The sequence below is a fragment of the Phragmites australis genome, chromosome 9 (assembly GCF_958298935.1).
Source record: "Phragmites australis chromosome 9, lpPhrAust1.1, whole genome shotgun sequence".
NCBI classification, from domain to species: Eukaryota; Viridiplantae; Streptophyta; class Magnoliopsida; order Poales; family Poaceae; genus Phragmites; species Phragmites australis.
In genome coordinates, this window is record NC_084929.1 from 27675732 (window position 1) to 27747820 (window position 72089).

At 44.0% G+C, this 72089-nt stretch overlaps 3 protein-coding genes and 1 pseudogene across 4 annotated transcripts; 1 reads left to right on the forward strand and 3 right to left on the reverse strand.

The window, feature by feature from the left end:
• The first annotated feature begins 13974 nt into the window (after nt 1-13974).
• Nucleotides 13975-24729, forward strand: LOC133928113 (uncharacterized; annotated as a pseudogene).
• Nucleotides 24730-25751: 1022 nt separating this feature from the next.
• Nucleotides 25752-27278, reverse strand: LOC133929817 (NAC domain-containing protein 90-like). Its single transcript, XM_062376583.1, has 3 exons — nt 26906-27278; nt 26512-26810; nt 25752-26361 (listed from the first exon to the last, which is right to left on the reverse strand). Exons 1-3 carry the CDS (start codon nt 27276-27278, stop codon nt 26047-26049), a joined length of 987 nt encoding a protein of 328 aa, XP_062232567.1. The 3' UTR covers nt 25752-26046.
• A 19631-nt stretch (nt 27279-46909) lies between these two features.
• LOC133928965 (protein transport protein SEC23 D-like) lies at nt 46910-53074 on the reverse strand. 2 transcript variants are annotated; one of them, XM_062375509.1, is made up of 14 exons: nt 53019-53074; nt 52429-52938; nt 52257-52328; nt 51801-51854; nt 51243-51689; nt 50945-51090; nt 50714-50868; nt 50516-50597; nt 50312-50427; nt 49575-49670; nt 48797-48920; nt 48092-48357; nt 47588-47802; nt 46910-47437 (listed from the first exon to the last, which is right to left on the reverse strand). In XM_062375509.1, the coding sequence occupies exons 2-14, from the start codon at nt 52754-52756 to the stop codon at nt 47211-47213; spliced, it is 2328 nt and encodes a 775-aa protein (XP_062231493.1). In that variant the 5' UTR covers nt 52757-52938; nt 53019-53074; the 3' UTR covers nt 46910-47210. The 2 variants fall into 2 exon arrangements, with proteins under 2 accessions (XP_062231493.1, XP_062231494.1); XM_062375510.1 differs by lacking the exon at nt 53019-53074 and having other exon boundaries at nt 51243-51429; nt 51514-51689; nt 52429-52921.
• Nucleotides 53075-61334: 8260 nt separating this feature from the next.
• On the reverse strand, nt 61335-66282 carry LOC133928966 (glucan endo-1,3-beta-glucosidase 14-like). The gene is made up of 4 exons (XM_062375511.1): nt 66039-66282; nt 63872-64920; nt 63599-63720; nt 61335-61632 (listed from the first exon to the last, which is right to left on the reverse strand). The coding sequence occupies exons 1-3, from the start codon at nt 66154-66156 to the stop codon at nt 63670-63672; spliced, it is 1218 nt and encodes a 405-aa protein (XP_062231495.1). The 5' UTR covers nt 66157-66282; the 3' UTR covers nt 61335-61632; nt 63599-63669.
• Nucleotides 66283-72089: the final 5807 nt, after the last annotated feature.

Genomic DNA, 72089 nt, shown 5'->3' on the forward strand with positions numbered 1-72089 from the left:
GGTCAGGAAACTCTCGTCTGGTAATCGAGTTGTGTCGATGTAAGGAATATAGGGGTCCCCTACCGGGATGGCCCGCAACGGTCAGTTTTGGGTAGTATCCACTTTTGTTCTTTGGCCCATGACCCCCGCGCGACCAGTCGATGCCAGCGCGACCACGGCCAGGGCCTTCGCAGGATTCCCCGTGACCAGTCCTTACTGGTCACAGGGCAGGTACACGTCTAGGCCAGTCAAACCTCATTTAATGCCGCTATTCATGCTGTTTTCCTTCCCCAGGCAGTTCATTCCAGCTGAGGCGGTATGGTCTGCGCAGAGTTCCCGTATCCCATCCTGCAAACATTAATTGCTGTGGGACAGGCTTGTAGATGTGACAGGGGCGCAGCAGGCACATGTGGGAAGCCTGCGACAGGACACGGCAGGCCGGGCGCTTCGGGAGCGACAAACAGAGGTGCGACCGATGGACGGGATAGGCGCAGCAGGGACCCAAGGCAGGCACAGCGCATGTATACTTGTAATGATTATTTATATCGTTTCTATAGGCAGGTATGGGTCTTTTTGTTGGACCCACCTGTAAGACTTCTACCCCTAAAATATAAAGGGGGATATCTTCTGTAAAGAAGGAGGATAGAGAAGAATACACAGGATATAAGGCTATTACCCAATGGGGGCCTGAACCTGGATAACTCTGATGTTCTTGAGCAACAAACACATATATTCCACAAGCACACCCAGAATGCCGATCACGCACCCACTGTCCAGCATACCCCGAAATCATTGTCAGGGATTTACCCTCGATATTTGGCGAGCCAGGTAGGGGGAGCGTTTTCGAGTTCTGGTAAGGGTCGTTAATTTCTCTATCCATGTTCGAATCCCTGACGATCGACGACTCCCGCTCGGAGGATCCGAGTCGCTGCGAGGTATTCTTCATGGGATACGACCCAAACAAATCTGATATGTTCCAGAGTCAGGACATTGGACCAAGATCCGAAGGCCTCGGGGTTTGACGAATAGCACCAGAGGCATCCATGTTCCCAGCACCGACGGGGGCTCACGAGCCATAATTCCCGGGGGAACTAGCCTCATCAATGGCAGCCCCACCCGAAGGAGCGCTCACCGCGTCGGGACGATCGAAACCTAGCCCTGTGGTGCAAACCGAAACCATTGGCCAGGTATGATCCGATCAGGTAAAGGAGTACCCAAAAACTAATCGGGGGTGTTGTTTCTTCGAGCAGGTTCAACCCGAGAACAGACAGAGGGGTCCACACTTAGCACTTTTGAAATGGGTAACAACCACCTCCCGCTGGGTACCAGGACCTCAGAAAGGTAACCCTAACCCTCTCCTCCCCTGGTACTAACCACCCATCAATAGGAAGGGGGGATCTTTGTCCTACCTTGCAGGATTTCAAGGCGCCACGGGCGCAGTATTGGTCCCTAAGCGAGGCACGCTTCCACCAACCACGAACGAGCACAGGACCCTGCATCGTCAGGTACATGGTTCAATTATGTTTTTCCAATTAGTAATAGCGCTGTGGAGTATGAGGGCCTCTTATATGGAATGCGAGCAGCACCTGCACGGAGGGAGTAATACCTACTAGCGATGAGGGACTCACTTCTGGGTGTGACCCTTGCGCCAAAGGGTTTTCCAGTGCTCGGACCACATGATGGCGACATACCACTTTGAAGTAAGAAAGCTAGAGCGTCCCACCATCGACCAAGAAGTCACGCACGTCCCTCGCAAGGACTACTTCCATGGCTGATGGGCTGGTCCATCTGGCCTCTTCTTGCGAACTCGCCCCGGTTGGAGTCTTTGGGAAAAAGATTCACACAACCACCCATCGTGGTCTCGGGCCAACGTGGAAGGGATGCTCCGCTGGGAAACAGAACACCAGAGGCAACACCTTTGGAGGCAACGCTTCCCTCGGGGTCGTCGACCTCGAGTGTCCATCATGTGGTCGCCCTACTTTATTCGGGTATGATCTGGATGGATCAGATCTTGGACTACCTTCAGAATCAAGCAGCCCCTGGCGACGATGTGTTAGCAGAAAGGGTCACGCAGGCAGACCGCGAGAATCCTCCTTGGTATAGGGACGTCTCTGCCACCAAGGGAGTAACAACTCTTTACTAAAATACATCGCTCAAGATGGGGGAGCACATCATTCCTTAACATCCTCGGAGGCATACGTGGAGGTTGAACCTCACACCGCCCTCCAGGATGCTTGCGAGCAGGTGAAACGATGCGAGTCGTGCTTGTACCACGGCCGAAATGCCAACTACCAGCCCAGGCACTGCAAACCATACCACTGTCTCAGCCTTTCGCTATCTGGGGGCTCGACATCGTGGGACCGTTCCCTAAAGCCCTAGGTGGTTTCAAATTCCTACGTGTGGCAATTGACAAGTCCATGAAGTGGATCGAACCCGAGCCCGTTAGGGAGATCATGGCCACAACAACGATTAAGGTCCATGCGAGCGCTGGTAGTGCGACTTGGCAGTCCAAGTCACATAAATTCAGACAATGGAACTCAATTCACCAGTTGGGAATCGCACGCTGGTCGCCTCGAACGGCCAGCCATCCAAGCCTGACCAAGTGGCTGGGTGAGGACGAAGATAAAAACTCAGGCGAAGAGTTTCACGAACGTGTTCTAATGCTCAAGCAACCCAGTCCCAACAAGGCCTCAGGCGTCGCCATGACCACTAGGCGCGGGAAGAGCACTGGTCATGGGCAACCTCGACCTGGGTTCATTCCAAGGCTGGGCAGGTCGTAATAGGCTCCTCCAGGGGAGGGAGGGGTGCTCCCAAGTGACCTACAGTTCCCCGGCCTAACGGGGTCAGGTTAGCCAGGGTGGTCGGCTGCAAATTACAAAACTCGCGAAACGCCGGTCCTGTGTATGAGGCTGCTCGGCGACGAGCTTGTTTTTCTATTTTACAGGACCTTCCGAACGAGCGTGAACATGACTTGTAAATGTTTCAAATCCAAGAAACCAAGCTTTTTGTGCTGCAGGACTTCACAGACAAACACGATCTCCCACCAAATTGTAAGCATTTCCGTTTCAAGAACTTGACCGCCTAGTCGGCAGTTTCTTCCACTGACCTGACAGTTGGGGGCTAGAACTACTAGGATATGTGATTTGTTTTCTTGCAGCCAGGTCTATTTAGCTCACTCGCTCATGTTGATGGGACGAGATCCAATGTTGACCGCTCGCACGCTTCTAGGGGGATGACACCCGAGGATTAACGACCACAATGCCACAAGCCCTAACTCACGTCGAGTGCTGGTCGCCACCGAAAGGCTTGCCGAGCTAAAGGTCATCCTTAGTGCTGGGACTTAGCTAGCGAGCGGGTCGACGTGATACTCCCTAGGCATTCCGAGCACTCCGAGGCTACTCGCCGCCCAAGCACAGAAAAGATCCACATAAAGATAAGTATCCTTCGTTACAAAGCGACCACTCGAATGAGACCCAGGGATTGGCTCTAGACAACCTCAAGACAATACTCCTAGGACCCAAAAATACCCCTAAGTGGGTCGAACTGGACGGTCCAAAGGCAGGAACAAACAGCATACAAAAATGAGTCGGCTCAGGCGCTGAGCTCCTCCGTGGTCATCCGAGTGCCTTCAAAATCGGCACTGACTATCAGCAAGAGGTCCAGGTTGGGGAAGAGGGCGCGGACGTAGGCAAGGACAAGGTAGGCTCCGGAGACCCCAACCTAAAAAAGGTGGTTGCCAATGGCCTCGCGAATCCTTTGCTCGAGGCCACCTGCCCCCTCGGAGGACGCTAGATTCCACTCAATGTGATCGATCACGGTGTTCCTAGGGGTCGCGCAAACCTGAACACTCGCGGACCGAAGCAAGGATTCAAAGGGGGTAAAGGCCCGGGTAAGATGGTCCTAGAATCTCACACCCGCTCATCGCTCTCCTTGCTCAGCTGCTCTAGGTCTTTCTGCGCCACCGACAGATCCTCCCGACAACAGTGAAGGCGGTCGTAGAATTCCTCTCTCTGCAGGATGCATTCCCTGCACCCGCTCTAGAACCCTCCGCACCACGAGTAGCTCCTCCCAGCAGGCTGGTCAAGAAATAGGTTGTAAGCCACATAGGAGTTGGCTGGTCGAGCCTTGCATGGGTAACCTGGAACCAGCATGTGGCTCAAGTGGTCGGAATAACACAACTTGACTTTCGCTCGGCGTACGTGCTCGCTCGACCACAAGCCCTAGATCATGTTCGGCCGTCGCCTCCAAAATACACCGGTCAACGGGATCATCGGGAGGATTGATCAGGGGCTCGACGAGGGCTTGGGGGCTAGTCGACCTTGGTGGGGGATCGGTACGGGTGGATGGTTCAGACACTCCAGGAACTCTACAACCACAAGAACACGAACTCATCAGAGAACAAAAAGCGAGAGGATCATTCGAATATATTACAAAACAAAAGTTACAATCAAGTTTTTTACTCCTCGGTGGCCTCCACCCAGAAAACAGAAGTCACATAGTTCACCGCTCCTTAACACTCCCGTTGCTGCCTCTCCTTAGCTTCGGGTCCGGCGACCACGGCTCCCTCCCGGATAAGGTCCAGTTTGAAGATGCGGTTGTGAATGCGGTAGCACCGGAAAATGTACTCCATAGTTAACCTCACCGCCTGCTCCACGTCCTTTGCACCCCTCATCGCCAAGGTGGCTCAGAGCTTAGAAAAATTTTCTGCCAGGACCTTGATGGCATAGGCCCAGGCCCGGACTGTGCGGTTGTCCTTCGGCTTAGTGGCTCCCATCCCAAGGCTCCCCAGGGGATCCATCAGCGCCTTGAACGCATCCTGGAGAATGCTGAGGGAAATGCGTTCATCCTCCTTGAGCTAGGAGTGCTCGGCGGAAAGCTCAAAGTGCTCGGCGGAAAGCGCAGCCTTCCCCCGCTGGAGCTCGCCACACCTTTGCTGCAGCAAGCGCCCAGCATCCCTTTCTTGGGCTAGCTATTTCTCCATCTTGGCACACCTGCTGGCCGCTGCTTCCTTCTCTTCGACCAGTCTACGAACAGAAGTGGGGATACGGCTGACCAGAGCGAGCAAGTCGGGGGCCAGCACGGACTTCTCGACCGGCGCCACAAGGATCGAAATCGCCACCGACGCTCCAGAGGGCAAAGCCAATGCTGGTGGAGGCATTGGGACATCCTAGGGGGCGCCATCGGAGGAGTCGTGACAAGAGCCGTAGGGGTTACCATGGGCCTGTGGCAATCAACAAATTTACTGAATTAGGAAGGAAAGAAAATCCAAAGCATCTATACCTACCCAAAGAAACTTACCACGGCGGCGAGGAGCTAAGCACAAGTCTGGTCCTCACGAAGCCACCGAACCAACCGAACGGGGAAGACAACCCCGCTAGGTGTCCGCTAGTACTCGAGGTTCCGCGAGCACGTTTGGACGCCTCCGCGGTGGACAAGTTCTCCGCCATCCTCTTCTGCACAGACACTTGGTCCATGACGGTCTGGTCACGAGGTCTCTGGTCGGACCTAGCCTGGTCAGGGCAGGCCTGTCCCGTTCAGGTCTAGTCGCAGGGCGCCGAGTCTTAGCGGGTCTAGTCGGGGCGCTGCGGGTAGACCTCCTACTGACCGGCACCGCTCGCAAAGCTGCTACCCGCAATCACCGCTTGACCTAGAGTAGACTGGTCGCCTCCCCGACCTAACGGGTTGGTGTCGCGACCAGGTCGATGGGTGTCTGGGGCAGCGATAGGTGATGGCGAGGGCTAGCAGCCCTCACGTTCAATCTCTCGGAAGGCCTCCTTGACCTCGTTGACTATTGGCCGCAAGACATCTACCTCAGGGAGACGCTCGAAATAACTTGAGCCATGAGACCATGACCAAGGAAAAGGTTCGAGCAGGAAATTTTGGAAAAATGTTAAACATACCAGTCTCACCCGAGCTCTCTCCAATAGGGGGAGCTCGCAAGAGGGACACATGGAGGGCCACCCTTTCTGGTGATTGCCGCCATCAGAGACCTGACCCGCGAGTCGATGACCTCATCGAGAAGATCTGATTAAAGGGAATAAGACACATCTCAACTAACACATAGTGACAGAGGGACGACTGTGATGTTACCTGCGGAGCTCTCCCGGGTGTCATTATCACTCCCGATGTACAGATATGTCGGGTGCGCTCTCCGCCTTAGGGGACACAGCCGGCTCTTGATGAAGTCGCGGACGACGTCCGACCTCAACAGGCCAGCTTCCGCAAGCATCTTGACCCGGCTGGCAAGGGACAATAGTTCGGCGGTCGGCTTGGGGGAGCTCCCCCAACTCTCCGCAAGACCTACCGGTGCATCTGGCACGTGGAGGTTGTCTAAGGAATCATCAGTCGTGAGGTAGAACCACTCGTCCCACCAGCCCGACCACGATGATTTGAGGTTCATGTCCAAATAGGAGCTCATGACACCATCGTGAAGACGAAAGCCGTAGCTTCCAGTGGTCGGCCCGAGCTGCACCCTAGCCGTGTAGAAAAATCGGAAGAGATCAAGGCACGGCTCAATCCCAATGAAGTTTTCACACATATGAGAAAATATGCTCAACATGATGATGAAGATGGGGTTGAGGTGGAGGTGGCAGATGTCGTAGAATGAGATGATGGTGGTGAAGAACTCAGAACAGGAGGGGATGAGACCTGTCAGGAAGAACGATGTGAAGATTATGATATCCCCCTGGCAGGGAGCAGGGACCTCCCCTCCCCCCCCCCAATGCGATATCTCACAGACAGGCGACGCGGAAGCAGGCGATTCTCGTACATCTACTTTAGCTTCACGGCTGTGCACTTGGACTTGGAAGTCAGGCTCCTTTCCTGTGCGCGGCACCATGGGAGCTCAATGGTGGTTTTCGCAACAAAGACGAGATGAGGTTGGGGGCGATGGACTTTGGCACAGGGGCTTTGAGTGCGAAGGGGTTTCTGGGGGTTCTGCCTTTCGATTTATAAGATCAACTCAGTCCCGTCGCCTCGAATTCTGAGGGTCGTTTGGGGAACCGATATTTCCTCGAAAGCCGATGGCCATCAAGGTTTCTCTCCCCCACGATCTCTCTCTCTCTCTCTCTGGACTGTTAACCTCCCCTCGGGATGCGATTTCCTAAGCTAGACATAGTGGTGGACTATGTCGCTAACCACTTCCTAGGCAAAGCTCTTGTTCATCCAAGGTCCAAGTGGTACGACTGGACCCGACCACAACATTAAAAAAACAGCTCAGATCATCACATTCGCGAGGGATCTTAAAGGCTACTGTCGATGTAAATAATATAGTGGTCCCCCTCTGAGATGGCCTGCAACGGTCAATTTTGGCACATAACCCCCGCGCAACCATTCAATGCCAGCGTGACCACGGCCAGGGCCTTCGCAGGATTCCCCACGACTAGTCCTTACTGATCGTTGGACAGATACTTGTCTAGACCAGTCAAACCTCATTTAGTGCCGCTACTTACGCCGTTTTCCTTCCCCAGACAGTTCTTTCCGGCTGAGGCGGTATGGTCGGCACAGAGTTCCCGTATCCCGTCCTGCTAACATTAATTGTTGTGGGATGGGCTCACAGACATGACAGGGAGCACAACAAGTGCGCGTGGGATGCCTGCGACAGGATAGGGTAGGCTGGACGCTTCGGACGCGACAAACGAGGGTGCAACCGATGGACAGGACGGGCGCCGCAGGGATCTAGGGCAAGCACAACGCATGTATACTTGTAATTATTATTTATATCGTTTCTCTATGTATGTATGAGTCTTTTTATTGGACCCACCTGTAAGACTTTTAACCTGAAATATAAAGGAAATATCTTCTATAAAGAAAGAGGATAAAGAAGAATACACAGCATGCAGGGCTATTACCCTATAGAAATCTAAACCTGAATAACTCTAGTGTTCTTGAGCAACAAATATCCACAAACACATCCGCAACGCCAATCACACACCTTCTGTCCAATATACCGAAATTATTATTAGGGATTTACAGTCGACAACCTGCAAACGCAGAGCTTTGTAGCTTTTGTGCTGCACTTTTAGCAATGATGAAATTTGATTTAGATTTGGGCAATGGACCTGTAAATGCAGATTCCCTCGAACGACGGGCAGCATAGGTTCAAAGATTTGATGCGCACCAGCCCGTCAGCTTTCGAACAAAGCTATGGATGGCTCAGGAGACCAGGACCAGTGAGCCGCTGATAGATCGGATATTCGGATGTGTATCCGCCCGCTAATCAGTCGTCTTCATGTCCGGATCCAAGCTAGAACACCACGGCCCTGGAGCGCGACGTACACGCGGCGCATCATTCAGATCGCGATCGCCACCGCGCCCGTGATTCTGTGGCGCGCGGGGTGGAAAGATTTTTGTTTTGGCACGGGCTGTCGCTGTGCTCGTGTTTATCCGGTTTGCCTTTGCCTCCCTAAGCAGCAAACGATAAAGATTGTCATGACGTTAGCATCGGAACATTACTGGCTAGTAACAGCTGGCAAGATTTTATTAGCTAAGCACGAACATTAGTTTAGCTCCATCGCAAAAAAAAAAAGGGAAAGAATATTAGTTCTAGTCTTTTCTCGCTGGACTTGCTGTTTTTTTTTCTTTCTTTTTTTTTTGCGTTGGGTTCGCCACGGTGCACCCTGCGGTACTACTCCGAGCGAACGAACGAGCTAGGCAATAAACGGGGCTTGTCGCATCCTTTATCTGGCAATTGTGTTCCACATGCCGCGACCTGTCCTCCAGCACTGGTTTTGTCGTTCTTCTGACAGACTCCGTTTCCATTTTCAGTCGACTCCGTTTTGTCGTTCTTCTGAGTGAGCTGCCACAGTTTTCCGATTTCAGCACGCTATTTCTGCCGGCAGCGCAGAAACTGCCTTTAGGCCATGTCCAACAGACTCTGCATCCACACCTTTTCTAGCACTACAGTAAAATTGCCGTCGATTTCTTGCCGTATTCATCTTCAACGGACACCGTTTCTACCCCTACAATGATGCGGAGGCAGTATCTTTGCTGGATGGAGGCTGCATTTTTGCGGGAGATGTCGAGCTGCCGTATCACTGTACCGTGCGTATGCGGGTGGGTTCGAGAGGAAGAGGAGAGTAACAGAAGATAGGAAATAGATAGTTGTTGGAGATGAAAAAAATAGATGATGCTGTAATAGTGTTAGGGGATATTACAATAGTGTTATAGGAGATAAATTTTTAGAGTATCTGTTAGAGATGACTTTAGCATAGATGCTTCAGCCGACTGCGGACCTTGGCCGCTGATTAAGACCCTATTTATTTGTCGCTGTATCGTAGATCGTGGATTGTAGATTATACAAATAAATGATTAGATTTTGAGAGTAGATTTTGCAAATATATATCTAGATTATGGCACAATCCACTCAAGGTGAGGCCCTATTTGTTTCCCTCCTGATTTTGAATTATAGAAGCTTATTTTGAATAAATTATGAATCGTACTATAATTTGGATATATATTTACAAAATTCACTTCTAAAATTTAAAAATTTATTTAAAAAATCTACAATCCACGATCCAAAAGTAAACCGATAGAGTCTGAATTTTTACGATCCGCGATCCAGAATTTAGAGGGGAATGCGTAGAGCTCATGCGGACGGGAAAGCGAAGCAAATGCCCCCGAAAAGACCCTTCGTCGCGATGCGGATCTAATAGGCGCCACACGGCCAGGGCCAGCGGCCTTTTCGACTGATTCGGGTGGCGCCGGCCTCCGACGTGGCACGGAGCCACAGGCTGCAGCCAAACGAACAGTGCGGTGCGGATTGGATTCCGCGGTCCCGGATGCGCTTTGCGCTCCCCGCTCTTGGGATTGGGCGGCCTGCCCATCGCCGTCCCGCTTTGCCTAGAAGTGACGACGATATGCCCTGCCCTGCCCGCCAAGCTGAAAGCACAAAGCTAGCTGCTTCGGTCGCACCAGAGATTTTTTCGAGGACGAAGAAAAACATGACAGATTTGCGAGCATCGACGAGCTCCGGGGCCTTCCATTGGACAATCGTACATTCTACGATGGCGAATGGCCTGCGAGTGGAAGCTTTGCCCTTTCCTTCTCCACGAGTCTTGCCTAGGGATAAAAACGGTACAAAAACAATCAAAAAATGTCTAAATCATTTTTTATTTCACCTTTTAAAAAAAAAATCGATAATAATAATATCGAAAACGAATACGACATCTATAATATGATAAAACTAGAAACGGTATTGCCAGGATGGAAACATATCAGTATCGATTGAAATCAATAATTCAAATCCAAAAGTACCCCAACTTTGAGCCTGATTATAGTAACTAAATTGTTTCAGGATTGCAAGGATTTTGGATATGACAGCGTAAAAGAATGTATCTGGAGATTTTAGATAATAGCAAACCACAAAAGATGAATTTTGATATCCAACCCTAGCTATTTTATTGGTAAGTTTGTCTCTGTTGCTTTGTGGGCTCGTAGTGTCGACAACGGTGTCGCATTGTGTCACATGTGTGTCTTCATGTCGTGTGGGGATGGCCAGACAGGGCGACGTCGCATCGCGTCAAAGAGGAGAGGGCGGAGGAGGAAGGGCATCAAGGGCTCGAGGTGGTGGATCTAGTAGGTGGGATCTGGCTACCAATGGATGCACAGAGGGAGGTGCTCCAACGGTGGTGGCTGGCGGGCCGTCTAGGGTTGGATTGACCGACTTCGTGTGATCGATCGTCAACCTATCACATGCGACTGGGTGAATAGACAACAGGAGACTGGGCTAGGGTGAGAGCCAAAGAGGCCTATTGCCTATTGGATCATAGGCTGTGACCAAGTTGAGATGGTTCATGAGAAGGAGAAACGAGAATTTTCGATGGTAATTTTTAGTCGAAAATGGAGAAACTCAAAAACGATGAAAAATAGGCTAAATCCTTTTTGCTATCATTTTCGTAGAGTTTTCTTTCAACTGCTACGATCAAAAAAGTTCAAAAACGATCTCCAAAATACCAAAATTTACCCCTTTTCGTTTTCATCCTAATAATACCCTTCAGCCTAACAGCTGACGCTGATGATTGGTGAAGCTGCAGCCACTTCCTGGAAGTGTGGCCGGCCAGGAGGCGCCATTCCTTCTCTCTGTCAGATATGTGCAATCTAGAGTTCGTCCACTACAGGTGTGTTTAGTTGCAGGACAAATTTAGATAGAATAGGGCTATTTATGTTTTTTTAAATGGGATAATCTATTTTTTCTGTTTAATTGGGATAGATAAGATAGGCCAATTTTTTGTTTGATGTATAGGATTAGAGTCGATAGGATGAGTTAGTTTTTTTAGTTGATGTGATTAGAGTGAATAGATAGGATGATCCATTCATATTTATATGCTTTCTATAAATATTTGGATGAATTTATACATGTATGAATTTGTTTAAATTTAAATTTAATTAAAAAGAAAATATCACATAAAATAATAAAAATACATATAAATAACCTAGGGTTGAAAATATTTTTATAAATTAGTATATCATATGAGAAGAATATCAATGAATTTTTACAGATTTTTGGGAATTTATTTGAGGCATTAAAAATTGTTAGAAGTTATAAAAGTATGTTTCTTTGGAGAATTTTAACTAAATATTGGCTTAGACTTTTTAGATTAAACCAATTAAAATAGTTTGTTAGTGAGCTCTAGTTTACTCATAAAAAAACGTTTAGAATTTTTAGATCACTTTTATTCTCTAGATAAAATCAAGAATTAAATGAAAACAATGAACACATAATATACTTGCACGAACGAGAAGCCACGAACGAACACGCGAACCTAGATGGCTCGATCTGACCGTTTCACTCAAATCAACTCATCTAGTATACTAGGAAATATTCTCTAATAGTGATCAATCTACCACCCTATCTATCGAACTAAATAAAAAAATATATTATCGTCAATCCAACCAAACACACCTTGCATCAATGATCCATGCGCCTTCACGACCCCTCCCGTAGTGCAGGCGCCGCGCGCATGCAGGAAAGATCGGATCTGTTTGGCCAAAAGAAGCCTCCAAATCTAGGCGAAAGGTATCCGACCCTGGTGCCAGGAACCAGGATGCCATCTTGGTAGCTTCCTTCACGGATCGGTGTTCGTTCGTCCCCGGCTTCAATTTCCTGATCTCAACCGAAGAGGGCATCAGTTCTGGGCGCAAGGCGGCAGTGGCGAATCTGGGTGATTGGATGTGCAGAGCTTTTCCATCAGCGTCCGTCTTTATCCTTCTACTCAAGTTTCAACTCTGAAACCTCGCTCGGGGCCGGCAGGATCATGCTAGGTTAGGATGACGTGGCAAAGCAGATTCCGTTCGAATCTAGGTTGGCCGGTTAATTCGAATCTGATTCCTTGACTAGAGACAGGAGTCTGGATATTGTCCTGAATGATCAGAATCAAGTGGTTGCTTTGCTCTCTGTATGCAAGTTGCGTGTCGCGGCACTGCTTGCCTTCGGAATTTTTTTAATTTTATATTTCGAAAATCAAAAGATTGCACAAATAAGCATAATTTTCAAAAAAATATAACAATAGCCTATTGTCACCATTGGAAGGATGAGAGACACATGTCGTCCTTCTAACGAGCGATAATTTAAAAAATAAAAATACAGTATTTCATTGCTCTTAAAATTAAAAAACTATCGATAGTTAGGGAAAAAAAATGGTTTAGAGGATGCTATAATCTAGCTTAAAAAAATCAACTCAAATAATTGTTTTTACAATGAGAACAAAAAGACAAATTTCATTGGACTTTGTACAATGAAATTTCTCTTTTTTATTTCTCATTGTACAAATCATATATTTATTTTAATTTTTTGGAGGGCTAAATCATAGTATCCTATTCACCACCAATTTTTTTATAATTTTTCATGATTATTTCTATAGTGTTTTGAATTTGAGAGCAATAAAATACTTTTTTTAACCTGTCGTTTGTTGAAAAAATGACATGTTAATTCTTTTAAACTTATCGCTCGTTGGATGGGCGATCCCTTCCAATAGACGATAGTAACATATGTTTGTAATTTTTTCAAACGGACATCTATTTTGTGATTTTTATTTACGAAATATAAAAATAAAAAAGCTCTTGCCTTGGCAGTTGTTGGGCTCCACAAGTCTGGCAATGGGACCATGGCCGGCCCAACATGTGAGTCGAGAGTCCAACTGACCCAGCCTATAGGCTAGTAGCCCATGCAAAGTACTCCTGTTCAGCCTTGTGCTGTGTCCTAACGTGTTCATTCTGTTGAGAACTATGGCACGTATATAGTCAGAACAGATAACTGATATCATACTGTTGTAAATTTGTGATGCATACGAGGAGTGTTTGGCTCGTTGAGTGATGCCAATGGCAACGGCTCGGCTAGCCTATTGCATTTTATTTGCTAGATTTTGTACATCTATAAACCTAGGTAGTAGTACCCCAATATCTATTTGTTTCTGATAAGAAGCACCCCTCCATTTCTTTTTTAGGCACGCATTCATATCAACGACTCAAATTTAATCATCTTATATATAATTCTCTACTATATAAAATATAAGTTCATATATCACCTGTACCCTTCCCTATCTCCACTCTAAAAAAACCCACTAATAAAAAACCAATCAAAAACCACACCGGCTTAGTCCACTCGCTCCAACCTAATAAAAACCATAAAAAATTAATCAAAAACTGTATCTTTCCCCACCCAACCCTAACTTACACCAAGTGTCGCGCCACCACGACCTCCACACCTCCCTAGCACCGCCCATCCTCTCACAGAGCCTCATCCCCTGCGATGCCCCCTCCTTTGCTGCTGCTCCCATGCTCCCTACGTCGCCCGCCCTCACCCCGAGCCAATCCTTGCATGTGATGCCTAGGTCCGGCCACGATTGGCCTAGATCCGGCTAAAAGGCCACCTGGCAGAGGTTAATGACGTGTGGATCCGATCAGCGTCACCCAAGTCCGCTCATGGTCAATCGCGTCCTCGTCAACCCGTAAAACCTCCCGCCACTACCTGTGGACGACCCTAGCCTAGCTGCCACCATGGCCGTCGATGGCGACGGTGACTTCCTAGGCCTACCAGTGGTGGACCCTCTGGAGGCTACGAGCTCAAGTGGTGGGTGGTTTGCTGGCCTCTTCAGCAAGGAGGAGAAGAAGAAGCCCACCGCGAGCGGGGCCAAGTTAGAGATCTTGGAGAGTTTCGACACGCCAAGCACTTCGATATCGTCATTCCAGTACAAGTGAGAAAATGGTTTGATTTTTATTCGATTTACTTACTCTTCAACATGTGTCTATTTCGAACTTAGAAAAGGTGCGATCTTTAAATTCGATGCGGCCCCTGTTTCCTATTTCCTCTATTTTTGTTTGATGTGTCAGGGATTGAGACATAGTGTTCTTGCCGCACAACTTAGAAAGCACTTGCATTCGGCATCTGATTTGTTTCTTGGATTACATGTCGCGAAACTTCCATTAGCAGTCTACACTATATCTGACTAGACGTTATTAGCTTCGTATTAGAGGACGTGATTGGTCGTCTTATATATGGTGGTGCCTAGATCTGTAGCACCAAAACCAGATATTTGGCAATCCTCTGCTAGGTTGATGTATTGCTCCTTTCTAGGATGGCAGTCGGACACAGTGGGCATGGGTAATACTCCCCCGTATCCGTACCCACCAATTTTTTTCGCCCGCAGACATACCCGTGAGCACCCATGGGTGAAGAGCGGAGCACATACCTGTAAAATCCCAATATTTGGAAAAAAAATTGAAATTCAAAAATCTTTGCAAAAGAAATCAGTTAAAATTAATTCCAAATCAATTTTCAAAACCCTTTTTCTCTTTTCTCCCCCTCATCGGCTCAATCCGACCTACCCTCTCTCTCCCTCTCTCTTCTTTCCCGCGGCCTAGCTCCCTCTCCTAGCCCACTCTCTTTTCCTCCTCTCTTTCTTCCCAAGTCGCTCACACCAGCCTAGCCCAGCCCGCCGTCCCTTCTTCCTCCTCCCATTGCACATGTGTGCTCGTGCCCAATCTCATCATACCGTGGACACACGCTGAGCTCACCACAGCTGGACTTCGCCCTGCCTACCATCTGCCACCGTTATGCCGCCTTCACCTTCTTGCCTCCCCTCCACCTGGTGCGAGGTCACCGCGCATAGGCACCGATAAAGGTGGCCAAGTGGGCCAGGCCAAATGGGTTGGCACAGGGCATGACCATTTTGGCCTAACCCAAGCATGACATGACACGATGACTAGTGGGTCAGGACGGCACGACACGACGACCTGGGCCATGCCTGGGCTACAGCCGTGGCATGTCGGGTCGGCATGGCATGACTCGTTTAACTTTTTCTATTTTTTAAAGATCTTATATATTTTGTTTAGATCTAATACCAACATGACTTTGTAGCGCAGTGGTAGCGCATCTAACTTGCACACATGAGGTCTACTGTTCGATTCCCAGCAGCCTCCATTTTTCTTGATTTTTTGTGTATTAACAAGCTAACAAGCCAAAAAAGGCCATCGGGCTTGCCATGCTGCGAGCCGACACGTCATGACCCGACCTTAAGTGGGTCGTGCCTAGGCTAAAGGCTCGGCACATGGGCCGGCAAGACACGACCCGTTTTTCTAACGGGCCTAAATAGGTTGTGCCTAAACGGGCCATGCCCAAATAGGCTCGGGTTGTGCCAGGCTGGGCCGCCCGTTTGGTCATCTCTGGGCACCGATGAGGAGCGCACAGCGCCCGCGCAGACCGAGCCGCATACTATCGACAACAGGTTGCCGCCTCCACCAACCTACCCCCTCTACCTACCCATCTCTCTCTCTAGCTCTATGTGCTTGCACGCACATGTGAGGTTAGCTCGCGCACTGTTGCCAGTTGATGTCGGTCCAGCCACTCACCAAAGCCACACGTCATGGTTGGGTGTCTGCCTTGTTTGTTGGCTGCTACAAACCCCTCCCTCCCCCTTAGCCTATAAAAAGCCAGTCTAGGAAGGTAGTTTCTCTTGGTTAGGTTGGTTGTGACATCTATTTTTCCTCCCCCTTGCTTCACGATGGTTATCTCCTTGTTGAGTAGTCTTTGCCCAAGTGTCATATATAAGGACCGGTTTGTGGAGCGACAACCCAAGAAATACCGTACCAAACACGATGCTGATATGGGTAAGGCTTAGCATATTGGCTAGACACCTGGCTGGCATTCGTTGGAGTAAGAGGACCTAACCAATGGTCAATGCTTCGTAGTGATTCTCCTGGCGGCACACCACTGGCGTGTGTTAAGTATTTCGCGAACACGACAACATGGATATCACGACTCGTGGCTAAAAGTTGGACAACCCCTACAGAGTGTAAAACTGTTATAACAGTCGTGCCCGCGGTTATGGGAGACTTGGATCCTCACATGATTAGTTGGTTATGGTTTTGATGAATCTGGATGGTTGTGGTTAGCAGGGTAGCTAACCCGGGTTTTGGTAAATGGTTAGAATAATTGGGTTACTTACACTAAATAATTGTTTAATTCTTTTGTGTTAAAATATCTTTTCTTTATTCGCATTTACGCAAATATACCATGTGTTAGCCTATTCTTATTATAAGCATGCATATCATTATTCTCATGTACACTTGCTAAGCGTGTCATGTGCTCACACTTGCTATTTTCTCTATACCATACGATATGTGTGGTGCTGCTCAGTGAGTAAAGGTGTTGAAGACTATCATGATGAGGTTGTGATGTTCTAGGCACGTGTCTCCTGGTTGGTTGCCTACGGTGTTGTTGGGTATCAGTACTTCTTTTTCGCTACAGATATCTACATAGAAGACAATATATATCAATTGTTGTAAGAATTAAACATTTTTATTAATAAAAGTATTATTTTTGTTACTTCACATGTGACGTTCTTATGTGTGTTGAACAACTTGGGCACACATAAGCCGCATCTGGTTTTAGCCGTTAAAACCAGGTGTGACAATCCACCCTGGTGCCACAAAGATGTACATGGACCTGAAAGAAAAATACTGGTGGAATGGAATGAAGGCAGACATAGCCAAGTTTGTTGTCTAGTGCTACACATGTCGGAGAGTCAAGGAAGAACACCAGAAACCTGCCGATTTACTTCAACCCCTACCAATCCCTATGTGGAAATGGGACAAAGTAGGCATGGATTTCATAGTCGGACTCCCCAAGACAAAGAAGGGAAATATTTTAGTATGGGTAATAGTGGACTGCCTCACCAAGGTTGCTCACTTCATACTCGTACGCACAAACTATGGTGTAGATACGATAGCCCAGTTGTATATCGATAACATAGTAAAGCTACATGGAATCCCCAGTAGAATTGTCTCTGACAGAGGTACTCAGTTCACCTTAAGGTTCTAGAAGAGCTTACATGCAGCAATGGGAACCAAGCTAGACTTCAACACCTCCTATCATCCACAGACCAATAGCCAAACCAAAAGGGTCAACCAGATCCTAAAAGACATGTTAAGGGCATACACCCTAACCTATGGAAAGGATTGGGAGAAAAATTTGGCCTATGCAGAGTTCTCATACAACAACAGCTACCAAGCCAGCATGAAGATGTCCCCTTTTGTGGCTCTTTATAGCCAAATGTGTTTAACACCATTGATGTGATATGAAGTTGGAGAACGTACCTTTCTTGGACATTCCCTCACCACAGAAACAGAAGACCAAGTTGCAGAAGTAAGAAAAAGCTAAAGGCAGTTTGATCCCATCAAAAGAGCTATGCTGACAAAAGAAGGAGAAACCTGGATTTCAAGGTTGGAGAGTATGTGAACCTTAAGGTCTCACCAATATTGGGAACCCGTAGGTTTTGAGTTCGTGGAAAGTTAGCTCCTCGATATATACGACCTTACCAAGTTCTGAGAAAAGTTGGTGCAGTGGCCTACCAGATACAGCTACCACGAGAGTTGGTAGATATACACAATGTCTTCCACGTCTCCCAACTAAACAAGTTTCTGAGGGTACTAGAAGAGCATGTCACCATGTAAACCATGGATCTACAGGATGATCTCTGGTACCAGGAAATTCCAGTGAAGATCTTGGATGTAGTCACCTGGCAGACCAGAGGATCAACAGTACGACTATGCCAAGTGCAATGGAGCAGGCACACAGAAGCAACAGCCACATGGGAACGAGAAGATGGCATGATAAAAGTGTTTCCCTTTCTGTTCGAGAAAGACCCCGAATCTTGTGGGCAAGATTCTTTTTAAGTGTGGTTGATTTGTGACATCCCAATTTTAAAAAATCAAAATTCAAAAAAAAATTGCAAAAGAAATCAATTCAAATCAATTCCAAATCAAATTTCTCTTTTCTCCCCTCATGGGCTCAATCCAACCGACCCTCTCTCTCCATTCCCGCGGCCCAACTCCCTCTCCCAGCCCACCCTCTTTTTCTCCTCTCTTTCCTCCAACTACTGCTCACGCCAGCCCGGCCCAGCCCACCGCTCCTTCCTCCTCACGTCACACATGCATACCATGGACCCCGCCTCGCCTACCCTCTGACACTGTTGTGCCGCCTCCGCTATCTTGCCTCCCCTCCCATCTTTGCAAGGTTGCCGCGCACTGGCGCCCACGCGATCGAGCTGCGTACGATCGACAATGGGTTGCCACCTCCACCATCCTACCCCCTCTACCCTCCTATCTCTCTTTCTCACTCTTTGTGCCTGCACATGCACGCAATGTCAGCTCATGCACTAGTGCCTGTTGACACTAGCCCCGCTACTCGCCAAAGCCGCATGCCACGATTGGGTGTCTGTCGTGTTTGTCGGCTGTTATAGTGGCTACCCTCCCTTCCCCCTCCGCCTATAAAAGGACAGCCCAATCCACCACCCCACCCCCTGCTCACCGTTTGTCCTCCTTCCTCCCTCTTCTTCCCCACCACCGAGCTGAGACCCACTCCCTCGATCTCCCTGGCCTGACCAAATTCGCCACCGTCAAACCACCCAGAGCACCCTAGACACTACCACCACTCTCCCTCATTCATGTCCCTCTCCCCCTCCCTCTCCCAAGCTCCACACGAGCTCACCGACCCGTAGCCATAGCGGCACGCTGTCAACCATCCTCATCCCCTCAGCACTTGGTCTCCGTGCAAAACAGGATCCTCATGCTCCTCTCTCTCTCTCTCTCTCTTGGTGTTTTCATTGTCGCAAACGGCGGCTGGGAAGGCCTTTCCGATGAATTTCCAGCAAGTTTGCCATCGCGAGCTGTTTTTCAGCCGGTGACGCTGCCAGTGTTGTTCAGCTGTGATGTCGTCTCCCTCCCCCCCCCCCCCTCTCTCTCTATGTATGTATGTAAATTGATGGGTGGGCTCGGCCATTGCCGCCGTCGTCTCCTGCCATTACCCCCCCCCCCCGGACTGGAGCTGGGCCACCTCGGCCCATAGGCCAGGCCAATAGCCATAGAGCCGAGCCAAAGCCCACCCACAGTGCAAGCCCAAATGAACAGTGGCATCTTCTCTTTTTCCGAAAAATCTTTTTTCAGAGAATATTTTAGGGAATATTCTCTCGTTTTCTTTTTTCTGAATTTATTTGCCATCCAACTTCCGAATCTCCTCCGTTTCAACTTCAATTTCGATGATTCTTCCACCAATATTCATCTAAATTCAATTAATATCATTTCCCATCAGTTTCATATTTTATTTGTATTTATTGGTGTGTTTGTGTGTCATGTTTTAGAGATCGGAGAGTTCGAGGAGGAGGAGCTGGGAACGCAAGACTTCGAACAGGACCCCTCGAGGACATCAACAAAGGCAAGTTCCAATCTGGTTCCCTTGTTGATTTTATCACCACAACTCGTAGCAGTCATTTTTCATTAAATATTCGCATGAAGTACTAATTATTATTATAATTTAAATTGTTGATCTAGTTATGTCCTACAATATAATAGCTAGTCGAATTGCTTTGACTTGAATATAACTTTGGTAACCCTAGGATAGTTGTCTTGGCAACTTTTATTATGCTAAGACGAAGACTTTGTTACTAGCATGCTTATGATTGTGTACCTTATTATTTCATACTTAATCATAATTAGTTTTGTGAAATGTGTGAAACTCGGGACTTGGTGTTGTGTGAGTTATTGGGATGGGAAGGCTTATCGGATAATGTTAATAGGAGATAACCTATTAGAGTTGGGGCAAATCAAGGTTCCTACCGGGAATGCCTTGAGAGTTTAAGTGATGCGTGTGTGGTAGGCTTCATGTGAAGATGTTTGCCTTAGCTCAATTAAGGACCGAGTTAGTGTGACATTCTACATAGTCTTCATAGTACAACCACTTAATTCTGTATGTAGTAGCGCTTAGTTTAAACCCCGCCGGCTAGTCTAATGGTCATCCGGAGGCAAGAGTGCAACGGAAGACCATGGAGCAAGTGCAAGGGAGTGCAGGCTTGTCAACCCAGTTGAAGGTCTAGTAAAGGTCAGGAACCCCTGGTTCCCGTAAGCGCCTAGTGGGATGATGCTATCATGGGTAATGGTTTTGTTGAGTAGCACTGCCACGACAGTGGTTTGTTGCCAAACTCAGGTTGTGGGTAAAGTATGCCAGTTTGCAAAGGTAAAACTATTTGAATAGTCGTGTCCACGATGATGAACGAACTATGATTTTGTCACAACAACTAGAATGGGTTGTGTATGTTTCCTTAGAGTGTGAGTGGGCAAGGTGTGCCTGTTTATGGGAAATAGGTCCGACAGTGTACCAAGAGTTGTTGCGGACAGAGTGTTCGGCATTATTAAAACTTAGGCCCTGGTGACTTTCCACCATGGCCGAAACCCCTTTCATTTAGTAATGATGGCATAATGTTTTCACAAAACCCGTCTTATGAAAATGAACCCCTTGCATGTGTAAACTTGGCTTTTCCGCAAAAGTTAACCTTACACCTTTATCCTTTGTATACCATATGCATGTACATACCATATGCATGTACTTTATATCCCTTGATGTAGTTCAAGGTTTGAGACTTGCTGAGTACGTAGTACTCACCCTTTGCTTGTGTTTTAAGAAGATCTAAACTTCACCGATGCCAACTTTACACTTGGTATACCATATGCATGTACTTATATCCCTTGATGTAGGGCAAAGTTTGAGACTTGCTGAGTGCATTTTTGCTTGTGTTTTAGAAGATCTGAACCTTTTCTTTTCCACAAAAGTTAACCTTATAGCTTTACCCTTGGTATACCATATGTATGTACTTATATCCCTTGATGTATGGCAAGGTTTGGGACTTGTTGAGTACGTTGTACTCACCCTTTGCTTGTGTTTTAAGAAGATCTGAACTTCACCGACGCCGACGGTGAGGCTAACAAGTATGTCTCAGTCGCGTCCGCACCCGAGTTGCCTGTGGAGTGACATGTTCATCATGTTGGCCCTGTTGTGCACTATAATATCATGGACTATGTTTCTCGCAGGCCTTAGCATAATCCTTTATGTAATATTAGCTTGGTGGAGTTATTTCAACACTCCTTTTGTTGTATGACTATGGTTTCGCTTGTCGTAAGACTTGTATTTACCAGCGACTGATCTAAGGATTGCCATAATAAAGTTCTATGCACTGAGGATGATCTGGGGTGCTTCAATACCCGTCACCCGCGAGCATACCTGTTTACCCGCCAAACATTTAGATCGAGAGAAGAGAGAGGTGAGAGCGTCCTCACTGACGGTGGACAACGAGTGAGGTGGGCAGCGGCTTGGTCTTTCACCGGATGGTGAGTTCCAGTGCTAGGGAGACGACGGCGATTGGCAGATGATGTTGGGATGCCGACGGGGAGCTTTGATGGCAGCGTTTGGCTCCGGTGGTAACGGTATGCAGTGTCTAGCTTTGACAACAAAAGGAGGTGGTGGATCCAAGTGACGCTTCACCACACCAAGTCTCGCACCTTCCTCTCCACGCCATACACCTTTTACACCACCAGTCGTTTCTTCCGCTGCAACTCGGCGTCGTCGAGTGCGACACGGGACACCTTCTTGGCCAGGGTCAGGTCGATGGTGGTCATGTTGTCTAGAGTGGAGAAGGAGGGGTTGTACCCCCTGAGGTTGACAGAATGGTGACTAGCAGAGGACCAGTTGGTGATGCTACCATACCACTTCAGCTGGCCACTGGTGCTAGCGCCATCAGCAGCCAGGGTGACGTAGAACTGAGGGTGGGGCAACAATGCGATGTATATCTTGGGGGCGAGGTGGCAATAGGAGTCTTAGGGGTAGGAGGCGAGCTATAGGTAGGTGGGAGGTCATGTGGAGTGGTGAGGGTGTTGTTGCGGTCGCATGATGGAATGTCGCTTCGTCCTAGACTCCCAAGGATCGACGACTCCATCCCCGCCTCTCTCCTCGCATGGGTTCATGGCCATGAGGAAGAGGGACGACCACATAGAGAGATGGGGTGAGATGCCCAACGACAATGAGGAGAAGGGGAGGGCCCGGTGATGGCGATGATGGGGTGGCGCAGGGATGGATGGGCTCACGGTGGGGCAAGATTTGAGTAGCTGAGGGGTGGCAGCTGGTGGTCGGGTGCGGAATGTGGACAAGTGGATCTAAGTCAGGATTAGGGTTTTGAGGATTGGTCCTACGTGTCAGAGAGAATATATGGGTAAACGGGTATCACAAGTATGGGTATGCCTTACCCATACCCGTACTTGTATACCCATCGCGTAGTATTTTTTGCCTACGAACGTACCCGTGGGTACCAAATCTGACCTATACCCGACCCTATTAGGGTATTTACCCATAGGTAAATGGGTAATCGGATTTAATTACCATCCCTACTCCTTCCTCCACAACGAAGCATCAAAGCTTCACATAGGGTCACATAGCAACTATTACGGGGGTCCCTTTATGGAGAGGGAGCAGTGCTCAGATCGCATCCTTGGTGATGTGGGTGGGGCGTTCGCCATGGGTGCTGTGGGAGGTTCACTCGACAACGGTGCGGTGGCGCTGGGCTTGGTGCTGGTCGATGGTGGACTTAGGCCCTTGGCCCAACCGCTGAGTACCCCTCTGCTCCCAACCTGCCCCCGGTCGTCGATGACCCCGACTCCCTCGACCTCCCGCATGCAGCCCAAGCAGCCCCCCCCCCCCCATGCCACCAGAGTACAACGTGCCCACGAGCTCCTCAGGCTGTCGACCATCATAGCAGGCAAGGTAAAAATTGGATGCCATGTACTTTGATCTACATGTCACCAATTTGAGATGTTTTTAAGAGTTCTTACAAGTTACATTATGTGAATGTCCTCATAATAGTACTTGTAGGTTTTTACATGGACCATTGTTTGGGTGTTTAACAATTCTATCTGATGAAGTGATTTTAATGATTTTTATGGGCTTACTGACATCTGTATACAACTATCATATACTTAGATATATAGGATAGGTATACAATTACCTATTTTGTATGTATATCTCAAATGGGTTTTCCTTGGTAAGTGCAGCTTTGAGAAGTCTCGCAGGCATGATAGTTATATGCGAAGGTTTGAGGCAGAGCTTGCAAAACAATGTGAGAAATTGGTGAGTTATCGCTTGCTCTTGCAAAACTTTTTGACCAGTATATTTATATTTGTTTATTATGTTTCAGGTAATGGATTTGGATAGAGAAATAAGGCGCGGTCGAGAAAGATTGGCTCATGATATTGTTGTGCCACTACCAATCCCTGGCAAATTAACTGAGCAGCTCTCAGTGCGAGAAGAACATATCAAATATCTATTGGAGCAAATCGAGGAGCTTGGTGAGGCTGGTAAAGTGGATGAAGCTGAGGCACATATGCGGAAGGTAGTGACATGCAAGATCCATCTTGTTTCTTTTTACAATGTTTGAACACTGCTTCATCAACTGGTGACACTTCATTTCTGGTTTGCAGGTTGACCTTCTAAATGCTGAGAAGATAGCTTTAGCTAACAAAGCAGACAACAAAGCATCCATGCTTGAGAAGAAGATGGAACTTTACGAAACGTGTGGATCATTCTTAGTTGCTGATGATGCTCTTGAGAAAACACAATCCCACATGATTGGCAAACAGCACATTGGTTATGATATGGTTAGAGATTTCCTGACAGAATATAAGGTGAAGTATCATCGCATTAGAAGTATTAATACTGCTTTAATCCACTAAGTACTTATGGTTCTCTTTTACTATCCAGGCTGCAAAAGAAAAGGCAAAAGAGGAAGAGAGGCTTGCAAGGGAGAAGAAAAGCAGAGGAACGTAAGAAACAGAGGGAAAAAGAGTACGATAGTGGGGGCAGGGATAGTGATACCAGAAGAGAGAAGTCAGGGGAGTGTGACTATGACCATGATCGTCACTATGAGCGAAGCTGCGGAAGAGAAAGGTCGTATGATCACAGAGATAGATACAATTTATACAGAAATGGGAGGGATTTTGAAAGAGGCAGATACAGAAATGGTATTTTCTGGAATCCCATTAGTTACAGCTCTACTCGAGGTCTGGTTTTAGTTGTCCATAACCATACCCTGCTAAAAACCACAAGGACTATATAGTTGTTTCTGCTACAAAATATACGCTAACCTAGTGGTCAGTAATTTGTGTGATGTTGGAGCAATTGCAATGTATCTTAAATATGTAATCACTCAGATGAGCTGTTAATTTAGTGTATTTAATGTTTACTTTCAATCATAACATTCGAGCAAGATTATGTCTGCTTGATCTATTTTGCCGTAGTCTGCATGGATGTCTTTGTGCCAACTGTGATGGTCAGCTACAGGATTACATTGCTGGTTTGTGAATAACAATTGCATGGATTGTGCAGCCTCAGCGGGAAATGTTAATCACTCTTTAGAATCTGGAGGCAAAATTGTTTGAGCAAGTGAGAAAAGTGCCATTTCTTGTGGAATCCAGGAGTAATTCCTGGAACCTATGTGGTATATGTGTAATATTATGGAAGCTGCTTTAGCTATGCTCTTGCTTTCAGGGCATACGAGTTTGTAATCACGTATTCAAATGAAGCGCTGGAACTAATGGTTATAGTGCTCATTTTGGGGTCACAGGCTCAATAGTTCAGTGTTTCAAATATGCTATGCCTACTATAGCTGATGATGATGCTCTTCTAACTAAAACTCCTCCGTGTAAAACACACATTAATCTCATGCTTGAATTTGATGAATAAATTCAAATGTTTGACACACCGTTAGTATGCAAAAGACAACTATTCTGTGTAGAGGATGAATTTTCGGTTGCAACGTACATACACTTAACTAGTAGTCTAATAAAGGATGTGTACACTGCAATGTGTAAAGGCTGAAAACTCTTTTCTATTATTAAAAAAATGGTGTAATAATTCGTAGATTTAATGATACAAAATTCGTACTATATTGGATTCATATTTGAATGTACTTCTGTATGATCATGATTTTATCATCACGAGAATGTAATATAAGAGAAATTAATGTTCATACTGTAGTTTGGGAGACCACACCGAATCATATCGCACCATACATTATGAAACGGAGGGACTAGCAATGAACTAACCTGCCAATGACGTTTGTATTGGCTGATGCTTGTCAGCATGACTTCATGCCAGCATAGGTGAAGCGGACGGGAATATTTTGCATTCGTTTTACACAAGAAGTTCAACGGATAGTCAATTTGAGAATTGATGTCCCGCAATTGCGTCATTCTGTGCACGTTTACGTCCCGCACAATCGATCCAGCTGGCACTCAAGGCCAGAGGAAAAGGACGATACAAAATAATCGAAAAGATTCTTCGTATGCATGCATGGCCAAAACATATCTCAAGATTAGGTGGCCATGCCTGAGCCTGCACATAAGACGGTACCATTGTCCTTGCCCTTATATTTTTCCTTGGATTAGAAGAAATGGCAGATTGCATTGCATCAATGAAAAGTTCAGCAAACCCAAGAATATAGTTAACTAGCGTTTTCTGAAGTCTCATTCTTCCGTTTCGGTACAAAATTTGTGTTTGTAAGCTTAGGTACATAGGTAAATGAATCCACGTTAAGATATCCCCTAAAACTAACCACTTGCTATTCAAAATTTATTTGGCAGTAGGGAAAAAATCCAAAAAATGGTGTACTTCTCGAAAAAAGATCTCCAGAAAACCGTAAAGAGTTCGAGAGCATTTTGCTTAGCACGACTGACCATGGAAATTAATTTACATTATCAAAGCCAGTCCAAGAATTCTGTCCAGTCGGCCATGTCGTCGACGAGCCCCTCATCGGTGCCTCTCTGTGTCAGAGGGCGCTGTTGCTTAGAGCGGTCGCCATCGCCGTCGCTGGACGATGTGTCGTCTTTTGGTGGAGATCTTTTCCTCTTCTGACTCGTTTCCTCCCCGTTTGCCAAGGCAGCCGTCGCGGACGATGGCGCCGGGCTCTCTCTGACACCGCCGGCCGCGGCTGCATCGCTCGGCCGGCGGTCGAACTGCCGCGGGCACCCGGACCTGGTGTATAGCCGGCACAGGCTGAACTCGCTCCTCGTCTACAGAAACAAAAACAGAAGCAATGCACGTTCAACATCGCAAGTCGCAGTTTCCCTCACGACTCGTGTGACTACAGTAACAGATCACGGAGTGATAAGGCAAGTTGCGCTCTCGGATTATTAGCTGCTGAAATGGATCGGAATCTTTACCTGGAGAGCATAGCTCGGTCCGGGGGCCGCGGCATGTGCGTCGTCGAAAGCCTTGTACTCGTTCATCTTCCACTTGGTCTTCGTCCCGGCCCGCGCGCGGCCGCGGTAGAACACCATGGTTTTCTTGGTTCCGATGGGGCGGCCGTCGGCGGCGTAGACCCACTCGGGCGTGCCCGCCGCCTTCCAGTACCCCGACGGCGTGGTCCGGCTCGGCCGCCCGCCCCGCGCCTCGCGCTCCTGCCGCGGACAGAAGTAGAACCACGGCTCCCCGTCACCGGCGCACGCGCCACGGTGCACCTCTGCATGCAATTAATCAACAGTTAACTAAGCAAAGAAATGCACCCGACTGCGCGCCACAGTATATACATGTGTGCAATAATGCCTGTGGACGTGCCTGGTAGATGCCATGGATCGAGGGCGCAGACGTCGGCGACGGGGATGACGCGCTCGATGTCTCCGCGGCGGATGCCGTCAAGCTTGTTCCGGAGGTAGAAGCAGACCAGCTCCTCCTCCGTCGGGTAGAAGCGGAACCCGAGGAGCAGCTCGGCCATGGCGTGTGCTTGACGGTGCAGTGGTGTGCCCCCGTCGCCTCTCGTCGAGCTCGCCTCGAACAGAGTGAGAACACATGTATGGTAACGTAGTAAGGTTATATAGGATGGCCGGATGCGCGTTCGTGTTGTTGATGAGGGTTGACATGGTGATCGTTGCGCGCTTGATCGCGAAGAAAATTCTTTCTCGTAGTGGAAAAGTGAGAGCGGGGGTTGCATGGTGCGGCACTGGCGACGACGTGTGCTGTGGTGGGGTGGAGGACCGGGTCAGTCTTATCCTTCTTAATCTACTAACTTTATTCCAGGTAATGCTACAGGTACGTACTTGCTACAAAAATCATACGTTTGACTAGGATTAATTCCAGTCAGAGTCCAGCGTGACCTGGGCGTCCATTACTCCGGTAAAACTGTGGCAATATATTAACCACCCATGCGTTATTGCGCTCGGTGAAAACCTAGATGCCGCCGCGGATGGCGACCGGCGGACTGTCGACGCGCAAGCTGTGCTCCTGGCGCTTCGGGCATCACGCTGGCTACAGGCTCACCGGCTTAGACGGCATGGCGGTCGCGGCGGGCGCTGATTGATGCACGGCGACGGGAGTCGTGCTTGGGGCGCCAGCAGCAGGGCTTCGGGCCCGCCTCAGTGGCGTTCCGTGGCCGCACGGCGCTACATGGCCAGTGAGTTTCCTGCAATCGACTGGGTCACTTGCGGTGCTACTGGGTTGTTCTGGCGATGCACAACGCCACGACGGGACCGGCAGGGGCGGAGGCGTGTGCCAATTCTGGTGGCTCCACATTCGGTGCGACGGGGCCATTCTTGGTGCGCTGCGCGATGGAGCTTCTGAGTCGGTGGCATAAAGCGCGCTGCTGAAGGCCCAAATGCTCAGCAACTCGTGACAGTCATTTCGTCTTCCTTAACAACTCGTGACTATTGAGTTATCAGTTCCTTTTTTTCTGAGTTATCATGTCCTTCTAGAGTTTAGTTTCAATTCTACGTAATAAAACATACTAGCCCCTGCAACTGTAGACATGAAAGGAACGTATATGTGCATAGTTGAGGGTTGCTACACATGCTGTGAAAATAATTAAGATCCTAATCCTTGTATCTTATATCAGAGCATTTGATAGGGAGCAGAAGAAGCAGCTGTACTCACTTGCAACTTTTAATGGAGAAGAACGAAATTAAAAGCAAAGAGAATGCCCTAAACGTCGAATAGCGATTAGTTAGTGAGGTTGATCGATGTGGCCTGTAAACGATCTAGATCCTTCTAATCGAAGAACGACGCGGCGGCGCACGACGTCTAGGTTTTCCGACGGCAACGAAGGATGCTGGTTTGGCAGTTAGTTGTGATTAAGGGTTAAACCAGCCCACGCCACCACGCCCATGCCAGGCCCCAGCCACGTCGGCCTGTTGCTGACCCCATCCTAGTCAGCGCGTAGGATTTTTGTCGCAAATCACGTAGCTTTAGCATTACTGCTTTATTCCATCTTCCTTGTGCTCAGGGCATTAATTACTAACTCGGTTGCTTTCACCATCTGAAATGCCTCTCAGGCTTTGCGCCTGGTGTACCAGGGTCCGGCGAGTGGTGCCCACCCCTGACAGCCATTTTTTGGAATGTTGCGTCCCACCCGCCGTTCCCCGTACTTCGTTGCGCCCGTCGTACCCTTTTCGGACTTCGTCCCGCGTGGCGTTGGGCTGTTTAGCCCTTTCAAGGGTTGAGAAAACCCATGTGAAATCCATAAAAAAAAAGGGAAATCAACTAAAAAATCATGGAAACGTTCTCACGAAACTGTTTTTGCAAAAAATCTTTCACGATAAAATTTCATGATAAAATTTCACAAAAGAAAATTATAAAAAAGTTTTCACGAATTTTTTGCAAGAAATTTCACATAAATATTTCACGAATTTTTTTGACATGGATTTTTTTTCCAAAAGAATGTCATGAAAAAGTTTTCACAAAACCTTTTGGCAAGAATTTTATTTAAAAAAGAAGAGGGACAAAGAGATGGCGGGCATCACACCCTCACAGGCAGCCACCATCGGTCGCCGAAGGCTGTGTCGAGGAGTGTTGGTTCCCCACCCCCGTCGCCACTACCAGAGAAGCAGATATTCCTATCGGTTAGAAACTGTCGGGAAAAGGTGGAAAACCGACAAGAATTCGGAAACACCGTTAGAAATTGATACCCATCGTCAGGAATTCCACTGACAGGGCTCAGGTGTTAGGAAAGGCATCTTTTCCTTGACGGTGGCCGATAGGGAACCATTTCTTGACGGGAATCCCTGACGGTGAAACTTTGACTGGTCAACCTTGTGTCCTCGACGGAAGGCTATCAGAGAATTCCGACAGGAAAGCCACACCGTCAAGAACATTGTGTTTGGTTTCCTGATGGCTCATATCTGGACGGTCACAGATTACACAAAAAAATTGTGACAGAGAATAGCCATCAGGAAACATAGTTTCCCTGAGGTTGCATAAAATAGGGATATCAACGGGGAAATTCCCCGTGGGGAATGGGTAACCATCCCTGCCCCGATTGGGGGAAATTTTTCCCGTCCTCGTCCCCGCTCGCGGGGGAGAAAATTCTCCCATCCCCGTCCCCGCGCGGGGAAATATACCCGACGGGTTCCCCATCCCCACTACGCTAGCACAGTGAAGGGCCTGCTGGATGACGGGCTTTGGTGGGTTGGACTTTAGTTCGGCCATTTCTTGCATATATGGACCATGGAGAGTTTAAGTATTTCGGGGAATTGACCCCGCTGGGAAACGAGAACGGGGGATAGGGAACCATCCCCGCCCCCGCCATACCCGACGGGGGAGAATTTTCTCCCATTAAACCCCCCGCGAGGGGAAAATTGGCCCCATCCTCATCCCCTAATAGGAGAATTCCCTGTCGGGGAACGGGGATCGGGGCCCGTTGACATCCCTAGCATAAAACCACAAATTCCAAAACCATTCAACTATCACAGTACATATATCTCAATGTACACATCCATCCAGGAATTATATATATATATATATATATGTGTGTGTGTGTGTGTGTGTGTGTGTGTGTGTGTGTGTGTGTGTGTGTGTGTGTGTGTGTGTGTGTGTGTGTGTGTAAATAGAGGTACACTAATTTCAGAAGTTCTCACAATATAATGCTTGACTAAGTTTACAACAATAATATCAGTTCACAACACTAGTAGCAGTCCACAACACAATAAAGCAATTCAAAGAACTAATATGACAGGCTAGGTTGCTGATTTAGTAGCTAGGAATACATGACAAGTCTGACAATGTCAGGAGTAAGCAGCACATATATCAGCTGAACAAAATCAAGAAGAGGTACTTTCACTCTTCTAGAACATGCTAACTATGAAAAAGAGGTTTAGCATCCTTCATTGCAAAAGGGAACATAATGTCATTCATGACTACTGTCATTGATGTTGTTGTCAGATTGCACAACTATCTCATTATTTTCAGCATGGGACGATTGGGTCGCCTACAAACAAAAATAATAGCAAGGTTTAGGTCCAAAGGGTAGCTCACAATTCATTCATGATATAGAAAACACACATGACATGATAACTTAGTCATGAATAATCATTACAATGCAAAGTTAGCCAATGTTTGCATGATCAGTAACTGGTGGTGTGCTGGTGCAAAGATCGACTTATTTGTGCATCTTATGGTCAGGTTTCACTTCACTTGGAGTCATGTAAATAGTAAGAAGGTGGTTTCATGTGAGCTGGAGCCACACTTCGATTATATGAGTTTGGTCAATTCAGGAATCCATTTTGGTTCATAATTACACCTTTGGCAAAGGTTTCTTTCCCCTTGTATACATGACCAAACTAGGAAAAAAATCAGGTAGCTACATTCAGTATTGGATGCATGCATGCAAAAAATGTACTGTTCCATCTACATTTCAGTAGTTGTCATCCCATATGTCCATGCATGTAAATATAGTTCATATAAGAAAGGGCTATCAGAGACAGCATGGGAGTGGTCAAAAGTGAAGACCAAAGTTTTGGTGAAAATTATCGTTCAGAAAAAAATCAACACATAACTCCAAAGTGTATTACCAAGTAGCATCATAGCACAAAGGCAATAAAATGGAATTTGAGCTAAAGTAATCCCAAAAGATATATTCCGTTACTAATTAGTAAATTGCAACAATTTTTATTACTATTACCTGGTCACTTGGTTGTACACATATGCCTGCTTGCATAGCTTGAATTGCAGTAATTTCTGGAGGTACCTCCATTCCAAGCTTGGCATAAAGTGCCTGGACCAGAAAATAATTAGGTAATGGACAATTATATATTCAAGATTAAGTAACAACTCAAATACCTGCATATGTTTGCCCAAAATTGTTGACAATTGAACACCTTGCTCCAATCGCTCATTCCGCCTCAAGAGATCTTGGTATGACATGTATTGGCCTTGTGTTATTTTCCCTGGTAGTTGCAACAATCTCATATTTCCTCAGGGCACCATTTTCTATGGGCAAACGGCCATGTGGCATGCCATTTCCACTTTTGTACACGATTTTGCCTTCAACATTTCCATCGCACTTACACTTCTCACAATTTTCTGGATACACAGCTTCCAGACTTACAAAATAATCATCCTAATCAAACAATTAGATCAAGTCATCCTTCACATCATAGGCTATACATCAAAATTTTAGAAAGAAGCAAAAGTGCAGATACTTACAACACGCTTTTGGGCCATCTCAGTGATTGAACCACTATTTCCACTGCTATCACAATTTTTGAGACCTGACTTCATGCAGCAACAAGTATTAATATTTGTGGCTGCTTCAGGGCCATACTTCTTTGCCTATATAAGCAATTATGTAATTAGAAAAAAATTACAAATTAGAAAACTATGCACACAACACTACATTACTTGACTACATAGACATAGAAACTACAATTATTGTGACTACAATTTACCAAGTGTTGCTTGTTCGACCATACGGTCGTGACCCGCCTCTGTTTTGCGCAATATCACCTGATGTGATTTTTGAGCAAGCTTGCGCTCTTTTTGTACTCAGTTGAACACCAATAAGCACAAATGAGCTGCCATGCCTCATCAGAAATCCAGTCTGGCTGAACCCTCAAATATTGCTGTTCACGAAGTTCTTTCTTACATGCCACCACATCCTTTATGCAATGGTCGAGGATTTTGTCATAATAGTCTTTTACAATATCCACACGGAGTTCATACATCATATATTTGCATTGTTTAGCTGCAAATTGTTCAAAGACATACTCAGCATGTGATCTCAATTGATCATCCACCGAGTAGATACTCTGCATTACAAAATAAAAAATGCAGTAAATAACAACAAACACAACAGCTTATATTCTTGTTTTTGACTCATCTATCACTAACTCATTTAAGAAATGCTGGTAAGCATAGTTGTAATTCTTTTGGATCAAGTATCTCATCGGACAACATTAAGGACGAATTCTCTATGTCATCTCCTAGGTCAATCACAAAAGTGCCTTCCAATCCTTCATCTTGAAAGAACATTATATCTTCTGGTAGCCCTCTAGTTTCATTAGACTCAGTGCTGTTGTCAATTGGAAGCAAACGATCTCTAGGTGCAACGTGGTACACAACCCACCACTTGGAGATATCTAATCTAGTATTACAAGGGAATGGTAAATAATACACTTGTGTAACTTGACTGTCTAGCACAAATGCTTCAAAGTTGGAAAGACTAGAACTATGCTTAACCTCTACCAAACCCAAATTTTTTGTACGCCTAACACCATTAGGAGTGGGACCAAACCAGTGGCACTCAAATAGAACCAGCTCAAGTTGCATGCTGCTCTCCCATGATATTTTAATGATCTCCTTGATCACACCATAATACTCAAGAGTACTGCCATTCTCATCGAAACTAGACACATAAACCCCACTATTGGTTGTAACCAATCCTGATCTAGAGCTCTCATACGTCTCAGATCGAAACATGTACCCATTAATGTCATAACACCCATATGTGTTCACTCTTCTACCAAATCCATATGATATTTGTCGTAAGGCATTGTGAATGCTTACATTAATCTTACACTGGAAGAAAAACTTGCATACATTAGCATTTTCTTTTGTTAATTAAAAAATAGTTTGTAATTAGAAGTGTGGTAAAGAATTTACGTGAGATTTGAACCAATCAAAAAAGTTAGGGCCAATCTAATTGTGTCTGCCACGTCCTCATTTCCAACAGTTTAGCCTTAAGTCATTAATTTGTTGCTCGATTGGATTCCTTATTCCCTTCCATTGTTCTTGGTTGAACTTGCTAAAGGACAAAATACATATGTAAGATGAGGTTCTAATTTTGCAATCTTTCAAATACAATTTAAGTAAATTGAACACATACTTGAAGAAGTCTTCCATCTCTAGTATGTTGATCAATATGTATAGGAATGCAGCCTTGTATTCTTCTGTTGAGAGATCACGACAACTCTTAGGTGCAAAAACTGAGGCACCATCATCATATCTAGGTGGCTTGTTTCTAATTGAATGCACTTTCGTTTTAAAGAAAAGTGAAACAAAATTGGTGGCCTCCTCACCAAGCTGAGCTTCAACAATGCAGCCCTCAACTCTTGCCTTATTACGTACTTTTTTTCTAAGCTTTTGGATAGTCCTAAGAAAACAAAAAAAATGCAATTAATACTAGCATTAACAAAGTAGGAAGCTAAGTTTATAAATATTGATGATACCTCTCGAATGGATAACTCCATCGATATTGTACAGGACCTCCTAGTCAAACTTCCTCAACGAGATGAATCATAAGATGTTGTGTAGGGTTGTAAAAACCTGGGGGGAATATTTTCTCCAGTTTGCAATAACCACAATGTTCCTTTCCAAAGCTAATACCGTATCCTTACTGATTTGTTTAGCACAAATAACTAAGCTCAGCTAGACAAAGCCAAATATTTTCAGGAAGGAATCCACGGAAAGCTACAAGAAGTAGACGCTCCATGAAGATATGATAGTCATGACTTTTTAGCCCAAAAATCTTCTTTCTAAGTAGATTAACACTTGTTCTAATATTGGCAGCATATCCATCAGGAAACTTCAATTGTTGGAACTAATTCAAAATAGTAGTCTTATCATTTTTGTCAATGCAGTAGGGTGTTCTTGGCTTATGCCACTTGCTATTTGCCTTTAACTCAAGATGCAGGGAAGGACAATTGCAAATCAATGCTAGGTCTTGCTTTGCCTTTACATTATCTTTAGTCTTATCAACTATGTCAAAGGACGTATTCCATATAGCTTTAGCTACATTTTTCTCATTGTGCATTACATCAATGTTGTGTGGAAGTAGCAACTTTTTGAAATAAGGCAGCTGCCGAAAACAACTAATATATGTCCAATTGTGTTCTTTATTAAAGGTGTTGGTATCACCTACTCGGAGGTTCATTTGGCCTTCTACTTCTTCTCCAGTTAAATGCCTTGGGGTTCATTCAACAAAATTGTATCCTTTCGAAATGTGTTTGCTTGGGTTCTAAACTAATGGTCTATAGGAAGGAAGCACCTATGGCAATCAAACCAGGATGGCTTGCCACCATTAGGGAGTCGGAATGCTTTGGTGTCACATAAACACCAATGGCATGCCAATATCTCATGGGTGTTCCATCCAACAAATATCTCAAGGGCTGGAAAATCATGTGTTGACCATAGATATGTTGCTTTCATGATGAACTTTTCCTTCAATGAGGCATCCCATGTTTCAACACCCTCTTTTAGCATTTGCAATTCATCAACTAAGGGTTGCATTAGGATGCTAATCTTTTTTCCTAGATGTTCCGGTCCAGGAATAACAAGAGAAAGAAACATATATTCTGGTCTCATAGCAACGCCCAGAGGAAGGTTGTACGGAACCACAAACACTGGCAAACATGAATAAGAAGCAGCCTCTAAGGTATAAGGAGTGAAACCATTGGTTGCAAAACCTAGTCGCACTTTCCTTGCCTCTCATGCAAAGTCCAAAAAATCAGCATCAAATTGTTGCCAAGCTTCAGCATCACGTGGGTGCTTCATTTTTCCAGACAAGGAACGGGATGATTCTTTGTGCCACCATATTATTTTTGTTGCCTCCTCGTGTGCGTACAATCTTTGTAACCTATCTTTTATGGGCAAGTAGCACAACACTTTATGTGGGATCTTATTTGAACCATTCACATAGGGAGGGGTATTGCAAAAGTCACATTTATGTTTATCCTTATTGTCTTTGTAATAAAGCATGTAATTGTTGTAACAGACATGAATTTTTTAATATGGCATACCAAGACTCTCTAACAATTTTTTCAAACGATAGAAGTACTTGAGCAATGTACTCTCACTAGGTAGGAGCTCATGGATTAGTGCCAACATGTCATCATAACAGGCAATGGAGAGGTTGTACTGTGACTTTATGGACAGCAACCGAGCTATAGCAGACAAAGATGAGTGTGTTGTTTTTTCATGTAATAACTCATCTGCACTAGCAATCATCCTATAGAACGCTTGAGCAGCAATTATCAGCTCTTCATCAACTATTGGCGGGCAAGAATTAGCTAATTCAGCTAACATTTGTCATTCCTATCAGTTTCACTGAAACCCTTGTGTTCATTTTGTTGTTGGACACGACTCTCACCATGTGTAGTCCAAATTTTATAGATTTCTTTGTAACCATTTTGACACTGATGCAGCTCTACCTTTCCCCTTTTATGCCAAAAATTATTCCGACAAATGGAGCAAGGGCACTTAATGATATTATCTTGTACTACACTACTAGTAGAGAAGGCAAGATACAAGAATTCCTTTCTATGCTCAATCCAATATCTTGTTGGTCTACCATGCTTCCAACCACTATACATCCACTCACGTTCTACCATAATTAAGTTCTATTTTTCACATTCACAAGATTATACAGTTAGTGATTTACTAATATAAATGGCATGTTTAGACAATTCATGATCATAGAACCACACAAAGGGCTTATTAAAGCTAGCAACAAAAGTAGTCAAACCAACTGACCTTAGTAGCTAGGACTGATGAACTAGAGACTTTAGTTGTGTAGAGCCTTTAATGGACATGGGCTATTCTTTAAGTTAGCAGCCAGCCGTTACCATAACCAATGCACAGGCCCTCGGAAATGAAAGCGAGCTTCGGCACCAGAGTCACTTCAATGCAAATCTTCCCTGTACAATAAACTTGCAAATGGTTACTGAATTATACTACACTCGCAAATCTGTAGATGGTTACTGAATTCATGCATATACTAAACTTGCAAATCTGCAAGGCTTATACTTGATTGTAGTTACTGAATTACACTGTGTTTCTTGCTCGTTAATGAACTACAATTGAGATCCGTTGAGAACATAGAGATAAGCAATTGGTTTTATGAAAAAACAACTAGGAAGCTAAGGGCTTGCTCCTTCATGCGCATATCTCCCAGTGCAATCAAGACAGTATATGCATGAACACACAGTGTGCCTAGCAAACCCAAGAAACAACACTCCTTTGAACATATCTCCCAGTGCACAAGGCAAACCTCTAGGATCTAAACTTTGAATCGTCGAATCTATTGGGGGTGAGGGGGAATGCATCTCTGTACAGGAAGAAATTACCAGTCTTGACTACACAGAAGCTCTACTTGACTCTTGGCAGCAAATGTTGGGCTTGCACTTCCTCTCCTTCCGCTGCTTGAGGGCGTTGGGCAAGTAGATGTATTCAGGTGGTGGTCAAACTACGGAGGATGTTCCACGCGCCACATCTTGCGTCGATTTGGGGCAGGCTTGGAGCTAGGAGAAGGAGTTTAGAGGTGGAGGCGCTCGGTGCGGCGACGGGGTTCAGATTTGGGCGGCCCTGGGTGGAGGTACTTGAGGAGTAGTAGATGGGGAAAGGTAAGAGGCGAGACTCGAGAGATTGATGAGGGAAAGGCGGTGGGGATTTAGGATTTTTTTTTTAGCGCACACCACGGAATTGTTTTCACGCTCAATTTTTGGCCTCTCCCGCGCGGTTCTGTGTCCCACACGGGCGAGAATGAGGGTTCTAGTCGGTTGGTCCCCGTCAAGAATCCTATTTCCTATCAATTTAAACTAAACCGGTAGGATTTTCCCTAACTTCTCCTATCGGTGTACGTTTTCCTAAGGGCCTCCCCTGAACCGACAGGAGTTACACGCTCGTTCTCGTCGGTTTATGCTACCGTCAGTACGAATTGTTGTTTACTGTCGGTTCTCATGAAACGGACAAGAAACACCTATTTTTTGGTAGTGTGTGCCCCCTCACGCCTCTGATCCTTATATTTGTTCTAGAAAGAGAAAAAGGAGTGAACCTGATCTAGAGAGAGAGGCAGCACCCTCACTGACAGAAGGCAGGCGATGTCCATGCTCCTCCCTTCACCCCACGTCTCCGATTCAGATATGTTCAGGAGGGGAACCAGAGAGAAAAGAGCATGTGCTAGAGAGATGGGAGAGGCGGGGAACAGGAGAAAGAGACCAGTACACTGGGAAAGGCAGGGGAAAGAAAGTGGAGAGGAGGGGGGTGTAACAGCCCAAAATCCTAAAACCAAGAAATTATAAAACTTTTCCAAGGAAATAAAAGAATTTGCAAAGTTAAATAATCCGAAGAGTATATATATGTATATAATTGTTTGCTTGCTGGATTGCTTGTTTACGTGAGCCTATATATATGTGGTATATATGATGTATAAGTGTAAAAAATACATGTGTATACACATGAGAGAAAAGGAATGGGAAAAGATAAGCTTTTGAGCTGAATGCATCAAAGCCCAGCTCTCTCCTCCTCTCTTCTCTTTGTTCGGCCCAACTCCAGCCAGCCCAGCTCATCTGCTAGCCCAGCCCACTCTCTCTTCTCTTCTCTCCCTCTCAGTTTTAGCTCAGGGCAGCACAACAGTAAGCCGTCGGCCATCGTGCACGTCGATGTTGCCATGTCCAAGCCAGAGAACAACCACCCAACTGCCAGATGAGATCATCAAAGCGTCTAGAAGCTAAATCCTGAGCCATTTTGGGATCCAAAAGGTGCAAGAGGGGACTTCAGTTGTTGAGGTGGAATCACGCGGCAGTGAAACCTTAGCGAGTAGACATATGTTGAGAGGGAGCATTGTAAAGGCTTTGTAGTAGATTCCTAGCGCACACCTTGGTAGTGTGTAAGAGTTCTCTATCGGCCAACAGATGCTCGATAAAACGGGATGAAACATCTTGTGAATAAAGTACAACCTCTGCAGAGTTAAAACTGAATATTCAGTCGTGCTCACGGTCATGAGTAGCACTAAAAACCTACCATGATTATATCTTGATATTTTTGTTCCTCGAGTCAACTGTGATGGTGGGAATCATAGTTGAGGATGGTCAGTCATAGTGGTAGGAACTATGATTGAGGGTTCAACCTTAGTGGATGTGAAAGGATTGAATGGCCTAAGTGGGGTGGTGAATTGGACAATTATAAAAACTGATACCGAAAACTAGAACAAAAACAACCTAAGCCTGGAAGAAAGGAAATGGGGCTACACGAACAAACTAGGAGAATGCAACTAAACAAGCAAGCAAAGACACTAAAAAAATGCGGAATTTAAAGCTTGCAAGAATGTAAATGCTTAAATTAAATTACAGAATGGACAAGAGAACACTGGATTTTTTCTCAATGATCGAGGAGTTGGCACTCTTCCCTAGTTCTCGTTGGAGCATCCACCAAGGATATCGCTCCCCCTTGAGTTACCAAGACTCAAGTGCTCCCTCATGATTGTCACTTCTTCATCTCTGAATTGGCAGGCATCAAACCAAGTACAAAGCTCTTCCCGAGGCTCTCACAAGAACTTTAAGAGCTCACCGAGAACACCACTAATCACCAAGACTGGCTAGGTGTTGCCAACCACCAAGAGTAACAAACCAATAGCTTCACTTGATCAAGATCAAGCCTAAACTACAGCTAGATGCACACTTGATACTCTCTAAGCACTAATAAAGTCCTTAATCTTCAATTAGTGACATGGAAATAAACTCAAGTGCTCTCTCTTGCTTCTTGATGACACACAGTGTATGAGCTTCTCTGGGTCGCTTGCATGCGCAATGAAACCAAGTGGAGTGGTATTAATAGGCTAGAGATCCAAATTATAGCCGTTGCCTAACCACCAACTTTTTCTGTTAACACTGGATTATCCGGTGATTACCATTTGACTCACACCAGATAATCCAGTGAGTATAGACTCCGAGCCACACTGTGCCAGCTGTCATTAGCCGTTGATCCTCTGGTGTACTCATCCAGTAATCACTGAAGTCACACCGGACAATCCGGTCATAAGAACAAGCCAAAACACCAGTTGCAAACCTCTCTACAAAAATTAGTCCGGTGATCCCTCTATGCATGCACCAGACCATCCGGTGAGTGAAGCCTCTTCTGAACATTGCTTTGGTGTATTTGTCCAGTGACCACAATGTAAACACCGTACTATCCGGTGAGTAGAGCTTCATTTTTCTACACTTTGAATTTTCCTCTACAAGAAATAGTCCGGTGATCCCCTCTTTCCATCACTGGACAATCCAGTGAGTTCCTGAAAAATTTCACTTCGGTTGAAAAAGCTCCAGTGCTCTCACCGGTGTAACACTGGACTATCCGGTGAAGCACTTCTTAAAATTTAGGACACGTGTCACCAGGAAAAAGCTCTGCTGCGAAGACCATCTTTATCACCGGACCATTTGGTGAACTAAATACCTTTGTCAGTTGAGACACAGAATTTATCCTGTGAGTTCACCTTTCACATGACCGGACTATTCGGTGAAGTAAATATTTCTGAGCTTATCCAATTCAAACTTCTTTGAGCTCTAATATCTCGACATCTCTACCATGGGTTTCACAAGTGTGCATCAAACCAAGTCTAGACTCAACTAGATCAAGCTACTACTCTGAGCCCCTCTTTATAGTACGGTCAAAAGACTAAGAAAGGAGACCTATACTACTCTAAGTGTCCTTCATCTCCTTTGTGACACTTAAAACTAGAAGATACTTAATCTTGATGCACATCTCCTTTAATCGTCTATATAATCAACTCAGGGACTAAGAATATCCAATTATCATTGCGAACTAAAAAATTTTATATCCTTCAAAACAAATTTATTAGTCACAATGATACGGTTGTCATTAATCACCAAAACACTTATCACTTACCTAGGGGCCTAGATGCTACAGGATGGAACTTCGGTTGAAGTGTTAGTTAGTTGGTTAAGTCAAGATGGATGGAATCTTGAGGTGGTTTGTTATGCACTTAATTATTATTGATTTTTAAATATTTTTACTTAAATATTGATTTATGCAAGAGAATCATATTAGTCTTATTCTTGTCAAGCCTTCATATGCATACTATTCCTTAACAACATGATGAGTATGATAAGTGCTTACTCTTACTATCACCAAACACTCAGTTGGAGAAGGTATCGAGGAGTATGCTGAAGGTGGATTGTTCTAAGATACTTTCTACGTCGATGATGCCTGTGAAAGAGTCGTAAAGGATAAGAGTCTTCGTAGTTCATTTAGTTCTACTGCATAGTTTAATTGGTTCTTCGACCCTCGAATATCACTTTTGTAAGACAGTTTATTCGATTAAGTTTGGATATTGTAATTATTATTATCAATGAAGTCACTATGTGTTAGGATTGGTTCCTGAGCTCGGCACATAGATGAGATTGGTTTATTTATTGAACCGATCTCGATAGAGGCCACCGTACATTTGCCATTTCAGGAAGCCAACAAATTCGTCCGCAAACGCGTTGCTTAGCGCACTCCCTCTAAGGTTTCTCCTAGTATTAGTTTCTTAGACATTAATTAGGTGCTAATTTTGAATGGTAAGAATAATACTCTCGCCGGTCCAAAATACAAGTGTTTTAGTTATTCCTACTCTATCCGAAATATAAGTCGTTCTACACTTTTGAGGTACTTTTTTATCCCTTTTTCCTGTTGTTCACTTCTTATTTGCACTAGCTTTTCATTCCCTATAACTCCCATCTACTCTAGTTAATTGCTCAAGAATCATTGATTAAAGGATAAGCATGGTTATTTTGCATACAACCTTAATTCTTGTGTCCAAGTCAAAAATAATTTATATTTTGGGTTGGAGGGGTATTAAGTTTAACAAAAGATCCTAAGATGTGGTTTGTCATATTTGGAGTTTTTTTGGCAAATTATGTTTGTCTTCAACCGTCAAAACAAATAACAATGCAAACTTTCATAATGCAGTAAATTTTAAGGATACATATAGTTCCCACCAACGACAAGTAACAAAATAATTAACAGAACACTAGTAATTGCACACATGTTTTATACACGTAGAATCAATCCAGGATATAGCAATCCGAAGAAGTAAAATAATATAGCATAACAAAAAAGAGATTTACATACACAAAATTCACAACATGATCATATAATTTCAGGAGGGAGGAGATGACCGTATTGTCTAGAGTTTTGGTCGTCTTCCACGGATGTGACCTCCATAGAAGACGGCGGTGAAGGCAACGAGTGGGCGGTAGCGCATCCTCTGAAGAAACCTAGCAGTAGATGTATGGAAGATAAATAATAAGAGATTGAATATATTTTTGGAAGGAGGGGTGGGATCTAACTTTGCGCGATGACCATTTGATCAATTCGAATAAACAATGAAGATCGATCAGATCTGTCATAATTTATGTATTACATAGACAAACTACGACTTTAACTGAGAGTAGTAAGATCACATGACAAACAACAAGCTCCCAAACGTGTCATTAAGAGTCTTCTCTGGAACCTTGAGGTACATCGTAGTAGCAACAACATAACATAGGTAACTGAACTCTTGATATAACATAACAGCAACAAGATTCAACAAAGCTATAGAGGTAAACCTTTCGGCCCTAACTGGTTTATAAAATCTACCACAACGATCACTGCAGGAGTCTTCAATGGCAGACTGCTTCATTATTTATTTTATTGTTAGTCAATTTCATATATTACAAGCATAATAAACTTGATTTTATATTTTTATATGGTTGTATAATATCACATCCTTTACATATGTGACTTTTGAGAATTTTTTAAAACTTTTATATGCATGTTTTGTGGAGGGGCTTCCACAATTCCACGAATTGGTAGTTTCATCTCATATATAGTGTTTTTAGTATTCCTGTGTAATACTTGCGAATTGATATAAGGATCCCTAGTTTAAAAATGAAGATGCACGGGTGCTGCATATTAGAAACTATACTTATTTTGCTTATCTTTTGTAGTAAAAAAGTTTCTAGTATCAATATATGAAACTCTTTTTCTCCTTTATCAAAAAGGGAGCGGGGGGGGGGGGGAATCTGTCGTAAGGATAATTTAGCAAAGGGAGGGGAGAACCAAGCCTTTGTTTAGGTGGACAATGGACAGATATGACAAGCTAAGGCTCAGCTGAAAAAAATCATATAAAAATCAAGCAAGAAAACGTAGACAATACGACAAGCCAAGGCTCCATTGAAAAAAATCACTAAAGAAATACCACATCTGAAAGAGCATTTACTATGCAATTTGGGTACAAATGGAGTTGTGAGGTTTAAAAAAAAGGTGCCAATCTGTTCTCTTTACATGTTCAATGATACTACATATGCGATCTGCTGTCTAAACGACAGAGATCTTGCTATGAGCGAGGATAATGTCTGAATCAAGTGCTGATCCCATCGAAAGAGACTACGAATGATCCAACTCGTTGAGACGTTGACCGTAGTAGGGCCGTGGAAATCAACTCTCAAGCCTTTGGTCCCAATATTTTGTTGCAAATGGAGAGGGGATAACTAAATTAACGAAGGTGGACGTTGACGAATTCTTTCCTAGAAAACTAAGACATTTGACTTGTTCAAAATGATCAAGAAACCAAAATCCCTGTGTTGCATGGAAAGAATTTTAGTTACCATTTTTCTGCATTTGTTTGCTAGCTCTACCTTGGAGGTGAAATTGGTGCTGACCGACCATTCTAAGTTGTTCAGTGTTGGACTTTTTCTTGTGGTGCTGAGCAGGCAAATCCTACTCTGCACAGAACTAAATGAAACAGTTTTCACTGATAATGAAGTACCGTTAGTCCGAGGGTCTTAGCCCAAACCTTCAACTGCCAGCTCGTTTACAGTTTACCCCATCGACGAGACGCATGAGACGGCCTGATGAGTCCAACTGCGAGCTTTGGATGTAGTTATCGACGGGAAACGAAACTCCGAGCTGAAAAGGGTCCACGCGCTACTTCCGGTGTTTCAAGTTTTAACAAGTCAGACATGTGATAGTCTAAATCAAAGTACGTGTATGCATCGTACTGCGTTTTGTTGCTGTTTCCCAACAACCACACGGAGCAGTGCCGGTATACGCACTAGGGCAAGCCAAGGCTTGGCAGTGCTTTAGAAATTTTGACCTTTATTCGGCCTGGGGCCAAAATTTAGTTAGACCCAGAAAAAATTGGCTGGCCAAGATATTTGTATACTCTTTTGCTACTCCCTCAGTTCCGGTCACAAATGAGTGTGGTTTTAAAAATCAACACAGTTACCAACCCATTATTTTGATCATTAATTATTAGTATAAAATATATATATATATATATATATATATAATATAGCAACCTTGTTATATTACGAGACTAATTTAGCTATACCATTTTCAAAAGTACAATTAAAACATTAAAAATATTTCTTTTGGAAAGCAGGCAGGAGATTTGCGATTTGTATTAAGAAGAAAAAGAGAGGTTCAGGGCCGATTACATTGGGCGGAGCCTGCAGGCCGCCTCTGGAAACACAACAATGGGACAACAAAGATTAACATGAGAGGGTGACGCAGCTCCCAAGCAAAACCAATTAAAAAATATTGATGGTTAAATTTTAGACATATTAACTATACGCAATTCAAAATGACATATTTTTTAACCAGAGGAGGACGGTTGTTTTTTTTTATGCCAACAGTCCATTTTTCTACATCACATTGCGTACAGAGGTTGGTGTAAAAAAACGGGTTTACTACGTTTCAATCAATTGAAATCAGAACTTTGTTTTACTTGACGTATTATCCATTCGATCATTCTATCGTTCGTCTGTTTTCTAATTTGTACTTAGTCAGTGATTTTTTTCTAACATGCAACAAAAAATTATATATATCTCTACTATATAAAAATATTGTTCACTTATGAATCAGTTTTTTTTATCAGCTATTAGATCTTCATCCAACGGTTGCTGTTGTCAAATGAAATATACCTTGTTTTCACTCGATTAAAAATTAACAACTCCAAAAAAAAACAGGTTTCTCCTAAAACCTAATTTTTTGTTCATATTTGTACCACCAGTCTCAGTTACAATAAGTTCATCGGCTTTTTAATATTTTTTATGTAATTTTCCAGTACTTCCAGTGTACAAGCAACAATTACGACATACCCTACTGATCTATTGAATCAAGCAGATACATCCGAATATTCTCATCATAGAAATCAAATGAATATTGAGCAGACAAGGGAAGGAGAAACATCTGAATGTTTACTAGATTGGCTCCATTTGTATAGTAAACTTGGGTGGTCGATATTGCTGGCCCAACTTTGGCCAGCTAATATTTTTGGCTTGCTCAAACCTAAGGCAGTACGGCTATTTATTTTGCTCTGATTTGCCACGTACGTGTAGAGTAGTTTACATAGCAGCTGCCAGTTCTGCAGATCGATCGGATCACCGGCCGTCGCCCGGTCGCCGTCGCCTTGATTCGGAGCACGACTCCTGTCGTCTGCCTGTCCTGCTCCGTCGTTCGCTCCGCACTCGGAGGTGACCGAGCACCTACGATGCTTACCACCACGCCGGAGCACGGCGCGACGCAGACATCCACTCGCCGAAGTGCACGGCCCCGGCCGTGCCGCTGCTCTCGGCTGCTGTCTCGTCGTCGCCGAGCATACTGTGCTGTGTACTGGGTTGGGTTGTTCGAGTAACGATCGATCGTGCGCACGTGACCCGGTCTACGCTACGTTTTGTGCTCCCTTTTCTTTTCTTTTTTAGTACGGAATCGTCGATCAGCTCGCTGGTTATGATCGATTTCGATATGGTTCCTTCCTTGCCTCTCACGGAAAAGATCGCTATTTCGTCGTTGGTCGCGCGCGCAGGCTGAGGCTCCCGTGTTGTCCGGCCCGGCGACTGCTCTCTGCTTCCGCTGCGTCAACGGGAACACAACTGGCAGTCGGATGGATACTACTTATTTCCCACCAATAATATATATGAGTAATATTATAATATTAAAATTATTTTGGGAAAAAAAATACGTAGCATGAAAGTAATTGACTGCAGGTATATATCTCTAAATAGAGTAATATTTTATTATCGTTTTAACATTTTAATCTGTATTCGGTATAAGAGTTCATTTGTTACCCATCGGTTAGGATTAGCTATCCGACGTTTGCGGCGTCAATCTTTCTATTAGTAAAAGTATGATGAGTAATTTTAACAAACTTATCACAATCATTAAAATATCTAATTACGTAAATCGTCAGATTAGATTTATATTAATTCTACCTCTAGGTAGTATAAACCATCATAAAATAGCTAAAAAAAATATTGCTAGCTGTTCCTGAATCAGGATTCAATTTGACAGCTGCATGTCGGCGAGCCTGACAGTACGGAGTTGTTGTCCTCACGGCCTACTCCCATGGGACACGGATCCTCTGCATTAATGACGATTAATACAGAGGATTACTGTTTCTACAGTAATATGAGTCTATTGCTACAGTACTCTGTATTAATTAATCATTGTTTCCGGTGGGTACTGTAGCTGCAGTGTTTGATTCTACTGTGATGCGAAACTGTACTGTAGCATCAGGTACTGTAGCGATTGATCAATCCATCCATCTCTAAACCAAGGGCTGCATTAGTGCTCCTAATGCACTCCACTGTAGCTCTCTGCAGTTGCCAATGGCAACTGCAGAGGATCTGTGTCCACTCCCATGAATTTCAGACCTGACAGGACAGGGTTGGGTGAGAAAACAGTCATGCGGGAGCGGGCCTCGACGGCCTAGGCATCAAGGTAGCATGCGCACGCGGTGACGGTCCAACGTGGCGACGCCGTTGCGCAAGTGCCACGGCCACCCAGCCGCCCTTGTCACGCACGCGCTGCTCACCGTGGTCGCGCCCTAATTGGCCGTCATGCGCCCCGCCTGGCGCCCACCATTGCTATGGTCGCGTGATCGCGCACCCGCGTCACTGTGGCTGCACGGCCATACACCCTCCGTCGTCTCACCCCCGGACACGCTACTCCGCAGCCGTCACCGCCCTTGGCCAGTCGATCCTATTGCTCCGACAGTCGGGTCCCCCTCAGGGCCGAGGACAGAGACCATTTGCACCCGGTATCTATCAGATTTCAGGTCAGCTATATTCTAGCAAAACCTAACAGGATAGACCAGTAGACACCTTACTCACTGGGCTGTTCCTGAAGCTTGACGAAGCATGGAGTTGTCGTCACTGGGCTTACGTACCCCTGTCCTGCTCCAAAACAGATCCGCTTCCAAGCGATGCTATCTTACTCAACTTTTTTTTCCCCCTATTTTGACCTTTTTTACATTCAACTTCTAAAGTGAGGCTCTGTCCAAAAAACTATTTCTAATTTTGGCCCATCACGTCAGCGCCAGGCTCGATGACGCTAATGTTAAACATCAAATACACTCTGCTTCTCTTCTAAACAAAGGAAGCATACCACACATGCTCCAGATCGGTTCGTCACTTTGCCTTCCTTAAACATTAAAAACCAATAAAACTCTGTCAAAGAGGCTGATTCCATTCTCTTTCTCAGAACAAAAGTGAGACCCGAATCTGAATTGTCCCCGAAATCGGTCAACACCGGGCGTTGTTGTACAGTAAAATTCTCGTGTCTCTTTCGCATCAATGTCTGTGCTGACAAATATAGGAGTTTCAAAAAAAATATGAACCTGCTACCAGAGAGTTCTCTGACTGACTAATCATGATTCATGCCTATAAGCATTGCGCTATTGACAGAGCAACTATAAAGTGACCTCCCCATTATTATTCCTTGACTTTATTTCTCCATTTCAGCTAAATAACATGCAGTTAACTACTACGCAAAAGGTCAAAAGAAGCACTTTCTTTATACGATCGGCTGCACAACTAGAAGGATAATCCATCTGAAACTAGCTTCCACTTTCTTCCTTGAAGATTTCTGCTGCGACATTCCTGACACTCTCACGAAAGGATACAAACCCCGAACCAGTTGTAAAGCCTGAACCATCAACATCTTGCTCTTCGATAAGATAACTCTCAAACAATGTTGAGTCATCTCTTCCTCCATGGATAAATGTGAGCTTTGGTGTTATACACCTGTCTTGCTTCAACCTGTTTATTGTTGTTCTCAAAAGACCTACATAATATGTCAACAACATAAGCGGCTGAAACAAACAAGTTGTGCTTTTATGCTCTACTAAAAAACATGAATTTTTTCAGCACATTAAGGGTCTGATTTCCAATCGCCCACTACTCAACCCAAAACAAAGAAAAAGGATGTACTTACAGTCATGTGGTGGAGGAAAAGGAGTTGAAGGATCAGCTGTCGACGAATAATAAACAATAAGGTTGGTAAATGCATCAAGGAGAAATATTGGGCTTTCACTCATGATTAGAGCAGCACGACTCAAAGAGTGCCGTGGGAATGCTTGCTTGTCCGGTGAGGAATATGAAATCAAAACCGGATATATAGCTTTAGCTAGAGAAGATGGCTCCAGTGCACTGCAAAAACAGTTCAAAGTCAACTTATAATTTGAAGTGAGAATATTTCTTCACATCAATCAACAATAAGGGACAAGCGATAGTTGAAGTAGGAACAATTTACGAAATTCTGTTCTCGAAGTGAGCAACTCTAACAACATGAAATGTTTTAAGACGTTTCAGAGAACCATGAATAATAGTCGAAAGAAAGAAACACTCTTTGGGATAACATTTACAAAGTCTAGTATAAGAATACTTGCAAGCAAGAGACAATGCAAACCACAATATAACATTTTAAAAGATTATGCACCTGAAAAGGCATTGTAAATAGATCCTGTAATCTGGGTGAATGCCTTCTTCATGTAAGCGAAGAAGAGGACTTCTCAACAATGCAAACACAAGCTGAGGTACCATTTGCAGCTGTGGGCATTGCGAGAAGTCAATGTCAATGCTCGATACTGGAGTCCGTGCATCAGAGCTCAGGGCCTCATTATACCGGGCTGCAAGGAGAGCTAGCCAAGCACGCACCTGTTGTCTGCCTTCTCTAACCCCATTATCCAAGGATTCTAGAATAACCTGGTGACAGTGTTTGAGGAAAGAATTAGGGCAGAGCCATAAAAAGTAGTAAAACAATGTACGATTATGGTTAGCCATAGTGTTCTCGGTGCATTTTATCAAAGATGGACATCTACGATAATTGACTAATTAGTAATTTGACACATTTTTTTAAGAAAAAAAATCAACTTCCTGAAGATTATGGTTAGTAAAAGTGACAGAACCAGATCAGCTCACCTTACAGAAGCTTCACTGGTGCCCATACCAAATTAATACAGTGATCTTGATATCATATCATTTCTAATGCTATCAACATGTCTTGCAATTAATCACCTCTAATGATTTGCTAAAGCTGATTTTTTTCTATTTTAGTCCACTGCACAACTACTAGAAGAAATAATATGTATGATCTAAACAAAACAGAATATGATTAACTTAAGTTACTGAAAAAAACAGTTACCTTATGAACAAGGATATGAAGTACAGCCTCTGGATCCACACTGTCATAGATTTCACTCATATTCCTAGCCGGCCGGTACTGCACTGTCCTTATTCTCAACCGCCTCTTTAGACAGAATTTGTAGCTGCGGAGAAATAACGTTACAAGAATGAAAATCAGCTCCAAGGGCAAACGCATGACTTGATTACAAGCACGACAGCAACAAAATCGAAACGGAAAAACAGGGTGAAAATTAAAAGATGCTAATATGATTCTATTTATGTGATTGTTCTCTTGTTGTAAACATGATCATTAGTTTGATCAAACAGAGATGTTGATATCTGATAGCACAAGGCAAAAGGCAAGAAACAAGCAAGTTAATAGTTGCAAAGTATGAATATTAATTGTGTCAACAGAAATATTGATAGCACATGTAATACGCTAGTTATCAGTTACAAAGCATGAACATTAGTTGGATCAACAAAGATACTTCTTTTTTATGGAAAACAGCATGGGAGGCCCCTCCTGCATTACTTATATTGTATTAATAATAAAAGGAGAGTTATTTACAAGAGAAAGAGGTAGGGGGTGCGCAAGCCCGGAGGCTAAAGAATCAAATTGTAGATAGCCCCTAATCCATGCTATCTTTATTAATGGTTTCAGCTTGATGGATAACTAGAGAAAATTTGTGCTCCAACTATCTTTCCTGCTGTACATGAACATTGATATAATAAAGTGCAAGGCATGCAACAAGATAGTTAACAGTTAGTTACAAAGCAATTTCTTGTCCCCTGTGTACCTTGCAGATGATTGTGTTTCATTGCCCGATGTCTCCTTGACAGGTTCAACAACACTGTACTGAAAAGCAATCTGTATAACAGCGGGATCTGTGTGCCTGTAAATGTAAATCACTTTATTTAACCACCAGTAATGGGTATCACACATCTTCCATCAAATTAATAGGATCCAGAAAGAACAAAGTTTCTTGATATAGCAAAGTCAGACTATGCTTTCATGTTTAGACATTTTTGTTAAAAAGCATCAGCCCATTTTTGTCAAACTATGCTTCCATGTGAGGAAAACAATGGCCACTTTTAGCAAAGAGCCATTACTTCCTGCAAGGCTTTTCCTACAGGTAAACAGCAAAAATGCAACATTTGAACCGTGAGACACTATGATGGTCATAGAAATTTGCTTCTTCATATATCTACCCTGGGTTGACATCTGATTTGAGCAAAGTAGAAAATTATCTGCTGGAAGAAAATTTTGATTATGGTAGGTTGTTCCCCACAGCAACCTTAACCGGACAATTAATTTTGCAAGAACCTTTACAATCACCCATATGAGTACATTGCACACTAACACACTAATATTAGTAGAGGAATAGAGACTGCTTGCAAACAAGACAGTTAATGTGCTTAAAATTTTGTGTGTTTCACCTTTGAGGAGAGAACCAATGATCCTCCCTTAACCAATTCATCATTCAGCAGCAAGCCGTCAAGTAATCAATCATAGGATTAAGTTAAAATAAAATACCTGGAGAAGCCATCAGAATGGGCAAAGTCAAAGTCATATGCATAAGTAGCAAATGAATCACAGCAGATGATGTGTTGCACATTTTCATATTGAGGGTCGGGGAAGAAATGTCCATACTGTGAGAAGGACGGATGCTTTAGGAACTGGCTACAAGTATAGTACGGGACTACAGGTAAAGTTTACACAAATAGCTTGACTGCTTACAGAATTGCCTGGTTCAAAGTCTGAAGATGTTCTCAGCCTTAGAACACAACCAAATGCATAGGGTCGGCTCAGCAAGCGGTATCTGTTAGCAGAAATAGCGAGGAAAGAAAGAAAAGACAATTCATATTTGTTAGTAAATTTTCCAGTTGGAATCTTAAGAATAGAACACATGTAAAGCATTCATTCAATCGAGCATACATGTCTTGGGGAAGTGTTGAATCATCCATATTTGCATAGAGAAATAACAATCCACCACTTTCAGTACTTAAAAACTTCAGTGAAGCCAAATCGGTGTATTCATCAGTTACAGCAAATATGTCTATGCACACTCCGGCTTGAACAGCAACAGCTGCCTGTTTCGAATTTTCAATAATGTCAATATATGGCAGACACAGTCAAGTAATATGTAACTTTTAAACCCAAGCTTACTAGGTCTCTGTAGAAAGGTATCTGTTCAGGAAGCAATGCAAGGTCTGCGTCTACCCCTTTACTAGCATACTGCTCACCATATCTCCTGGTGTCTAGTTGACCAGCTCCATAATCAGGAGCACCAGACAGAAAAGCAAATACCCTAGCTGCTCTCGATTTGACAAGAAAAAATGCAAATAAGGCATAAAATACTACATACTAAATACTCTGCAAACATATAACATCTTATGAATGTAATTGCCTGATTGGCACAAAATATTTTACAAAAAAATCAGATATGGAAAGTTAGTTGACCTACCCAAAGCAAAAGTAGAACCATATTCCGAACTTAGGTAGTCAATTAAAGCAGACATGGCTGTTCCAAAACCTCGCCCGCCAAGCAAAACAGTATCCTCTTCCTGCCCAGAAGCAGCACCTCTCTCCCATGAAGATGTAGGTCGCAGCGTCTCCAGGGCAGCAGTGATTCGATCCTTGCATGTGTCAACCTGCCCATAAATTATATTACCATTACACAACATGTTCAGATTGTCTAAATCATGTTGCAGTTGAGCTGGTAGTTTGTAACATACTGGGGCCAAAAAAGAAAATAGGGGCATGGCATCTTCAAGGGCAACAGGCAGACCATCTTCTTCTAATTCTGGAGGAATGAAAACATTTTTCATGACCGGAATTGGACCTTGGACATCATATAATCCAATCTTGTGGCTGAATGTCATAAGCCCAAATAGGGAGCCCGGAACCAGAGCTGTTGCACGGTGAACATCGAAGTGAGCAACAATCAAATTGAATTCGTTCACAACACAGTTATTCGAGGTACCTAAAATTCATCCAAGTTCAAAATGTTCAAGACTCTAACCTTCTAGGGCCGCTAGAAGTGCACTCTTGACGAGTTCCAGGAACTCTTCAGAACCTGAAGACATTCAAACGAAACCATAATCAATTCCTAGATTACTCCTATAGCACATAGCACAATCTCGATAGACTATCTGTGGAACCAAATAAAAAATTGATCCTCGTGTTATGAGCACTGAGTCTCATACCCACAAATCTCAGCACATAAAGCAACCTTTTAAAAAAAAAAAAACTTTCTTTTAAACGGAAATGGAACTGTCAATTGAACTATATCCACTCATTGTTTTTGTTCTAATTCTTCTGAAACTGTACTCTCATTATTTCCATGTAGTTGGGTTCCTTTGGTAAGTTTCCATCATCACAATTCACAGGCAAAAGTAACTTCGTACCATTTCAAAGGGAGGAAAGCACGCATAGAATTCCAAGATCGAGATGCAATGAGCAACAGGACTGCACTTACATGCGAGATCCACAGCGGCCACATACACAGGCCGCGCCTGCACGCCGTCTCCTCCACCCTCCGCATCATCCACTGAACGAATTCAACCCACAGCCAAAAAAATTCCCAAATCACGCGGGGAGGCAGCTGCAAGTAGTATTTTTTTTAACTGAACATCTGCAAGTAGTATTACCTGCTATCTCGAGGTCGACGAAGGACGAGTTGAGCTCGGGGCACGCGTCGGGACGCTGGAACCGGCGCGCGGCGGCGTCGTCGAATCCGTTGAGCGTGCCGCACAGCGCGCAGGCCCAGCCCCAGCGCTCCAGATCGCAGTGGCTGTTCAAGTAGGCCCAGCAGTGCTCGCAGCGCGGGACGCGGTCGCCGCCGACGCCGGTGGTCGCGGGCTGGCCGCGCTCGTCGGCGGCGGCGAAGGGCGTCACGGCGACGCCCCACTGAACGGCGCACGCCTCCAGAGCCTCCGGTGTGGACGGGAAGCGGGAGACCGTCGCGCGCACCGCCATGGCCGCGACCTGGGTTCCGGTAGGGCTCGCTCGGCGAGGTGGGGACGGACGGGGACGACGGGGCGGAGGAGGCGAGAGGCGGCCGCAAGTCTGACACACTGGGCCTGGACGCGGAGATGGATTTCTCCGACTCTGCACTGGTCAGCGAAGGATCCTGGCCGTTCACGTATCATCGGACGGTCCTGGGGATTTAAACTACGTCACTGTGGTAATCTTGAATTTTTACGAGTGCAATTGAAAGAGGAAGACAAAGAGGGCCCACCGGAACAGAGCCCTGGAAGGAGAATCACGCTCGTGACGACGGCGGGAGGCAGCTAGGAGGGACTCATAGCTTCTATGTAGCGTGACCCATAACCCACGGCGAGAGCTTTTAACCCTAATTTCCCTAACGATTGATCCTGTCATCGTCTCCCACCTCCCCGTCACTTCACCATCATTGTCCCTTGTGCATACACAGCCCATCGAGATCATCTCCGTGGTCAACACTCATCCCTCCACTTTTATCTTTGACAAGATACCCCTGGCCCCATCCTCTTCCTTATCTGGCAGCTCCTCACTGTTGGATCCGCACCCACCACCTACCACCGTGCTAACCTAGTTACGTCAAGCTATCATCATGATGCCTCTGCCCCGACACCACCCAACCGGTGGTTCTCTGCCTCCCACAGCTAGGTAGCATCCACGTGCCACCCTTACGTCTGTCACCACCACTAGGCCTACCGTCCTCCCCGAGCCTCCCTCTAGAGCTTTGTGCCCACCAAATCCCAAACACTAACCCAGCCCAAACCCAAACCCTAAATTCACCAAAGAAGAGCTCGTCGGAGATGGCATCGTCCAAGAGTCGTTGTCGCCGGGGAGGACAAGGTCGGGATGAACAGAGGGGGAGGAGAGGTAGAAGACAACATCTTAGCTATTGGTGTTGGACACGCATGAATCGTAAAGCATGCTACCCCAAAGCTTAGGATAGCGCGCCTTACTATTGGGGAACAGGTAGACTACGCTGGACAAATCAAATTTTTCTACCGTATTCAACTAGGAAACCATGTGAGTAGGGGATCATGGATCGTTACCTCTAGACACGCAGTGCAGCGGAAGAAGAGGAAGTAGTCGATCACGTCGACCACCTCGTCGACCACGAAGATGAAGTAGTCGATCTCGCCGTAATGTCCTTGTCACCGATCAGCATTGTAGTAATAGCAGCAACGCCTCCATGGTATCCACATGTATATGGATGAAATACCGTACACCAGTGTGCTAGCACTACGCCCGGCTAGGGTTTCGTATGGAGTTAGGGAAGAGGTGACAGCTAGGGTTTTGGTGGTCGAATCAACTATTGCGCTCACGCCTCCTCCTCCTCTTATATAGAGTATGCTAATGGGCATTTAATCACATTAAAGCCCATCATGACTCTAAACTCTAATGGACGTTTAATCATATTAAATCTCACTTGCAGATCTAGTCTGCATATATGATCGTTTCTAGGGTATATCACTAACAATCTCCCACTTGCACTAGAGTCGATCATGTAAGTTCTTAAATTTCATCCCTTTAAATGTGTGACCTGTTAGGTTCGTGCGTGACCTGTTAGGTTCATGTGTAAACAGCCGTTACACAAAAATCCTTTCTAAATTGAAAGTTAATAGTGGTACCTAGCAGGACATATTGACTCCTAAATGCACACAAAGATCATATCGGTTAAACCTTAATATACACATGCACCAATCCCTTTACCACTTGATACCAGTCAAGCTCAAGACGAGATATGTGTCACCCTTATGATAGCTCGACCATTCACTCGATCTCGTAGTGGATTACTATCTTGTGATCAACTCATTAATCACAGTGGCATAGCCATGCACTTTCTTAATCCATCCACATCGAAAGGCCTAGAGATATCTCTCCCATTATCTAGGAGGGATAAATTTTATCTTGATCGCTCATATCCCAAAACATGTTTCATAGCGTACCTGAAAACTACCTTTATAACTACTCAGTTACAGAGTAGCGTTTGGAAGCCCCTAAGTGTGTTACTTCACATTCTGGGAATCAATGACGATATCAGGTATAAGGATTCTGTAGGTACAATATTTAAGACTACAACTGATAGCATAATAAATAACATCCCAGCAATGTCTCAAGGTGGGTTAATCCAACACCATGTTCTCTAACATGTCCGCATTATTGATTCAATATCTCCATATCTATGATCCGTGAAACATGATCATCTATCAGTCAATGTGCTAATATATGAATCATTATTGTCCCATATAATGATATGAGATTAGGGATCATTTAGAATAACATCATAATAAAACAAAGAGCTTCACAAACAAGTCACATACTTGCTGATCAATGTAAATGATAATTATTCAAGAAACCAAATAAACGATTATTCAAAAACACATAAACATAGGCATGATAAAATCTCTCACATGCACTAGAATCAATCATGCAAGTATCTAATACCTATAGAGCTCATGTGCGCCTCATGCTTGGGCTGCGAGAGAGGGTTCGTCAACGGATCAGCAATATTTGAATCTGTGTGCACCTTTCATATCTTTACATCACCTTTATCTATGATCTCTTAAAATAAGGTTATAGCGTCGTAATATGTGCTTGGACTTCTGGTGCGACCTAGGCTATTTGGGTTGTGCAATGGCTCCACTATTATCACAATGGAGGTCCATTGGACTAGATACACTAGGCATCACACCTAACTCAGAAACAAACTTTCTGATTCAAACAGTCTCCTTTGCAGCTTCAGAAGCTATTATGTACTCAGCCTCCGTCATTGAATCGACAACTGTTTCTTGTTTGGAACTCTTCTAACTCACTGCGCCTCCATTAAGGCAAAACATAAATTTAGACTGCAATCTAAAATTGTCCTTGTCGGTTTGAAAGCTAATATCAGTGTAACCATTTACAAGAAAGCTAGCATCAGTGTAACCATTTACAATGAACCCCTCTTCATCTCCATAGACCAGGAACATATCCTTAGTTCTTTTGAAGTACTTCAGGATATTCTTAGCTGCTACCCAGTGAGATTCATCTGGTTTGATTGGTATCTACTTGTAACACTTAGAGGATATGAAACATCTGGGCGTGTATAAAGTATGACATACATGATGCACCTAATAGCGAAAGCATACAAGATCGTACTCATTCTCTCAAGCTCATCAGGTGTCTTAGGACACTTACTCATGTTAAGAGTGATGCCATGTGACATTGGCAAGAAACTCTTCTTGGAATCCTGCATGCTGAACCTTTTTAATACCTTGTCAATATATGTACTCTGGCTTAATCTGATTAGCCTTCTCGACCTATCTCTATAAATCTTTATGTCCAATATATATGCCACCTCTCTTAGATCTTTCATTGAAAAACTCTTTCACAATGAAGATTTGACAGCATCAAACATTGGAATATCATTCCCAATTAACAATATTTCATCTACATATAAGACCAGAAACACAAGTGCGCTCCCACTAGTCTTTTTTAAACACAAGGCTCTTCTTCATTCTTGATAAAGCCAAACCCTTTGACTACTTCATCAAAACGAAGGTTTCAACTCCAAGATGTTTGCTTCAGCCCATAGATAGACTTTTGAAGCATGCATATCTTCCTAGCATTTTTCAGATCGATAAAACCTTCAGGCTATGTCATGTACACATCCTCACTTAGGTTTCTATTAAAGAAAGTCATTTTGACATCCATTTGCCATATCTCATAGTCAAAATATACATCAATCGCTAGGAGGATTCGAATAGACTTTAGCATTGAGATAGGCAACAATGTTTTATCATAATCAACACCTTGATTTTTTCTTGAAACATTTAGCCACCAATCATGCTTTATAGATATGAACGTTTCCATCCATGTATATCTTTTTAAAAAAAACTCATTTACACTCAATGATTTTTACACCATCGAGCGAATCAATCAAGTCCCAAACTTGATTCTCTCACATGGATTTTAACTCGGATCTCATGGCTCCAAGCCATTTCTTAGAGTCCGATCCCACCATTGCTTCCATATAGTTTTTGGGCTTATCATTATCCAACAACAATATATCACGTCGCCCCGTGGTTAGGAGCGTGAACCATTAAGTTGTGTGATGTGCCCTTTCAAACCTACATAGGGCTGGTGGCTCAACAACAAGTTTTACAACATCCTGTACATCCTGTTGAGATTCAGTATGACCTGAAACTCTTTCTATTGTTTCTTGAATTTCTTCGAGTTACACCATACTCCCACTAACTCTCTTTGAGATAAACTCTTTCTCCAAAAAGATATCATTCCGGGTAACAAACACTTTGCCTTCTTCTCGATTATAAAAATAATATTATTTGGTTTCTCTAAGATACCCCACAAAGAAGCACTTGTCTGATTGGGAGTGAATTTATCGGATGTAAAATGTTTTACATAAGCCTCACAACCCCATATCTTAAGAAAAGACAACGTGGGATGCTTCTCGGTCCATATCTCATACAATGTCTTTTCTACAGCTTTAGATGGAACCATGTTTAATGTAAACGCAACGGTTTCTAGAGCGTATCCCCAGAAGGACAATGGAAGATCAGATTGTCTCATGATGGATTAGATCATGTCTAACAAGGTTCGGTTTCTCCATTTGTATACCCCATTCTATTGATACGTTCCTAGCGAAGTCTACTGTGGAACAATTCCACATTGCTTTAGATGATCACCAAACTCATGGCTCAAATATTCACCCCCATGATCTAATTGTAGAAATTTAATTGTCTTGCCCCATTTGATTTTGTATCTCATTCTGAAACTCTTTGAACTTTTTAAAGGATTCAGACTTATGCCTCATAAAGTAGATGTAACTATATCTACTAAAATCGTCGGTGAAAGTAATGAAGTATTGTAAACCGTCTTTAGCTGCAGAACTCATTGGTCCACATACATCTATATGTACAAGGGCCAACAATTCATTCGCCCTCTCACTTTGACCAGTGGAAGACATCTTAGTCATCTTACCAAGTAAACAAGGTTCGCATGTATCAAATGATTTGAAATCAAATGAAGCTAGGAGACCATCTTTATGGAGCTTCTCCATACGCCTCTTATTTATATGACCCAAGCAATAATGCCAAACATAATTGTGATTCAAATTAGTAGGCCGAAGCCTCTTTGCATTAATGTTATAGACAGGGACATCCTCAAGATCTAAAATATAGAATCCATTCACCAATAGACAACGACCATAGAACATATCATTTAAATAAATTGAGCAACATTTGTTCTTTATTATGAATTCAAAACAACTACCTTGTTCCAAACATGAAGAAGAAATAATATTTCTACCCAAGGCCAGAACATTATAACAATTATTTAATTCCAAAACTAATCATAAGGTAATGACAATGGGTAAGTGCCAACAACCAGCGTAGCAATCTTTTCTCCATTGCCGACACGAATATCTACCTCGCCTCTTGCAATACTTCTAGTCCTTATTAGTCCTTGCAACGATTTGCAAGTATGAATCATCGCACTGATATCAAATACCCATGACTCATTATGACGAATAGCAAGATTAATTTTAATAACATTTATACCTTAAGTGGAAGTCTCACTTCCCTTCTTCTTCTTAAGTTCTTCCAAGTACAGTTTGCAGTTTCTCGTCAATGACCAGGCTTGTGGCAGTGGTGACAAACACCAACAGTACAGGGTCAGCCTTAGACTTTCTAATAGGTTTAGGCTTAGAGCTTGAGATCTCATCTGAAGTCTTAGCCTTAGCCTTATTCTTTCTCTTCTTACTATTATTTTGAACCATATTACATGACTATAGCTTTTCTTAATGTTTTTCTCTGTAGTTTTTAGCATCCCATGCAATTCAGCCATACTTTTCTCTATGCTATTTATATGAAAGCTCAGAAACGAACGGCTCGAAGCTCGCAGGGAGTGACTAGAGAATCACATCAGTAGCCAACTCTGAGCTAAGGGGAAAACCAAGATTTTCTAGGATTTCAATGTAACCAATCATCTTGATCACATGAGGACTGACTGGGCTACCTTCTGTCAACCTGCACACAAATAAGGACTTTGAGGTGTTGTACCTCTCAGCCCTAGCTTGGTTCTCAAACATGCTATGGAGTCCCACAATCATATTGTAAGCATTCGTATTCTCATATTGCTTCTGAAGCTCGGAGTTTATTGTGGCAAGCATGAGACAATTAACATCAAGTGCATCATTGGTGTGCTTCTCATAAGCCCGCTTGTCAGCGATTGTGGCACTCTCTTCTGGTTCAAGAGGATAGGGAACTTGTAGAACATATTCCTTTTCCTTTTGCTTGAGAATAATTATCATATTACGATACCAATCAATAAAGTTTGTTCCAAAAAGCTTTTTTTTTTTCAAGAATCGATCGCAAGTTACAACTGGAAGCGTTACTAGCTTGTAGGTGCCATGATCTACAATTTAAAATAAATATGCAAATTCAGCACTAAGTTTATATGAATCTTCTATTAAACAATTTAACAAAAAACGCTTCACTATATGTTCCACAACTGTTTTCCTTCTAACGATATATAGTGTTTCAAGATCCATATTCATCTAAGTTATAGTGAGCTTTGACATCACCACTAGAAACCTAGTGACAAAGGAAAGCAACAACATGCTAATCACGTCCCGATGTGACTCTTGTTTGTTATATGGCATCGAATGCCCCGGTGCTCAACACCATACTTCAAAGTCTAAAACCGTTTTGATAGCTTTGTTAAGTAAACCAATACTATGCTTCAGATGTCCGACATCTATCCTATTTAATAAGATAGTTGAAGGTACCCTATTTTGGTAGACCTACCACACAACTATCAAATGTTAATAGGTGCAGCTATTGGAAGGATATCAATTACTCTTAATTTTTCTAAGAAAAACTATTCTATCATAATAATCATATCCACGACATATAAAACATGAAAAAAATAGTATGATAAAAATATAAAAAGTATCACAGATAATCAGATTAACTGTGACATAATATGACCCTTCCCATGGTGATCTCCATCGCCAAGCTTCCTATCCTTATAGCCATCATGCTCGAAGGTTTCATGATCATATACTAAGCTACTACACCTAATAGCTAGCAATGAATTACATAATAATATCAAGCATCACATGTCAACACGTAGACTGTTATACAATAACATGACAGCCTTAGACTACAATTAACCCTGACACACAAGCCATGGAATTACATACATAATAAGACCATACCAGTCACATCATTTTCTGCAAAAATAAGTTAAGCATAGAATCGAATTCAAATGGCATGATTGAACATGTTATTAAAGCAATCTATGCATGTACGCTACGCAAAAGAGGTCCTGCTGGCCAGTCATAGATCCAGTCGATTGATCATATCAAGCTGATTCTAATTCACAATGTCTCAATTTTCACTAGATCAATCATATTGATCATCGCATGAGGTTTTCTAGAAACGATGATAACACACATAACCTCGTTCTGTTGTTCTTCCAGCCATGTAGCGGTGCACACTGTTAGCCCCGATGGTGATTCGAACCGGTAGGGGCAAGGTCGCACGCTTAGCCAGGTGGGAGAGCGAGCTAATCTTTTGGTCATATGGTTCCATTGATTCACATCTCATCCGACCCCTATTACATTAAACCGCACATCACCTAATTCATCACATGAACCAATCATAAGAACGCCAATAAATCAAATCTATTATTACAACATATCAACTATATGTGACCGATCTAGATAAAAAAACTATATATGTAGGGTCTGGTACCACTGTTAGGGAATGAGTAGGCTACGCTAAGATAAATTAAATTTCTCTAATGCTTTCAACTAGGAAAACATGCGAGTAGAGAATCATGGATCGTTACCGCTAAATGCGCAGTGCAGCAAAAGAAGAGTCGTGTGCATCCACAAAGAGAAAGTAGTCGATCACCTCATTGACCACGAAGATGAAGTAGTCGATCTTATTGTAGTGTCCTTGTTGCCGATCAGCACCACAACAACGACAACAATGCATTCACGGTATCCACACGTATAGAGATGAAATGTCGTACGTCGGTGTGCTAGCACCGCGACCGGCTAAGGTTTTGTAGGGAGTTCATGAAGAGGTGGCGGCTATAGTTTTGTGGTTGAATCAACTATTGTGCCTACAGCTACTACCTCATCTTATATAGAGTACGATAAAGGGTATTTAATCACATTAAAGTCATCATAACTTTAAATCCTAATTAACATTTAATCATATTAAATCCTACTTGCAGATCCAGTCTGCATATATGATCACCTCTAGCGCATATCACCAACACCTACATGCCGTCGCTTATCCATCACCGACCATTGGGCATGTGAAGCCCACCTTCGGCCCATGACCGCGCCATCCGGTCTATTACCCTTGTTATTTTTGGTAAATATGTTGATCTTTTTCCTCTCCATTTTGCGAGCTAGGGCAGTGGTTGTGTTACTTAGTTTTAGTTTTCTTGTCTAGATTGTGAATTTGAGATTGAAAATTGCTCTTATACATGAGTGATCATTAGCATCAACCACACAAGCTATAACTGTCACAATTACACCAAGAACAATCTTACAGACTTGTACCAGTATAACAAGGTAAATAGTACAGAGAAATAACAAAACCAAACAACAAATCTATGAGCTCAGTCGCATGCTCGCTGATGCTATAGGACCACTCGTGGGCCACTTCTATTGCTCTATTCCAATTTAGCTCATGTTTTCAAAATTTTACAGCAGCTCAACTGCTCGGCAAGAACAGGTGCATGGACATGCTAGTGATGCATCAGCCTTCTCTTCCATATAGAACTATAACCTACAATCCAATCAACTGATGAATGGTAGAAAAATTCTCGAAAACCTGCATCAGAAAGAAAATGAGCAATGAAACCATTATCAGAATTTGTCAGTTGTCAACTTGCATGGCAGGGACCTTGCAAGGAATAACTCGACTGAGCATATCATATCGAAAACAAAGAGGCGGAAGCGCTTGTTTGATCTTACTTTGGCAAAATTTCTAGTGTAAAATGAAAAATCCTCGTTCATAAGTCTAGGTTTTGTCAGCTCTAGAAAAAGAAACTCATTTCATGGTCCATGTGGGACAAGTAAAATGGATACTATCAACTATTGGATGACCAAAGCAAGAGTCAGTACTTGTTCTGCCTAAACATTCTTATCAGTACTTGGTTTGCTCTCGCTATAGAAGTGGAGAAAATTCTATTATATGGCACAATCCCCTCATTGTTGAAATACTAGTAGGATCTAAGCAGAAGACATTGCTTAGTTTTGAAAAGTTAGTTAGTCTGGACCTCTCAGAAAATGCCCTGTTCTTAAGGTTCAATGACAGAACAGCGAGCGCTCAACGGCAACAGGCTCCGGATTTGGCCAGAAGGACAATGGCTTCTCAAAAGTAGCCATGGAACGGAAGCATGCTTATTCGATTTGGCCAATGCTCACTCGATTCTCTTAGATGGCGCGACCTAGGATGTTCTCTTTGGTTGGTCGGTTTAGAGCTCTCCGGACATGGGCAGGACAACCACCGGCCTTTTCCCTCCCTGGGTGATACGCTAACCAAAGACATCGTTCACATGGCGCGCCAGATGCGAAAAAGACCAGACATATATGTTGCCTCCAGGGCAGGATGACCGACCACCTAACATCAAGGCTGACAAAGGTATGTCAAACTACTCGATTTCATGGCTGAAAATGTTCTCAGGAACCATGTTAGAAAGCTGATATACTAAGGCCGTGTTTGTTTGAGCTTCTGCTTTTGAGCTTTTCTGAAAAACTGTGCTTTTGGCTTGTCTAAAAAGCTGCTTTTGGAAATAGGTTGTTGGCTTCTATAATAAATTTTTGGCTTCTCAGCACATAGCTTCTCAGAGAAGCACATCTCAGCGAGCTTCTCAGCTTTAGTTCATTTTCCTCAGAAACAGGCTTCTGGCTTCTCCAGAAGTCACTTCTCCAGAACCTCGTTTGTTCTGGCTTCTGGCTTCTGACTTCTGCCAGTAGCAGAAGCAGTTTCAGAAGCAGCAAACAAACACAGCCTAAGGGACAGTTTGCACTTGTTGTGAACTTATGATGTGATGACGAACTTAGGAGAGTTTTTACTAATTCTAGTATCATTTATTTGTTATTGCTATATAAAAGATGCTTTCAAGTAACTGCGACATCCATAATAAGAAAAAAAAATGTAATTTTGAAACGGCAGCAGTGCCAAACAAGCCTAGGAATGGTTGGACAAATAGGTTTAGAGAAAAAATAGAGAAAAATAAAAAAAACCACTTGCAAGCCGGTTTTTTTTTTCTTCAAACAACCATCTACATCTCAATTCCTTACGGTCTAACACCTGTAAGTTTAATGTTTTTAAAATTTCCTTTGTGCTCATTGACCTACCGATGTGAGTCACATGGTTTCCAACGTGGTTTAGCTCGTCCAACATATTATCAGGAGGTGCTAGAGATGTTCTAGACGTAAATAATTGTATTGGAGCATGTCTGAGTGGGAGAATCATAAAGGGCGGTGGTGGCGGCTGAATTTGGGGAAGATGGGCGGATCTGGGAGGTGGCCACACTAAACTCCCAGAAAACTTGTAGACAAGCTTGTCTTAACGAGTCAAACACCGAGGATAAGGCTGGAGAGGCCACTATATTCGGTCAATAGGCACAGGGAAAATTTTGAAAAGGCATAAAACTTGCAGCTGTTAGTTCGTAAGGAATAGGGATATATTTGGTTTGAAAACTCCTAATTTGCAGGTGACTTTTTGTATTTTAACTAAAATGAAAAATATCACGAACAGCTTAACAGCAATACTACAAAGATAAGCTCACCTAAAAGTCAGATTAATATGTGGGTCAGAAAAATATCGCAATCCCCCTCGCGTAATACTTGTGTAGGCTGGTCATAGGAAAAAGGCAGCTAGAAGGACAACAACTGCCACCGGAAATGTAATCTGCAACAATGAACATGATGGGTAAGAAAGAAGGATAAGCTTCTTGTGACAGAGATGTTATTTGACAATCTTTCTGTAATCCTGTGTTTTTTTATGAGAGCGAAATTTTCATTCAGAGTTCAGGCAATAAACTCATAACTCCCTTACTTACCGCCGGCTTGGAAGAAGAGGAGAACTTCGACGTCGGCGACGGGCTGAGGGATGCTCCGTTGAATCCGAGGTTGTACACTGGCGTGCCGTTGGGGTAAAACAGCCCGTAGTTCCTCTCCGACGCCAGCCCGGGCTTCATGTCCTCGTTGAACAGCGCGAACACGAACACGTCGACGGGCACGTCCGGCTTGAGTGGCGTGCCCTGGCCCATCGCAATCCTCTTCATCAGGTTCCCGTTGTACGCCGCAGCGTTCTGCACGGTTGCGCCCACCTCGTCGTCGTCCCCCTTGGACGGCCACCCGGTCTCGGAGATCCTCACGGTGATGTCCGTGTGACCCATGGCCTTCATGGCCGCGTACACCGCGTCGATCTGGGCGTAGAGCATGTTGTCGTAGGTGAGGTTGGTGCTTGGGTCGCGCACGCCGGGGTTGGGCTCGAACAGCACGTACGGCAGCGACACGCTCCCGGGGCTCGCCTTGTAGGCGAAGAACGGGTACGCGTTGATCAGGAACGGCGAGCCGACCTCGGCGTGGAAGTTGAGCAGCGGATGGATGTACTGCGCGATGTCCTCCCGGAAGGCGCCGGCAGACGGCGGGTAGCTGCTGGCGAGGATGTTGACGGAGTGCGCCGTCGAGACGTTCACCTGGCCGCCGAGGCCGAGGTCGACCAGCGCCTGGTAGACGGCCTGCATGGCGGGGAGAAGGCTCTGCATGGCGACCGTGTCCTTGCCGGAGAGCACCTCGTTGCCCACGGTGATACAGGTGATGCGCGTGGCGGGGAGGAACGGCTGCACTTGCTGCGCCACCCATTCGCTGGCCTTGCGGGCGTCGGTCAGGTTGTGGAGGTCCTCGTTGCCGACGATGAACTCGACGCCGGTGCCGGCAAAGGCCGTGAGGACGGCAGGGTCCGCGTCGTAGAGCTTGACCCGGTTGACGTTGAGCGACTGCAGGAGGCCCGACACCTGCGTCGGGTGCGGGAGGTTGTTCGCTATCTGGCCATAGTTGATGCCGAACTTGAGTGGCGCCGTCGCCGCCAACACAACGTCGGTGGCTGCCCGCGAGACGTTCCAAAGAGAAAGTGAAACCATTCAGATACTGGCAGAATTTTTTTACCAGTAAATTAAATTTACCGGAGTTCACGGGTAACCTAATATATCGGATATATTAAACAAAATTCAAATAAATTTAAATAAAATCAAATAAAATACTAATAAATATGGTAATTTTTTTCTATCGGGGTTCATTGACACACCTAATAAACCAGATATATTAGATATACTAAGCTTGATTTTTTTCCTAGATACAAGACAGCTAAAACGATAAAAGAAAAGTTAATTTGAACAAACGATGCATGGTAACGTTCATTTGTATAGGGGCGAAAGGACTACTCTAAATTATGCGATGTTTGTCATTGCAACTCAATCATTAGCATGGTATATATGAAATTCGGCATCTCAAAAACAAAAGTTTAGAGGAAATTCAATTTGGTATATATGAAATTCGGCATCTCAAAAACAAAAGTTTAGAGGAAATTCAATTTGTTCCTTTTCACATAAAATGGATTCTAATACTCTTGGTTGGGAAGTCGTTTCCGAAGATAAAACGTACACACCGACTATTCATCAGCAATGCATGCAACCAGCGGAAAAGTTCAAACAAATGTCAAATCAGGCATACGTGATTTCAACAAGGGATCACCGTATGACGTGGAAATTGATTGGTTTCTCTGTCAAACACACGTCGGACAAGCCGAAATACGCTCAAATAAACTACGACAACGACCCTCGCAATGCAACAATTGTTTCGTGTCATCAAAGAAAAAGAAAGAACAGCTGTTTCGCTACATGATAGGATGATCCCATCTCCCATGCTCAAATCTACAAACATTTTTTTTCCTGCGGCATTGCCCTTACAGAAACTGAACTCAACGCACTCTTCTCCCAGCTGAAATGGGACGGAGAAGAAACGGATAGCAGAAAAAGAAAACCGAATTCCATTTCTGTGCAGGGAGCTTCTTAATCCCAAAGAATTGATCCAAAACCTCGAGCAAAACTTGAAGATCAAGGATGTTCATGCATGTCCAACTGTCCAAGGACCAAAGGACGAACTACGTTTCTACCGCAAAAGCAGCCACGAACAGAGAGAAGGGTCTCTTCTCTAGCACCGTACCTGAAAGGAGCGCGAGCAGCAGGAGGCAGAGCGGAAGCGAGGAGGAGGTAACGACGGTGCAGAGCTCCACCCGCGCCATGCCTCGTCTCCCTCCTGCCGTGTCTATCCGCTTGCTCATCAGCTTCTCTCCCTCTCCCTCGGGACTCTCAGGGCGATACGGGGAGCTAGCGCAGCTGCAGCGCGGTTAGGGTCGCATTAACTCGCGCGTTTCTCTCCTGTCGGGGCCAGGACGGGTCGCCTACCTTTCCCAGCTCTTTCTTTATAGTAGCAGCAGTCGCTGCAGCCTGCCGCAAAGATGGTAAGGATCAAGATTAGGTGGAGCGAAAACTTATTGATTTGAAATTTGAGATATCAAATCTGATCTGGTTCTGAAATTTTTATCGGTGCAAAATCACATCCGGTCTGACCCAGCTCCGATAGGGATATAAGACCCAATAAGAGACCTGAAATCCGATGGTGGTATGGCCGCTAACCACGAGCAAAGAAGGTTGGAGAGAGGAGTCGCTGCATAAGAGAGAGGAGTGGCCACCTAAACCCGACTCGAATCGAGATCACAATTTGATAATCCCTCGACACAATTTGTACATTCAAACTCAACCGTGTCAAACCTAAAATTCATAAGATAGGCTCTTCCTATGTATTATTAATAAGATTAATTATAACAAGTCACACACTCATATTCAGAAATACCGAAACAAATAAATTCCACGATCGAACTACCAAAATATCTTAGAAATGTAAAGCTTAAATAAAGTAGAAAGGTTTTTTTATTGAAAAGACTATTGACCCGACCGGCCCACTTTCATCCTGCCGGCTGCCGCACGTGCACGGTGCTGCGCGTTTCGTGGCATCGTCTACTGTAACTTCGTAGCCTTGGCTTGGCTCCGGCGGCGGTGAGCAGATGACTGACTGGTAGTGGTCGCGGACCAAATATTAAAGTTTCCACGTCAGCACGTCACGCTTGATGAGGACCTGCTTGACAGTGAAAGTTTGTCATGTGATCTCAAATTGGCCACTAGAAAGGTTGGTTAGCTTTGCGTTCATACCAAACCAAACTATACGATGGTTGATCACTAATTCTTGATTATTTTTTTTACATGTCAGCCTGATTGTCAGGAAGAATTTCTTCTTTGGTTCATTGGGTATGTAAATTGTAAACGTATGAACATAGTTATCGAAAGCAACTGATGAATGCTCAACATTCAACACTCCACATGACGAAAGTTTAAAATCCAATTTATGTACGCAAGAGTAAATTTTGATTTTGCTTCAGCATTTAAATGCTCAACGTTTTTCCTTTTGTTTTGCGAGAAAATGCTCAAATGGTTCTTTTTTTTTTGTGATGAATGCTCAATGGTAAATGAACAAACCAAATCCGCAACTGATGCTAATGGTTGAAGACCAGATCTGTCACCGCACACTGAAAAAAGAAGAAAAAAGATACTACGTGTTAATGCTGATCTACTATAGGATGACGTGGAGCGGAAGGGATTGCTACTATTCAGCGACGGTGCTGCTTTAGTGCCCATGCACGAACTGTTCATATCGGAACAGTTCCAACTGAAAGATAGAGAATGCATATCAGCTTGATCACGCTGTCAGATAAACAGTTCAACATGCACTTAATGAGGATAGCTGAGCTAAATAACATAGAGCAGAGGACCCACCGTAAGCAGATCCATGTCCTGCGTAGCTCTCAAGATTTAGGCCCGAGAAACGTTTCTGATTCGGTTTAGCAGGGTTCTGAATTCTCTGACAAAAGTTTATGATTTGGTTTATCTCTAGAAATGTTTCTCTAACGGACTAGAATCACTTTTAAAATTGTTTGGCCGGTTGATTGAATTTTGATTCTAAAATAGAGGATAGTGATCCAATTGACAAATATGTCCTATTTGCATGTGCTGATTTTTTACAAAATAAAATATGAAATCATAATGCGATAATAACATCATTAATCAGGTCACAATATATTAGAAACATCCAGGTATTTGGATATCTAATTTATTAATGCATGAGTTAGGCTATGTGGTGGAGATTTTTGTCCAGTGACAAAACACGTAATTACTTTGAAATGGTAGGGGGAGGTAGGAAAGGAGGAGGTGATTCTTGGGTGAAACTACTCTTAACTGTTTTTCCGTAGTAGTGTAAAAACAAGAAATGTTTTCTCTGTTTTCTATCTCAAATCACCTGCCATCGGACCGTTTGGCAAGGATTCTCCTGTTTCTATATAGAAACGCCCCCAAAAATCCCTACCAAAAGCCCCATTAATTTTGAACACCAAAGTTGCAAGAAATAGAGAAGTTCAGTCTGGATATAGAAAGTTACGCATATATCAGCATTTAGATTTCAAGAAAGGAGCTAGTATCTATCTAAAGGTGGGATTGGATTGAAATCCAAATCCAAATAGAGGACTCCAATTAAAATCCAACTAAAGCAAGCCTCCAATCCAGTCCAAACCCAATAGAAATATGTAACCTCCGATCCGATCCAATCCAACTTCCATAAATCCAAATCCATCCAACACTGTCCAATAATAGTCGGAGATGTAGTCCAGAGATTGGAGATGAACTGGAACGTTTTGACTCTTGAACACATTGTGACGTGCATGGTGAGGACAACGAGCATGGCGTTGGTGGGGGCTATGCAGCATCGGCGGCCAGCTCCTGCAAGTCACCATGGAGGGTGAATGTGACAACAATGACTTCAGGTGCTAAATGCGCAGGCGACGCACCTACGAAGAGGCTGAGGTGGTGATGTGGGGGTCACAACGAGGGGGTAGAGGTCAAGGGCAGTTTAGACTCTAGATAGGATGAGGAGATGAGTGCCATCCAAGCTCAGTAGGATTTGACCAAGCATTGGCAACCAACAAAGTGATCCAGTACGACCTATGGGATTTGGACGGGATACCCATCTCTTCTTAATTGTTCCTGCCCATGAAATGGAGGATGCACTATGGATGGGATGTCCATCTAGGACAACTTTGAGCATTGGACCACTCCTGCCCGAGCGCCACCACCATCGACACTTTCGTCGAGGTCTTGTCGGTGTACAGCCTCGGCATGAACCATCATGCGGCCATAGAGGTAGGCATGATGTGCTTCTCTTGGAACAAGTGGAAGTAAAGGAGGGCGTCGATGGTGTGCTTGCGCTTTTGCTATGTGAGCCACATGCCGTATCAGATGGGATACATGGTGATGTCTGGCTGCGAGGATAGGCCCCATGTGGTATTGCAGCTTCATGAACTCTAATGAGCCATCAAACTTCTTGGATACGAGTACGCGACGACCTCGCCCATCCAGTCATGGGGCAACCATGGGTCTGACGAGGAGGACGACAACAAATAGAAGAATTGAGTCCGATGAGGTCCGATGGGCATTGGATATTTACCGTTTCTATCCAAATGGATATTGGATACTACTGGATCTTGTGGTGTTGGATGTCGAGAATATATATATATATTTGTAAACTATTCATTCGTTTAAAAAAAATACAATTCAAACCTACCGTCGCACGTTGTAAGGGCAACAACAAGGTGCGCCCATCCAATGGGCGACACCTAATGGGGCCACAGTAAAATAGGTGTGAATTAAGTAAACCCATTGACGTGGTTGCCACAGCAACGTGTCACCCGTTGGATGGTCTACGCACCGTTTATATAGAAAAAAGTGTCACACTTCCAACAGGTGACAGGAGTGTCTGCGCGCAGGCCTAGGCTCACTGGAAAAAGATGTCGCCCGTTGGAAAGGCGACACCTTTTCCTATATAAAGGGCGCACCGGCCCCGGGATCCCTCATGCCACCATTTGCACTGTGCACCCGAGAGAGAGTATAGCAGAGCGCAGAGGAGAGGAGAGGAGAGGGGAGGGGAGGGTGGAGGAAGTGGCGAGGAAGGGAAAGTATCCACGTTGCACTTAGTAGAGTTGATGTTGTAATCATGTTGTTTACATTCCTTACGGCATGTTAGGCTTAGAGGCAATAGATGGATAGGTTAGAATGATCGTGTACCATATTGCTGCTGCTTCGATTAAAATTATCGTGTTCAACTATCCTTTTGACAGGTCCACATATCATATTATCTCAAAAATACCAAATGGTGCTGGACTTTCAAATACATCGAAAACACCAAATGGCGACAGATGGATGATGCTAACTCTAGCGCAAACCAAAATGAACACGGCAAAACCCTAAACTCAACAGCCAGCAACCCTAGGAAGGTGTCACCCATTGCATGGGCGGCATCTTCTGCTCCACATCAAGGTGTCGCCCGTTGGATGGGTGACACCTTACTATCTCCCTTCCAACAGTCGATGGTAGGTTAGAAGTGTAATTTTTTGAAACGGGTGCTTAGTTTTGCAAATATTGAATATATATATGTGTGTGTGTGTGTGTGTGTGTGTGTGTGTTCTGCAGGTACGTGTAGTGTACCTGCAGAATGCGCTCATGTCATGCACCCACGCTTGATCGAGCAGCCAACTAAGCTCTAACGAGCGTGCCAGCCCCACTGACCGAGCGCGCTCCCACCCACCTATCACTCATGCATGGTCAAAGGCTGTTGAAAGGAATCCCACCATTTCACCTCCTCTCTCATTCTAATTTTTTAGACAAAATTTCTCCTAAACCGTAATTCTGATTGATGAACCGCTTAAAGCATCTTACTTAAAAAAATACTTAACAAAACTAGATCCATTGTGGATATATTTTGGCAAACTTTGAAATAGTTGCACAATATAGTGATTGAAACTACCCGTTGCAACTATAGGCATAGAGCAGTTACAACTATATGCATAGCGAGATTATAACTTACCTGTCCCGGTGACTGATTGTAACTAATTGTGATCGTGTTGTGATCAGCAATATTGTAACTATATTATTCAGCATATTATAACTAGAGTGTCTACCACGTTGTAACTAGTCCACACTCTATAATGCATGTCGTAACTAGATTGTCTATCATATTGTAACTAGAGTGTTCATCATGTTGTAACTAGAGTGTTTAACATGTTGTAATTAGTAATCACTCAACAATGTGGATCATCCGATGTGTTGACTTGAAGCACCTCTTCCGAGTCAAAATACTCCGGTGTGAATTCTCGCTAAGCACCAGGTCATCTGGTATGTTATCCTTTCTAAACATCAGACTATTAGGTGAGTTCAATCTTCTCTGAACTTGTCCAATTTAATCTTTCTTGAGTTCAGTTTTGGTGGCTTCTTCATGTATTGCATCTATGAGACCTACTAAAGCATATACTTTATAAACATGTTAGTCCCATTGACTTTGTTGTCATTAATCACCAAATCACATATATACCCTAAAATGGTCATATTTGCAACAACTAGATTGTCTACTATGTTGTAACTAGAGTATCTACCATGTTACAATCGGCAATGTTGCAACTATATTATTTAATATATTGTAACTAGAGTGTCTATCATGTTATAACCGGTCCACACTCGATAATGCATATCGTAACTAGATTGTTTACCATGTTGTAATTAGTACTGACTCGATAATGTTGCAACCATATTGCAATTTGTAATGTTGTAACTATATTGTTTACCATGTTGTAACTAGAGCGTCTACTATGTTGTAATTATATTATGATCCTAAAACTTCATCAAAATATATCCTTCATGGATCTCGTTTTGTTGAGTACATTTTTCCAACAATATGTTTCAAATGGATCAAAATCGGATCTACAATTATAGAGATATTTGTATTTTAACGATTGGAATCAACAAAACATTCTTTAGATGCATGCATGTTTTCTCTAGTGGGTGGTTTGGATATGTTCATGGCATAAGTAGATTGACTCCTATAGTTTGTGTACGACTGGGCCACACTCGGGGAAGGAAGCCTAGCTCAGTCGACATGCCAATGCGCAATTCAGGTCTGTTTTGTGCGTATGCGCAGAACAGATTCACCGTGTGTGTGTATTAGTTGGATGTCCAAGTCCAATCAAGGTCCGTACAAGCAAGTCCAAACAAGATTTAGTCCAATTGGACTTTGGATTACACAGATCCAATCCCATCTATATATCTATCCATTCAATTC

What these genes read in the sequence shown, in the direction of transcription:
- LOC133929817 (XM_062376583.1), bottom strand. Translation starts at nt 27,278, where the DNA reads ATGCAACCCCCGCTCTCACTTTTCCACTACGAGAAAGAATTTTCTTCG. An exon ending in CGATCCATGGCATCTACCAG is followed by an intron (nt 26,811 to 26,905) that starts GCACGTCCACAG and finishes AATTGCATGCAG; the next exon opens with AGGTGCACCGTGGCGCGTGC. An exon ending in GACCGAGCTATGCTCTCCAG is followed by an intron (nt 26,362 to 26,511) that starts GTAAAGATTCCG and finishes TTGTTTCTGTAG; the next exon opens with ACGAGGAGCGAGTTCAGCCT.
- LOC133928965 (XM_062375509.1), bottom strand. Translation starts at nt 52,756, where the DNA reads ATGGCGGTGCGCGCGACGGTCTCCCGCTTCCCGTCCACACCGGAGGCT. An exon ending in CGTCGACCTCGAGATAGCAG is followed by an intron (nt 52,329 to 52,428) that starts GTAATACTACTT and finishes GAATTCGTTCAG; the next exon opens with TGGATGATGCGGAGGGTGGA. An exon ending in TTTTCCTCCACCACATGACT is followed by an intron (nt 47,438 to 47,587) that starts GTAAGTACATCC and finishes CATATTATGTAG; the next exon opens with GTCTTTTGAGAACAACAATA.
- LOC133928966 (XM_062375511.1), bottom strand. Translation starts at nt 66,156, where the DNA reads ATGAGCAAGCGGATAGACACGGCAGGAGGGAGACGAGGCATGGCGCGG. An exon ending in GCTGCTCGCGCTCCTTTCAG is followed by an intron (nt 64,921 to 66,038) that starts GTACGGTGCTAG and finishes TCTCGCGGGCAG; the next exon opens with CCACCGACGTTGTGTTGGCG. An exon ending in CCTCTTCTTCCAAGCCGGCG is followed by an intron (nt 63,721 to 63,871) that starts GTAAGTAAGGGA and finishes TCATTGTTGCAG; the next exon opens with ATTACATTTCCGGTGGCAGT.